This window comes from Nerophis ophidion, linkage group LG17 (assembly GCF_033978795.1).
Source record: "Nerophis ophidion isolate RoL-2023_Sa linkage group LG17, RoL_Noph_v1.0, whole genome shotgun sequence".
Taxonomy (NCBI): domain Eukaryota; kingdom Metazoa; phylum Chordata; class Actinopteri; order Syngnathiformes; family Syngnathidae; genus Nerophis; species Nerophis ophidion.
This window is the reverse complement of record NC_084627.1, coordinates 7924776-7996549: the sequence shown is the minus strand read 5'-3', so window position 1 is coordinate 7996549 and position 71774 is coordinate 7924776. Positions and strand designations below refer to the sequence as shown.

The following is a 71774-nucleotide window of genomic DNA, read 5'->3' as shown; positions in this document are numbered from 1 at the left end:
TATTTTCCTACAGGAAACGTCCCACACTATATTGCTAGTAGAAAATATACAAAAAAAAGAGCAAAAAGATGTGAAAAAGATGCAATTTTGACACAAATTATTAATGACAACAAAAACGTTAATATTTCGTATATTTTTCTCCTCCTACAAATATCAATTCTCGATACAAAGCAGTTTTCAGTTGTACCGCCCAGACCTACTGTGACCTCATGGACACACGCGGCTCGTTTAGTTCACATTACAAATCACATACTTGAAAAACTACAAATAGATTTGTATTTGACTATTGTGTATTATTTGTATTTACATTAGAAAAACTGAATTGAACCAAAAATCCTAAATCGTTCTGCACTGGTCTGCAGCTACATCCTGAAGATGCTGGGAGTCAAGGTGTTCTCCATGACCCAAGTAGACCGACTGGGCGTGGCCAGAGTGATGGAGGAGACATGTGACTTCCTGTCTGACAGGTAAGCGGCTTCATGACCCGCCGTACACGGCAGGTTTTTCAAACATTCCCGCACAAACGATGGGTCAGGGTGAAGAAACCGATCCACTTGAGCTACGACGTGGACGCCATTGACCCGTCAGTTACCCCGGCGACGGGCACCCCCGTGGTGGGCGGGCTCACGTACAGGGAGGGAATCTACATCGCTGAACACCTGAGCCAGACAGGTAGGACCCGCGCGAGACCCGACACGTGTTCCAAAACACGAGCAAGTTGTGTGTGCCGCTCAGGTCTGCTGTCGGGCGTGGACATGGTGGAGGTCAATCCTCTGAGGGGACGCACAGACCAGGAGGTCCAGTCAACGACCGGGACCGCGGTGGACCTTCTACTGGCTTGTTTCGGCCGTCTGCGGGAAGGGAACCACCCTCCGGACTACCACCTACCCACGCCAAGCAGCTAAAGAACCCCAGCACCTTCTTCTTCTTCCTCTAAACTAACTTCCCTCTCCACAGACATAAGTTCACCAAAGAACATTTATTTTACACACAGCTTCTTCTGCGATGACATCATCAGTGGTGTGACTGGCGGGGCTCCTATAACCTCCCGAGAAGCAGGACTCTGTGCTCGCCATGTTTCAGCGATCTACTCTTTTGCCACTTTGGGGCGAGCATTAAATACATGGCCTCTGCAACTCTCCTTTCTGATTGGTCACTTTAAACCAGGGGTCTCAGACACGCAGCCCGCGAGACGTTATTTTGTGGCCCCCACCTTAGTATGAAAGTTTAATGTTAGTGCGGCCCGCGAGTTTTATATGAACGGCGCTTGACAGCGTTGTTATTTGGGTCCAAAATGGCTCTTTCAACGTTCTGGGTTGCCTACCCCTGCGTTAGTGGAAAAGCGGCAAATGAGTGAAAGCGACAGAGACGTTGCCATGGAGACGAAGGTTTTCTTACGTGCCTGGCAGCAGTCACACCGCCACACCTGTCTTAAGTAATAATCCCAGATAACCTGGACCAATTCAAACATGTTATTTGTTTTTTTATTGTTTAATTTGCATTGCCTCACACAATGAACACTACATATATTTCTATAACTTTTTTGCGCTCGCTATCCCTGTACTTTCCCGGCTATTCCCTGCCGACCGCCGTGTTGCTGTAGGGAGGAAAAGCGGAACGACACACACTGCGGACATAACATTATTCTCAGTGCGTGGGCTAAATACAAATATATTCCACAACCCCAAACATGTATTTTTCAAAGTCTGCAGTGAAGGGAAAGGTTTGTGTTGAGCAAAGACAATTCCAGGAAAAGGGGGAGTGGCAATATTTCTTTGTTGAGCACAGGGGCGTGACCCCGACGTGTCTTATTTGCACGGACAAAGTTGCGGTGCACTAGGGATACAATTTGAAACGTCATTATACAATTAGACATACTGAGTATGCAACATTTTTTTTTTCCAAAATCTTTTCTTGCGGCCCAGCCTCACCCAGACTCTGCATCCAGTGGCCCCCGGATGAAGTGACTTTGAGACCCCTGCTTTAAACCATTCCTTCCCAAAACATGCACAATTTGCAGGTGACACTGGATGCATTAGAACAAGGGTGTCAAACTCAAACACAGAGTGGGCCAACATTTTAAACTGAACAAAGCCGCGGGCCAAGGTTGAACAAATGAACCTTTTAATAGGGACCCAAACAAGTTTTGCATTGAATATTGAACAAGCGAGACTTATATAACTTCATAGTGACATGCAAAATCCAGTTTCAAATAATACTAATAATTTAAAAATATCAATGGCATATCAAATAAAATTGAAATAGAAACTGAATGCCTCTTTTCTATTTGCAGCCTTCTCAGGTAAATATCAAAATAAACTTTTCCCACAGGCTAATAATACATTTTTATATTGTAGCGTCCAGGAAGAGGTAGTGCTGCAAGGGGTTCTGTGTTTTTGTTCGGTTGTGTTTATGTTGTGTTACAGTGCGGATATTCTCCCGAAATTTGCTTGTCATTCTTGTTTAGTGTTGGTTCAGTGTGGCGCGTATTTGTAACAGTCTTAAAGTTGTTTATACGGCCACTCTCAGTGTGACCTGTATGGCTGTTGACCAAGCTTGCATTGCATTAGCGTGTGTGTGTGTGTGTTAAAGCCACATATTTCATGTGACTAGGCCGGCATGCTGTTTCTACGTAGGAAAAGCGGACGTGACGAAAGGTTTTAGAGGACGCTTGAGGCAGTGCCTTTAAGGCACACCCCCAATATTGTTGTCCAGGTGGGAATCGGGAGAAATTTGGGAGAATGGTTGCCCCCTGTGATTTTCGTGAGGGGCACTGAAATTTGGAAAATCGGGGGGGTATGAGTATTAGCGGTGAATGCGGTGTTACAGCGACACCGCCACCGTATAATACCGGCGGGCCAGCTTTAATGTTAATTTGATTTTTCCTCAAGGGCCAAATGAAAATACATGGCGGGCCACATTTGGCCCGCGGGCCAGAGTTTGACACCCATGCATTAGAATATGGTGTAAAAGTCCATTCATGTCATGAAGTTTGGAACTCTGTAGCAACTGAGTGTGCAGAAAGTCCACAACATCTTTGCACTATGCGCTGACCCCTCTCTGTCAGTTTATGTGGCCTACCACTTCGTGGCTGGGTTGCTGTTGTTCCCAAACTCTTCCATTTTCCTATAATAAAGCCCACAGTTGACTTTGGAATATTTAGGAAATTGCTGCCTATGACAAGTTTCATGCGTAGTTCCTACTTTGAATGCGTGTCTGACAAAATCAAAACAAACAAAACGTGCATTAACAGATCGATAAAAAAAAAAGTAGCGAGCTGATTGTAGATAAATGGAGCGGAGTAAAAGTAGCGTTTCTTCTTTATAAATATACTCAAGTAAAAGTAAAAGTATGTTGCATAAAAACTACTCTTAGAAGTACAATTTATCCCAAAAGTTACTCAAGTAGATGTAACGGAGTAAATGTAGCGCGTTACTACCCACCTCTGGTTACCATTTACTGGTCAATTGTATGGAATATGTACTGTACTGTACAATCTACTAATACAAGTTTCAATCAATCAATCAATCAATAAATGTCTACTAACCCTATGGTGCTGTTACGTTATTGTGGCTCAATTTGCCTTAATTTTTTTATTTGAATGTATTATTATTTAATATATATTATTGTTTTAGTTGCTTAAGAGATATTCCTGGCTCCTAATTTGCTCGTTGCTATTTTTATGTTTTTGTGCATTATCTGTTGCCGTAATTATTAAACGAACAGGTTACTCATCAGTTACTCAGTACTTGAGTAGTTTTTTCACAACATACTTTTTACTTTTACTCTAGTAAATATTTGGATGACTACTCCTTACTTTTACTTGAGTAATAAATCTCTAAAGTAACAGTACTCTTACTTGAGTACAATTTCTGGCTACTCTACCCACCTCTGTATACATATATATATATATATATATATGTAGGTGTGGGAAAAAATCACAAGACTACTTCATCTCTACAGATCTGTTTCATGAGGGGTTCCCTCAATCATCAGGAGATTTTAATGGAAGCATTCACATACAATGGTTTATATAGAGCACAGAGTGGGTGGGTACAAGCAGGCGTAGGGTGTGGTGATTGGCTCATGTGTTACCTAGGAGGTGTTTCCGCCTGTGGCGGCATGTTGAAATGATTTCACTGCGCTTGTTGAGGGATGATAGCTCTGGATGATATATAATAAACAGTTTCTCTTTTAAGCATAAGTTGCATCTTTTATTACCACTGTTGTAAGGTGTGCTGGATGCAAGAATTTGCCATGTTATTGAATATTCAACATTATTGTCTTTGAGGTTCCAAATGTGTTTGCTGAGTTCGGTAGAATTCTGCAAAGTCTGGTTTCTAAAGGAGGCGTTGTGATTATTCCATCTGGTTTTGAACGCTCCTTCGGTTAATCCTACGTACGTGTCGGATGTGTTAATGTCCTTGCGTATTACCTTTGCTTGGTAAACGACTGATGTCTGTAAGCACCTTCCGTTGAGAGGGCAATCAGGTTTCTTGCGACAGTTACATTCATTATTGGTTTCAGAGTCATTTAGTCTGGGGGTAGGCAGTCCTTTTGCAATTGCTTTGTTGTGGTTTGAAATGATTTGTTGCATGTTATTCATACAGCTGTAGCTCAATTTAATGTTGTTCTTGTTGAATATTTTTCTTAGGGTGTTGCCTTTGGGGAAGTGTTTGTCGATCAGAGTGAGGAACTTGCGGCCGATGTTGGTTGAGACGTCTTTGCTGAATGGCGGATTGTACCAGATGATGTTGTTTCGTTTTCTGCTCTTTTTTGGTTGGTTTCCTGGGGTGGGTTCATAGGTGAGGGTGAAGTTGTATGAACCTATGAACCCACCCCAGGAAACCAACCAAAAAAGAGCAGAAAACGAAACAACATCATCTGGTACAATCCGCCATTCAGCAAAGACGTCTCAACCAACATCGGCCGCAAGTTCCTCACTCTGATCGACAAACACTTCCCCAAAGGCAACACCCTAAGAAAAATATTCAACAAGAACAACATTAAATTGAGCTACAGCTGTATGAATAACATGCAACAAATCATTTCAAACCACAACAAAGCAATTGCAAAAGGACTGCCTACCCCCAGACTAAATGACTCTGAAACCAATAATGAATGTAACTGTCGCAAGAAACCTGATTGCCCTCTCAACGGAAGGTGCTTACAGACATCAGTCGTTTACCAAGCAAAGGTAATACGCAAGGACATTAACACATCCGACACGTACGTAGGATTAACCGAAGGAGCGTTCAAAACCAGATGGAATAATCACAACGCCTCCTTTAGAAACCAGACTTTGCAGAATTCTACCGAACTCAGCAAACACATTTGGAACCTCAAAGACAATAATGTTGAATATTCAATAACATGGCAAATTCTTGCATCCAGCACACCTTACAACAGTGGTAATAAAAGATGCAACTTATGCTTAAAAGAGAAACTGTTTATTATATATCATCCAGAGCTATCATCCCTCAACAAGCGCAGTGAAATCATTTCAACATGCCGCCACAGGCGGAAACACCTCCTAGGTAACACATGAGCCAATCACCACACCCTACGCCTGCTTGTACCCACCCACTCTGTGCTCTATATAAACCATTGTATGTGAATGCTTCCATTAAAATCTCCTGATGATTGAGGGAACCCCTCATGAAACAGATCTGTAGAGATGAAGTAGTCTTGTGATTTTTTCCCACACCTACATATTGCGCTCTACCACGGTATCGAGCACTATTCTCCGGATAATCCAATCAAGACATATATATATATATATATATATATATATATATATACATACATACATATATATTGGAGCTGCAACCAACGATTAATTTAATAATCAATTAATCTGTCGATTATTACTTTGATTAATCGAATAATAATCGGTTAAAGAGACAAACTACATTTCTAACATTTCCAATACTTTATTTAAAAAAACAGCATACTGGCACCATGTCCTTTCGACTTGCCAAATAAAACAAGGCAAGTGTTACAAAAATGTTTTAGTTTTTTTTATAAAGTGCACCATTGTCCTGCACAATAGCAATAATTTTGCTTAGGAGAATTTCAAACCTGGCTAGTACCTATTCCAACCATTCTGTAATGTTGGATGCTGAATGTCTTTCCTCAAGTGGCATGGTGGTAAGGGAGATTGACTTCATATTCAAGTCTCCAATGTAGTGGCATGTATTGCCAAGGTAGGCTACACTTGTCCAAACATCAGTAGTGAGAGCAATTTAACTCTGGGTGGGATTTATGTCGGTCTACACTGCATGGAATGTCTGCTAGTACTTCCTCTCCATTAGTTTTGGTAAAATGAGAGAGAAAGAAGTCCTTGATTATATTTGTCATTAGGGCCCCGAATTCACAACCTAATAAGATCCAGGACAGCTGAGTGGTTAGCACTGTTGACCATCAAGCAAGGGTTACTGGGTTCAAATCTCAGTAAGGACTCAGTGTTTCTTTTTCAGTAGTGAGACAGGTGCTCAATTAAATATGTCATTGGGGCCCGAAATCTTCCTCTAAGAAGACTAAGGATAGCTGAGTGTTACAGTAGCTGGCTCACAATCAAATAATCCAAGGATCAAATCCCTGCCACGTTCACTGGTAACTATGAAAACTCCAGCAGCAAGAGTAAATGTTTTATATTATAGCACACTGAGACAGGTTTGCGATTAAATATGTCATTGGGGCCCGAAATCTTGTCTATAGAAGATCAAGGGTAGCTCAATGGTTAGAGCTGCTAGCTCCCAATCAAAGGGCACTGGGTTCAAATCCCAGGCAAGTCGATCGGTAACTAGGAAAGCTGTTGTTTTGTATTATAGTTTACTGAGACAGGTTATCAATTGAATATGTCGTTGGGGCCCGAAATCTGCCTAGGAAAAGACCAAGAATAGCTGGCTGGTTAAACAGCTAGCTCCCAATCCAAGAGTGCATGGATCAAATCTCTGCCAGGTTCACTGGTAACTATAAAAAATCCAGCAGAAAGAGTAAATGTTATAAATTATATCTCACTGAGACAGGTTCGCGATTAAATATGTCATTGGGGCCCGAAATCTTGTCTAAAGAAGATCATGGATAGCTCAATGTTTAAAGCTGCTAGCTCCCAATGAAAGGCCATTGTGTTCAAATCCCAGGCAAGTTGATCGGTAACTAGGAAAGCTATTGTTTTGTATCATAGTTTACTGAGACAGGTTATCAATTGAATATGTCATTGGGGCCCGAAATCTGTCCAGAAAAAGACCAAGAATAGCTGAATGGTTAAACAGCTAGCTCCCAATCCAAGAGTGCAAGGATCAAATCCCTGCCAGGTTCACTGGTAACTATGAAAACTCTAGCAGCAAGAGTAGATGTTTTATATTATAGCTCACTGAGACAGGTTTGCGATTAAATATGTCATTGGGGCCCGAAATCTTGTCAAAAAAGAAGACCAAGGATAGCTGAATGCTTAAAGCTCCTAACTCCCAATCAAAGGGCACTAGGTTCAAATCCCAGGCAAGTTGATCGGTGACTAGGAAAGCTAATGTTTTGTATCATAGTTTACTGAGACAGGTTATCAATTGAATATGTCATTGGGGCCCGAAATCTGCCCATTAAAAGACCAAGAATAGCTGAGTGGTTAAACAGCTAGCTCCCAATCCAAGAGTGCATGGATCAAATCCCTGCCAGGTTCACTGGTAACTATGAAAACTCCAGCAGCAAGAGTAAATGTTTTATATTATAGCTCACTGAGACAGGTTCGCGATTAAATATGTTATTGGGGCCCGAAATCCTACTCAAAGAAGACCAAGGATAGCTCAATGGTTAAAACTGATACCTCCCAATCAAAGCCCATTGGGTTCAGATCCTAGGTAAATTTATTGGTAACTAGGAAAAATATTGTTTTGTATCACAGTTTACTGAGACAGGTTATCAATTGAATATGTCATTGGGGCCCGAAATCTGTCCTTAATGAGACCAAGAATAGCTGAATGGTTAAAGCTCCTAACTCCCAATCAAAGGGCACTGGGTTCAAATCCCAGGCAAATTGATCGGTAACTAGGAAAGCTATTGTTTTGTATCATAGTTTACTGAGACAGGTTATCAATTGAATATGTCATTGGGCCCCGAAATCTGTCCAGAAAAAGACCAAGAATAGCTGAATGGTTAAACAGCTAGCTCCCAATCCAAGAGTGCATGGATCAAATCCCTGCCAGGTTCACTGGTAACTATGAAAACTCCAGCAGCAAGAGTAAATGTTTTATATTATAGCTCAGAGACAGGTTTGCGATTAAATATGTCATTGGGGCCCGAAATCTTTTTCAAAGAAGACCAAGGATAGCTCAATGGTTAAAGCTGCTAGCTCCCAATCAAAGGCCATTGGGTTCAACTCCCAGGCAAATTGATTGGTAACTACGAAAGCTGTTGTTTTGTATCATAGTTTACTGAGAAAGGTTATCAATTGAATATGTCATTGGGGCCCGAAATCTGTACATTAAAAGACCAAGAATAGCTGAATGGTTAAACAGCTAGCTCCCATTCCAAGAGTGCACGGATCAAATCCCTGCCAGGTTCACTGGTAACTATGAAAACTGTAGCAGCAAGAGTAAATCTTTTATATTATAGCTCACTGAGACAGGTTCGCAATTAAATATGTGATCGGGACCCGAAATCTGTGCAGAAAAAGCCCAAGAATAGCTGAATGGTTAAACAGCTAGCTCCCAATCCAAGAGTGCATGGATCAAATCCCTGCCAGGTTCACTGGTAACTATGAAAGCTCCAGCAGCAAGTGTAAAAGTTTTATATTATAGCTCACTGAGACAGGTTCGCGATTAAATATGTCATTGGGGCTCGAAATCTTGTCTAAAGAAGACCGGGGATAGCTGAATGGTTAAAGCTCCTACCTCCCAATCAAAGGGCACAAGGTTCAAATCTCAGGCAAGTTGATCGGTAACTAGGAGAGCTATTGTTTTGTATCATAGTTTACTGAGACAGGTTATCAATTGAATATGTCATTGGGGCCCAAAATCTGTGCAGTAAAAGACCAAGAATAGCTGAATGGTTAAACAGCTAGCTCCCAATCCAAGAGTGCATGGATCAAATCCCTGCCAGGTTCACTGGCAACTATGAAAACTCCAGCAGCAAGAGTAAATGTTTAATATTATAGCTCACTGAGACAGGTTCGCGATTAAATATGTCATTGGGGCCCGAAATCTTATTCAAAGAAGACCAAGGATAGCTCAAACGTTTAATCTGCTAGCTCCCAATCAAAGGCCATTGGGCTCAAATCCCAGGCAAATTGATTGGTAACTAGGAAGGCTATTGTTTTGTATCATAGTTTACTGAGACAGGTTATCAATTGAATATGTCATTGGGGCCGGAAATCTGTCCTTAAGGAGACCAAGAATAGCTGAACGGTTAAACAGCTAGCTCCCAATCCAAGAGTGCACGGATCAAATCCCTGGCAGGTTCACTGGTAACTATGAAAACCCCAGCAGGAAGAGTAAATGTTTTATATTATAGCTCACTGAGACTGGTTTGCGATTAAATATGTCATTGGGGCCCGAAATCTGTTTCAAAGAAGACCAATGGTTAAAGCTGCTAGCTCCCAATCAAAGGCCATTGGGTTCAAATCCCAGGCAAATTGATTGGTAACTAGGAAAGCTATTGTTTTGTATCATAGTTTACTGAGACAGGTTATCAATTGAATATGTCATTGGGGCCCGAAATCTGTCCATTAAAAGACCAAGAATAGCTGAATGGTTAAACAGCTAGCTCCCAATCCAAGAGTGCAAGGATCAAATCCCTGCCAGGTTCACTGGTAACTATGAAAACTCCAGCAGCAAGAGTAAATGTTTTATATTATAGCTCACTGTGACAGGTTTGCGATTAAATATGTCATTGGGGCCCGAAATCTTGTCTAAAGAAGACCAGAGATAGCTGAATGGTTAAAGCTCCTAACTTCCAATCAAAGGGCACAAGGTTCAAATCCCAGGCAAGTTGATCGGTAACCAGGAAAGCTATTGTTTTGTATCATAGTTTACTGAGACAGGTTATCAATTGAATATGTCATTGGGGCCCGAAATCTGTGCAGAAAAAGACCAAGAATAGCTGAATGGTTAAACAGCTAACTCCCAATCTAAGAGTGCAAGGATCAAATCCCTGCCAGGTTCACTGGCAACTATGAAAACTCTGGCAGCAAGAGTAAATGTTTTATATTATAGCTCACTGAGACAGGTTTGCGATTAAATATGTCATTGGGGCCCGAAATCTTGTCTAAAGAAGACCAGAGATAGCTGAATGGTTAAAGCTCCTAACTCCCAATCAAAGGGCACTGGGTTCAAATCCCAGGCAAGTTGATCGGTAACTAGGGAAGCTATTGTTTTGTATCATAGTTTACTGAGACAGGTTATCAATTGAATATGTCATTGGGGCCCGAATTCTGTCCTTAAGAAGACCAAGAATAGCTGAATGGTTAAACAGCTAGCTCCCAATCAAAGGGTCCTGGGTTCAATCCCAGTCAGGTCGATCGGCTTGCCAAGCCAAGGGGTGTGGGGTGGTGGACAATGTGGGGGTGTATCACCTCCCCCACACAAAGTAAAGCTAAGTGGTAGCTGGTTAATTAACTTATAGTTAAAAAGGTAAGTATGGGTAATAATAATAACAAATAGTCTATAGTCCAAAAGTCTAAGGGTAACCTCGGGGGTTAGCTCCTCCTGTGGCTAAAGTTGGCAAGTGGACCATCGGTAATTCCTGGCTGGGATGGGTGGGAATAGGAACATGAATAATCAATCATTGTGAGTGTTGACCAATCAGCTCTCCTCGGTCTGACCAACAATTAGTCAATTAGTTAATAAAAAAAAAAAAGTACCAATAAGTACAACAAATTGGAATAATTGAAGAGAGAAAAAAATTTCAATTGGGAAAAAAAAAAGATTGAATGAATAAAAATAAGGATGGATAATATTTAAAACACTATAAAGAAAAGTTAATTGCATATCATTTATTAAAATTATGCTTTATCTTTTTTTCATTATCCAATTAGAATTTTTTCTCTCTTCAATCATTCCAATTTGTTGTATTTATTGTTTTGTTTTTTTATTAACTAATTGACTAATTGTTGGTCAGACCGAGGAGAGCTGATTGGTCAACACTCACAATGATTGATTATTCATGTTCCTATTCCCACCCATCCCAGCCAGGAATTACCGATGGTCCACTTGCCAACTTTAGCCACAGGAGGAGCTAACCCCCGAGGTTACCCTTAGACTTTTGGACTATAGACTATTTGTTATTATTATTACCCATACTTACCTTTTTAACTATAAGTTAATTAACCAGCTACCACTTAGCTTTACTTTGTGTGGGGGAGGTGATACACCCCCACATTGTCCACCACCCCACACCCCTTGGCTTGGCAAGCCGATCGACCTGACTGGGATTGAACCCAGGACCCTTTGATTGGGAGCTAGCTGTTTAACCATTCAGCTATTCTTGGTCTTCTTATGGACAGATTTCGGGCCCCAATGACATATTCAATTGATAACCTGTCTCAGTAAACTATGATACAAAACAATAGCTTTCCTAGTTACCGATCAACTTGCCTGGGATTTGAACCCAGTGCCCTTTGATTGGGAGCTAGGAGCTTTAACCATTCAGCTGTCCCTGGTCTTCTTCAGACAAGATTTCGGGCCCCAATGACATATTTAATCGCGAACCTGTCTCAGTGAGCTATAATATAAAACATTTACTCTTGCTGCCAGAGTTTTCATAGTTACCAGTGAACCTGGCAGGGATTTGATCCTTGCACTCTTAGATTGGGAGTTAGCTGCTTTACCATTCAGCTATCCCTGGATGTCTTAGGGATAGATTTCGGGCCCCAATGACATATTTATTTGCGAATCTGTCTCAGTAAACAATGAGATAAAATATTTACTCTTGCCGCTGGAGATTTCATAGTTACTAATGGACCTGGGTGGGATTTGAACCCAGACCCCTTTGATCTGTAGATAGCTGCTTGAACTACTCAGCTACCCTTGTACTTCATAGAGACAAATTTCAGGCCCAATGACATATTCAATTGATAATCTGTCTCAGTAAACTATGATACAAAACAATAGCTTTCCTAGTTACCGATCAACTTGCCTGGGATTTGAACCCAGTGCCCTTTGATTGGAAGTTAGGAACTTTAACCATTCAGCTATCCCTCGTCTTCTTTAGACAAGATTTCGGGCCCCAATGACATATTTAATCGCAAACCTGTCTCAGTGAGCTATAACATAAAACATTTACTCTCGCTGCCAGAGTTTTCATAGTTACCAGTGAACCTGGCAGGGATTTGATCCATGCACTCTTGGATTGAGAGTTAGCTGCTTTACCATTCAGCTATCCTTGGATGTCTTAGGGATAGATTTCGGGCCCCAATGACATATTTATTTGCGAATCTGTCTCAGTAAATATTGAGATAAAATATTTACTCTCGCCGCTGGAGCTTTCATAGTTACCAATGGACCTGGGTGGGATTTGAACCCAGACCCCTTTGATTTGTAGATAGCTGCTTGAACTACTCAGCTACCCTTGTACTTCATACAGACAAATTTCGGGCCCAATGACATATTTAATTGCGAACCTGTCTTGGTAATCTATGATATAAAATACTACCTCATCCGGCTGGAGCTTTCCTAGTTATGGATGGTCATGACTGGGATTTGAACCCTGTACCCATTGATTGGGAGGTAGCTGCTTCCACTACTTAGCTATCCTTGGCCCACTGAAAGTGAGATTTCAGGCCCCGATAACATATTTAATTGCGAACCGTTCATGGTAAACAATGATATAAAACTGTGACTGGAGATTTCCAAGTTAGCGATGGATGGACCTGACCGATGAACTCCCTTCCCTTTGATTGGAAGACAGCTGCTTTAACCACTCGGCTAGAGAACCGGTTACACTAAACCACAATGATAGTGAAACAAAACACTTACTCTTTACCAGAGGTGGGTAGTAACGCGCTACATTTACTCCGTTACATTTACTTGAGTAACTTTTGGGATAAATTGTACTTCTACGAGTAGTTTTTATGCAACATACTTTACTTTTACTTGAGTATATTTCGATTTATCTACATTCAGCTCGTTACTCGCTACTTTTTTAAATCTATCTATTAATGTTTGTTTTGGTTAATGACAGAGCTTCAAAGTAGAATCTACGCATGCCTGCGTTTCACCAATCACATGCAGTCACTGGTGACGTTGGACCAATCAAACAGAGCCAGGCGATCACATGACCCAACTTAAACAAGTTGAAAAACATATTGGGGTGTTACCATTTAGTGGTCAATTGTACGGAATATGTACTGTACTGTGCAATCTACTAATAAAAGTTTCAATCAATCAATCAATCAAAAGTGTAAAGGAAAAAAAAAACTTTATTTCAACGGTACTTCCTGTCACAAGCCTAAAGACTGATCGCACAGTTCCTGTCTTCACAATAAAAGTGCCGCTCCATCGCGCCTGCAATAACAAAATAAGAGTCTCTGAAAGCCAGCACTAACAAGCGAGCAAGCTACGGAGTTTGCCGCCAATGTATTTCTTGTAAAGTGTATAAAAACCAATATGGAAGCTGGACAAATAAGATGCTAAAAACCAACGACTTTCATGTGGTATTAGACAGAAAAGAGGAACTTTTTTTCTCCTCCATTTGAAAACGTGGACGTCTGATTCCAATCAATGCAAGTCATCAGAATCAGGTAATACACTAACTTATATTCTTGTCTTCATGAAATATAGAAATCTATATGCTAAACATGCATGTATATTCATTAAAACACCTTCAACATGTGAACAAAAACGGCCAAATAAATAAATATAAATTATATACTGTATGTATATATATATATATATATATATATATATATATATATAATATGTGTGTGTATAAATGATTTGTGTGTGTATATATGATATGTGTGTGTATAAATGATGAGGTAGATCACCTCAACTTGGTCATTTACTAAGTAATTGATAAACGTTGAAAAACTTATTGGGGTGTTACCATTTAGTGGTCAATTGTACGGAATATGTACTGTACTGTACAATCTACTAATACAAGTTTTAATCAATCAATCAATCAATCAAATCAATGAATGCCTACTGAGGCTATGGTGCTAAGTTGTTGTGGCTCAATGTGCCATTTTCTTAATTTTATTTTAATGTACTATTATTTAATATATAGTTTTGTTTTAGTTGCTTAAGAGATATTCCTGGCTCTGAATTTGCTCATTGCTATTTTTATGTTTTTGTGCATTATTTGTTGCCGTAATCAGGTTACTCATCAGTTACTCAGTACTTGAGTAGTTTTTTCACAACATACTTTTTACTTTTACTCAAGTAAATATTTGGGTGACTACTCCTTACTTTTACTTGAGTAATAAATCTCTAAAGTAACAGTACTCTTACTTGAGTACAATTTCTGGCTACTCTACCCACCTCTGATGGTAACACCCCAATACGTTTTTCAACGTTAATCAATTACTTAATAAATGACCAAGTCGAGGTGATCTACCTCATATATACATACACACACATATCATATATATATATACATACACACACATATCATATATATATATATATATATATATAAGGGCTGGGCAACGATTAAAAATTTTTATCGAAGTTAATCGCACTATTTCTCCGATTAATCGCGATTAACTGCATTGTATACGCAAAGCCCAATAATGAATTCAAAAGTAGTGTGTAGTGCACCTTTATTGGAATATTCTCCCTCATGAACAAAAGCCTCAAAATATTTGTTGTGCAAACACAATTTAAATCAGTCCTTGTTAAACAGTAGCAGTTAAATAGCATATTTTATGAAAATCAACTCAAAAAATGTACATACAAACAATTAAGCTTATTGCCACTGCCAGGGTATTTAAGTTATCCTGTTTGTTATGGTAAATAAATATTATCTACATACAAATCTCTGAGCCACAATCATAAGATCTGAACAGGCAATTTCTAAATTAACAGCAGAAACTTTTTTTTATTAGGGATCTTATGTTTAAAAAACCTATATTATAGGTAGTGGGCTGTTTTAGGGAATTTTTGATCAAATTATCCGTAGTAACAATATTAATAATGTTGTGTTTATTCTGCGTAGTGCACTTAAAATAATTATGACCATATCTAGGAATTGATATGATGGGAATTTTTCCGATTGTTTGCTTGGTGCTTTGATAAACTGAACGCATCATATACATGGTACTATATTGAGATGTTATGAGCCAGGGAAAAAGAACTACCTACCCAGCATGCAACAGGAGTGACGCGGTAGCCCGGTATAGGTTGTGTCGCCATGACAGCATCTTGTATGTTGTGATATGCACGCTCTGAAAGCAAACGTTAAGAACTCAGCCAACACTCCTGGTCTGCATTATTCATAAATAGACAGACAACACATATACTCCGCTGCTTCACAGGCCGCTGGATGTAGCCCGCAAAGTATTCCCATGCTAGCTAGCCGGTCTAGCAAGCACGCCTCATTCAGTCCAAAACGGCCCGATCTATCCACATTCAGAATTGTCTGGCGGTCATAAGTGATCCCGGAGTGACCACACTGTAAGCCAGCCATGAAATTTGCAGAATTGTCCGGTATTTTTGCCAAATGTTCCATCTTTACCAAGAGCCCCTCATCCGGGCGACGCCATCTTGTTAAGAAAAGGCGTTAACAAAATAAAAGCATGTAAACAACATACGCAGATGTGCGATAAAATAATTGTCGGCGTTAATAGATTGATGAGTTAACTCGTAATTAACACATTAATTTGCCCACCCCTAATATATATATATATATATATATATATGTATATATATATACATATATATATATATATATATACACAGTATATAATTCATAGTTTTTTATTTTGCCGTTTTTGTTGAAATGTTAAAGGTGTTTTAATGAATATACATGCATGTTTAACATATAGATTCCTATTTTTCATGAAGACAAGAATATAAGTTGGTGTATTACCTGATTCTGATGACTTGCATTGATTGGAATCAGACAATATAGTGCTGATAATGTCCACATTTTCAAATGGAGGAGGAAAAAAGTTCCTCTTTTCTGTCTAATACCACATGAAAGTCGTTGGATTTTGGCATCTCATCTGTCCAGCTTCCATATTTGTTTTTATACACTTTACAAGAAATACATTGGCGGCAAACTCCGTAGCTTGCTCGCTTGTTAGTGCTGGCTTTCGGAGACTCTTATTTTGTTAGCGCAGGCGCGATGGAGCGGCGCTTTTATTGTGAAAACAGGAACTGTGCGATCAGTCTTTAGGCTTTTGACGGGAAGTACGGTTGAAATAAAAAGTGTTTTTTTTCCTTTACACTTTTGATTGATTGATTGAAACTTGTATTAGTAGATTGCACAGTACAGTACATATTCTGCACAATTGACCACTAAATGGTAACACCCCAATAAGTTTTTCAACTTTTTTAGGTCGGATTCGACGTGTGACGGTCACGTGACCGCCAGGTTTTGTTTGATTGGTCCAACGTCACCGGTGACTGCATTTGATTGGTGAAACGCAGGCATTCGTAGTTCCTACTTTGAATGCGTGTCTGACAAAATCAAAACAAAACGTGCATTAAAAGATCGATAAAAAAAAAGTAGCGAGTAACGAGCTGATTGTAGATAAATGGAGCGGAGTAAAAGTAGCGTTTCTTCTTTATAAATATACTCAGGTAAAAGTAAAAGTATGTTGCATAAAAACTACTCTTAGAAGTACAATTTATCCCAAAAGTTACTCAAGTAGATGTAACGGAGTAAATGTAGCGCGTTACTACCCACCTCTGCCTATCAGCCTCTCTCTAAGGGAGAGCCCCGCCACCTGGTGGAGGAAACTCATTTCGTACCCGTGATCTTGTCCTTTCGCTCATAACCATTGGTGAGGATGGGAACGTAGATCGACCAGTAAATTGAGAGCTTTGCCTTCCGACACAGCTCCTTCTTCACCACAACGGATCGATACAGCATCCACATTAAACATTAAATTTAATTAATTAAATGTATGGAATAGGGATCAGCGCCCCCCGCGAACCCAAGGGGAATAAGCGGTAAAAAAAAAAGGATGGATGGATGGATGGTATTCAGAAATATAAATAAAAGAGATGTTTTTATCTTTAAGTTATCGTGCCAGAATTTTACCAGTCCGGCCCACTTGAGAGTAGATTTTTCTCCATTTGGCCCCCGACCTAAAATGAGTTTGACACCCCTGCTTTAGGGGAAACCCTGGTCCTTATTAACTGGTGCCTGTGTGACCAACAACACTTGGTCACATGTCTGCCTCATCTGACCGGCCCAATACTGTAATCTATCTCCACACTGGCATGTGGACATGTTCTCACACACTGGGTGCACGTGCCCCCCAGCAGTGGCCATCGTGGAGAGAGAAAGGGTTGGAGTTGATCCACAATAACAAAAAGGCGGATGTCATGATTTGATGTTTCATTCAACAGGAAATGTTGTGATAATCGATTAGTCAGCAGTGACAAAAACAAGCAGCGAGTCTCCAAAAACTGGACACGCAATAGACGGTTGCCGTGGTAACACACCGATACAGAGCGTACAAACAATCTGGTAGCAGAGTCCTGCTGGTAAACCACCAAAACTCAGACCGTCAGAGAGGACAGGGCCGCCTGAACTCTTGTCCTCGTTCATGCAACCACAGGTTGGCCACTGGACAAAGACGAGGGCAACAAATAAGAATGATTTTAAAAGAGGACGTGCTGACATCGACCCTCACTCACCCCACTTGCTTCCCACGAGGACGGGACAGGCGGCGTGCTTGGTCCGATAGTCTCCGTCTCCGCAGGGGTGAAGATTGTACCAGAAGACGGCCGTCCCCTGCGGACACGGCGACAAGGGAAACCAATAGACAATTCATTAGGTACACCTGCACGAGGGCCTGACGTAACACGACGGAGGTGTTTCTAATATGTTTACACCACAGCAACTTAGTGTTCAGTAAATCCCTTAAATGACTGAATGCTTCATAATGACACGTGGAAACTCTTAATATAATGTGTTCATGAGGCAGATTCGATGTAAAAATAAAAAGTCACATCATATAAAGCGGTGCTTCTTAAACCTTTTTCAACAAGTACCACCTCAGCAAACACTTGGCTCTCCGAAGAAGCCCCCTAATGACTAACATTAGCGTAGTGGGCCTAAATATTCATTCAAAACAAGGCGGACATATTCTTGGCCGCTGTAACATTACACACAGATTGAATATTTGATTCTTAACGCATGATTTAGTAATGCATCAAAATCATCAAGTGGAATTTCACAGACTTCATTTGAATTTGGGAGAGATCGTCAGTTCAATGTTGAATCCTGCACAAGCCTGGTACCTAATGAAGTGACTGGTGTGTGTTATCAGCAACAGACCTTTTTGGGCCAAACCGTGGCTCCTGCATCAGTGAAGACGGTGGCGCCCCCTGCCTGCACGTCGCTCATCTGCAGCAGGGAGGGTGAAGATGTTACAGGCAGGGTTTTTTTTTTTTAAATGACTTCAAGTGTCAATCACTGACGTAAAGCAACCAGGTGGCGATTCTGTTTCCTGTCCCCAGCTCTGCAAAGGAGTCGGATTCATCTTCCTGTGGCACCACGAGGAGGTCATAGGTTACGACAAACAGGAAGCAGTACAAGTGCATGAAGCCCCGGCTTATATCTACCCGTTTAAAATCATAATGTGCTTCGTACTGTCCTCCCACGCCGTAGTTTGCCACCTGCAAAGACAGACGAGTAGGAGGTCATCATCATGACATGACTCAAGTATCTAGGTCATGACCAGTAAGCAATAGCAGCAGAAAGTGGACAAAATGTTACATATGGGTAAATACTTGTGGTATTTTACGTTATACACTGGCAGCTCGGTCGCCAAAATTCTAATATAAAAATAAAAGTGATACGGTTTTTACCATGCACTGTAATAACCATACATTTTACAGTAAAAAAAACAGTGACACCGTTTTCCATTTACACCCTAAAAACGATGCCAGTATATATACATTTTTTTTTTTATTAAATCAACAGAAAAAACACGAGATACACTTTTAATTAGTGCATCACCCCCCCCCCAAAAGAACCTAGCTCCCCCCTTCACACTCATCCACACCCACTCACACAAAAGGGGTTGTTTCTTTCTGCTACCAATATTTTGGTTCCCACAACATAGACAACAGTCTGCAAGAGACACAGTCCCTGAAGCACACATGATTGTGTGTACCGCTGGTCCACTAACATATTCATTAATTACTATTTTTTATGTAACTGTTTTTATATTGTTTTACTTTCTTTTATATCCAAGAAAATGTATATTTTACGGTAAAAAAACTGGCAGCTCAGTCGCCAGAATTTTACCATTAAAATAAGAGTGGTACTGTTTCTCACTTTACGGAAATTGGGTGTAAAAAATATCGTAGATTCACATCCAAATCGTAATGTTTATTTTTCAAATTACCTATTTTTAATTTCTAAGAATTTATTTAAAAAAATAAGTATACATATACATACATGTATATATCCATCCATCCATTTTCTACCGCTTATTCCCTTTTGGGGTCGCTGGCGCCTATCTCAGCTACAATCGGGCGGAAGGCGGGGTACACCCTGGACAAGTCGCCACCTCATCGCAGGGCCAACACAGATAGACAGACAACATTCACACTCACATTCACACACTAGTGCCAATTTAGTGTTGCCAATCAACCTATCCCCAGGTGCATGTCTTTGGAAGTGGGAGGAAGCCGGAGTACCCGGAGGGAACCCACGCATTCACGGGGAGAACATGCAAACTCCACACAGAAAGATCCCGAGCCTGGATTTGAACCCAGGACTGCAGGACCTTCGTATTGTGAGGCAGACGCACTAACCCTTCTTCCACCGTGAAGCCCTACATGTGTGTGTGTGTGTGTGTGTATATATATATATATATATATATATATATATATACACACACACACACACACACACACAGATATATATAGACATATACATACATATATACACATATAAATATATAATCTGAATGGAATTGTGAGGTTCCCAGAGATTCCCACCTCTAGATTTTACAGTAAAAAAAAAAATGTTTTTTACCATACCATCTACAGATGAGTGTTTAACAGAGTGTACCTGGTACACTCCTCCAGGTCAAGCCATGAGAAGGTGATCAAGCCAAATGTACCTGCAGCTGCTCTGCTGTGGACACGTCTAAGCCGGTGATGTCCCCGATCCTCTGGACCATCATGTCCACCACCGGGTGCTCGTGCTGTCCCAGCCACGCGCTGAATAAGAGGAGGAGTAGGAGGAGGACATGTGTTGGAGGCACAGGCAGATGGAGACCAGAAGACGGAAAAAGGTCAGATGACGGCTTTGTGACACGTCCGTTAAAGAGTGGAGACACCTTTGTGACAAGTGGTTTTCGGAAAGATATGACAAGTGGAAGCAGGACAATGAAAAGTTGTTGAAAGTTCTCTATTGAAGACGCAAGTCTGGTTTATGCTTCTGTTGCATTCCCAAGTTCTGCATCGCGGTTAAAAGGTCAATACTGCCAACTTTGATACTTCGTGTTCTGGACCTAAAACCATTGTCTACAGGCTAAATCCCCCCAGTACTCATTTTAGTCAGACTTCAAATTCCAGTGACAAGACTGGAAACCATTTCTGTGTCCTCTCATATAGCTGAGAGTTTTGGTTGCAACTTCAACTGAATTAGAACCTGAGGAAAAGGATATTCGGTACATTATGTGTTGTTAAAGGTGGGCGATATGCCTGGAAACGGTATCATGATATCTGTAGTTTCCTAATGTTGACGCTCCTCTAATTTCTCCTGCTCCCGCTTGCAGTGGCAACAAAAATATAAAACTCCAGAAGCTCCTCTTCCTTTTGTATTGTTTACTTGTGAACTTAAACTTCAAAACGTAAAACAATAACGGTTTGGGAACAAATGAAAGGCAAAATAAAGCGAGTTGGTTAAAGTAAAAAAGAGTTAGAAAAAGTAAGAGTAAGGTCAAACAACTGTGTGGTTCAATTCTAACATACCTGACTGCCATCCATCCATCCATTTTCTACTGCTCATTCCCTTTGGGGTTGCAGGGGGCGCTGGTGCCTATCAGCTACAATCGGGCGGAAGGCGGTGTACACCCTGGACAAGTTGCCACCTCATCGCAGTACCTGACTGCCATTAACCATAATACATTGTGTCCAAACAAGATTAACACACAGAGCCTGCCGCCATATAAGCAATTAAACAGTTACGTAATCTTCACTGTATTAAAGCAGTATAAAGTAGTACATCATCAAATTATTCAGACAAGTGTAATAATTACAAATAAAGTGTACCTTATAATTATTTTAAGCATGCAATATATACATTTTCGTATTATTTAAATAAAGTAAATAGTCCCCTTTTGGCTGAACAAACAAAGTACCTTCCATAAAAACAAGCAAATGAACTTAAATATAATTTATGCTCCTACAATATCATTATGTCGATATCGATAGTTGGGATATTTTTTTATCACCTATTTAAAATGAGGAGCAGGAAAAAATATATTAAATGTAAACATTTTCATTTCAGATGTAACCTTCCTCTGATTGTAATGCCCTCAGCTAACAAGGCAGAAAGGAAATGTCAACACAAGCATGGAAAACACTCAACGTTAACAAAATAGGAAAATCATATTGAAGACTTGATAATAAGCTCTTAAAATCAAGGTGCAAAAATCATGAACATGTAAGTTAGTTTAGTGGCAGGAAGTCACAGCTGTGCTCTAAAGGGTGAGCGTGGCTAAGGTGGTGTGGTATTAGCGGTCTTGCCTCGCATCACATGCAGACCACATTGGTCTGACTACGCTCCCACTGACTATGTCCAAGGGACTTTTCCTCTTGTATCCACAATTTCCTCATTTTGACTTTCTCTTCTCACTCCATGCAAAGAATCAACCGGTAGACAAGCAAACTTGATAGTTGATACTGTCACCTGATTGGCTGTTAGCTGTGATCACTTCCAGCGTTGCTTAGTTACCAGAGAGCGAATGTCTTTGTTGATGCAACCAACCTTGCTTCCATACTTCTGCTTTCTTCTCTCAAAGATGAAGAAAAAAATATCTAACATTTTAGTCCAACGAATTTTTTGTTGCGATGTATATTAATATCGTTTTAGGGTCCAACCCTACGTGCTAAACAAGTTGTATGCTGCGGTGGTTTCACAAGGACTTTGCACGTAAATGTCACTTCATGACATATGGTGTTTATTTTTGTAATCATGAATGAAAAGAGAGCAGTAATTTGACCATGAGTATGTGCTTATACTGCCATCTAGTGTCTACACTAGTGGACAAGCGAGTTAGAGGGGGAGGAGCAAGCTTGCTGAGCAGACACACAAGCATAAACCAGGCTTTCTCTACCAGAAACATTCATCAATAAACATTATTTTTTGACATATGTTATTTAATAATTCTCATATTTAAGTCGGCCATTTTAAATAAAAGGGGTGTTTTGAATTTCTTGTTAGGTGCTTCACATGCAACAAAGTGCTCCTTACTTCTCAGAGATTCTGTACCCGGCCTCGTAAGAATGACCGGCCTGACCGTCCACCACTTTGGAACGTGTTAGCTAGTTCAGCCATCGCGTTTGTGGAGGAGGGAGGAAGGAGAAAAACACATGTCAGCAAATTAAGATAAGGACTCACTTTTTTTGTGTCAACTAAATTAAGAACATGATTGTGAAAATGAAAGCAACCTTATACTTGAATTATTTCACCTGCAGTCAGTGGCACCTAGGTCTGACCTTCACTTGAGGCAGTGACACCTAGATCTGACCTTCACTTGAGGCAGTGACACCTAGATCTGACTTTCACCTGCAGTCAGTGACACCTAGATCTGACCTTCACCTGCAGTCAGTGACACCTAGATCTGACCTTCACTTGAGGCAGTGACACCTAGATCTGACTTTCACCTGTATTCAGTGACATGTAGATCTGACCTTCACCTGCCATCAGCGACATATAGATCTGACCTTCACTTGAGGCAGTGACACCTAGATCTGACCTTCACTTGAGGCAGTGACACCTAGATCTGACCTTCACCTGTATTCAGTGACATGTAGATCTGACCTTCACCTGCAGCCAGTGAGACCTACATCTGACCTTCACCTACAGTCAGTGACACCTAGATCTGACCTTCACCTGCAGTCAGTGACACCTAGATCTGACCTTCACTTGAGGCAGTGACACCTAGATCTGACCTTCACCTGCAGTCAGTGACACCTAGATCTGACCTTCACTTGCCATCAGTGACACCTAGACCTGACCTTCACCTGTATTCAGTGACATGTAGATCTGACCTTCACCTGTAGTCAGTGACATCTGACATTCACTTGCAGTCAGTGCCACGTAGATCTGACCTTCACCTGCAGTCAGTGACACCTAGAGCTGACCTTCACTTGAGGCAGTGACACGTAGATCTGACCTTCATCTGCAGTCAGCGACACCTAGATCTGACCTTCACTTGCCATCAGTGACACCTAGACCTGACCTTCACCTGTATTCAGTGACATGTAGATCTGACCTTCACCTGCAGTCAGTGACACCTAGATCTGACCTTCACCTGCAGTCAGTGACACCTAGAGCTGACCTTCACTTGAGGCAGTGACACGTAGATCTGACCTTCATCTGCAGTCAGCGACACCTAGATCTGACCTTCACTTGTCATCAGTGACACCTAGACCTGACCTTCACCTGTATTCAGTGACATGTAGATCTGACCTTCACCTGCAGTCAGTGACACCTAGATCTGACCTTCACCTGCAGTCAGTGACACCTAGATCTGACCTTCACCTGCAGTCAGTGACACCTAGATCTGACCTTCACTTGAGGCAGTGACACCTACATCTGACCTTCACTTGAGGCAGTGACACCTAGATCTGACCTTCACCTGCAGTCAGTGACACCTAGATCTGACCTTCACTTGCCATCAGTGACACCTAGACCTGACCTTCACCTGTATTCAGTGACATGTAGATCTGACCTTCACCTGTAGTCAGTGACACATAGATCTGACATTCACTTGCAGTCAGTGACACCTAGATCTGACCTTCACCTACAGTCAGTGACACCTAGATCTGACCTTCACCTGCAGTCAGTGACACCTAGATCTGACATTCACTTGCAGTCAGTGCCACGTAGATCCGACCTTCACCTGCAGTCAGTGACACCTAGATCTGACCTTCACTTGAGGCAGTGACACCTAGAGCTGACCTTCACTTGAGGCAGTGACACGTAGATCTGACCTTCATCTGCAGTCAGCGACACCTAGATCTGACCTTCACTTGCCATCAGTGACACCTAGACCTGACCTTCACCTGTATTCAGTGACATGTAGATCTGACCTTCACCTGCAGTCAGTGACACCTAGATCTGACCTTCACCTACAGTCCGTGACACCTACATCTGACCTTCACCTACAGTCAGTGACACCTAGATCTGACCTTCACCTGCAGTCAGTGACACCTAGATCTGACCTTCACCTGCAGTCAGTGAGACCTACATCTGACCTTCACCTACAGTCAGTGACACCTAGATCTGACCTTCACTTGAGGCAGTGACACCTAGATCTGACCTTCACCTGCAGTCAGTGACACCTAGATCTGACCTTCACTTGCCATCAGTGACACCTAGACCTGACCTTCACCTGTATTCAGTGACATGTAGATCTGACCTTCACCTGTAGTCAGTGACACATAGATCTGACATTCACTTGCAGTCAGTGCCACGTAGATCTGACCTTCACCTGCAGTCAGTGACACCTAGATCTGACCTTCACTTGAGGCAGTGACACCTAGAGCTGACCTTCACTTGAGGCAGTGACACCTAGATCTGACCTTCACCTGCAGTCAGTGAGACCTACATCTGACCTTCACCTACAGTCAGTGACACCTAGATCTGACCTTCACCTGCAGTCAGTGACACCTAGATCTGACCTTCACCTGCAGTCAGTGAGACCTACATCTGACCTTCACCTACAGTCAGTGACACCTAGATCTGACCTTCACCTGCAGTCAGTGACACCTAGATCTGACCTTCACTTGAGGCAGTGACACCTAGATCTGACCTTCACCTGCAGTCAGTGACACCTAGATCTGACCTTCACTTGCCATCAGTGACACCTAGACCTGACCTTCACCTGTATTCAGTGACATGTAGATCTGACCTTCACCTGTAGTCAGTGACACATAGATCTGATATTCACTTGCAGTCAGTGACACCTAGATCTGACCTTCACCTGCAGTCAGTGACACCTATATCTGACATTCACTTGAGGCAGTGACACCTAGATCTGACTTTCACCTGCAGTCAGTGACACCTAGATCTGACCTTCACTTGCCATCAGTGACACCTAGATCTGACCTTCACTTGAGGCAGTGACACCTAGATCTGACTTTCACCTGCAGTCAGTGACACCTAGATCTGACCTTCACTTGCCATCAGTGACACCTAGATCTGACCTTCACCTACAGTCAGTGACACCCGGATCTGACCTTAACCTACAGTCAGTGACACCTAGATCTGACCTTAACCTACAGTCAGTGACACTTAGATCTGACCTTCACCTACCGTCAGTGACAAGTAGATCTGACCTTAACCTACAGTCAGTGACACCTAGATCTGACCTTCACCTGTATTCAGTGACATGTAGATCTGACCTTCACCTGCCATCAGTTGACACCTAGATCTGACATTCACCTGCCATCAGTGACACCTAGATCTGACCTTCACCTGCAGTCAGTGACACCTAGATCTGACATTCACCTTCCGTCAGTGACACCTAGATCTGACCTTCACCTGCAGTTAGTGACACCTAGATCTGACATTCACCTGCAGTCAGTGCCACGTAGATCTGACCTTCACCTGCAGTCAGTGACACCTAGATCTGATGTTCACCTACCGTCAGTGACACTTAGATCTGACCTTAAACTGCAGTCAATGACACCTAGATCTGACGTTCACATTAATGGAAGGAGTTTTAAATCCGAAGCGTTCTTGCCATGGCCAATACTGTTCCAGATGAAGGTTGCCTATGCTGTGGACAAGTTTGCCAGTCGGGTGGAATACAGAGTTATTATTCATCAGTTTGGAGTTCACAAATGCAGCAGGAGTAGGATTGTGTACACTTTATTATTTGCCTTGTATTATGGCTGGGCGATATATTAAAATTTACTGGATATATCGCGGGTTAGTCTCTGTGCGATATAGAAAATGACTATATGGTGATATTGGAGTATACGTTCTCATGCACTTGCTTTTACTGCAGGCTTTACACTACAGGCGCTTCTCACTCCTTTTTGTCTCTCCTTCTCACAGAGACAAAAAAAGCACACTTTCTTACATACGTCAGACACTGTCGAGCGTGCAACGTCATACGCTCGCGCGGAGCAGAGAGGTAGCGGCATGGGTAAAGTTAGCTGTAGTGCTGGCGGCGCAGTGGGAGTGGTAATACAAGAGAGATAACGTGCAAATCTGGAAGGAAGAATAATGAATTCCAACAAAAACAGCACAGGGTCCATCGTCTGGCGGTGGTTAGGCTTCAAGCGGGAAGATGTTAAACAGACAACTGTAATATACAAAGTGTGTGGCAAAAGCGTTGCGAAGAAGTAGCATCCTTTGAAAAGTCACTTGCTACAGAAAAAGGTGTGCCTGAAACTCATTTTTATTTGACAGTTATTAAAAAATCTTGTGTGACATCATGTACAAAAGTGCACTTTATTTGTTTTAAACTATTGTAGTGGCGTTCTGTACAAAACGTGCACTTTAATTTAGTGTTGTTTTGATGTGTCATCTTAGTGACATCATTCACAAAAGTGCACTAATAGCTTGTATTAAAATGTCTGACAATCTTGCACTTTCTGTTTTAAAATGACATGAATGTTTGTGCCACTGCTTAATAACTGTTTCATAAATACACTTTTGCTAAATTGACTTAGTTGTGATTTCCCTCTCTGCATGAAAGTTTAAAAGTAGAATATATGAACGCAGTATGAAGAATGATGTTTGAATGTAGACACATAGAATCATCATACTGCTGTGATTATATGCATCAAGTGTTCATTCAAGGCCAAGGCAAAATATGGAGATATATATGGTGTATCGTGACATGGCCTCAAAATATTGAGATATTAATAAAAGGCCCAGCTCTACCTTGTATAACACCTGCTTCACTCTCTTCTCATTCGTATTTTGTTCAGGAGACGTCTGAAGCCGACATTCAGTTTCCTTAACTACCTTCATAAATAAATCTCCATTTTTTTTTTTACCATCGATGCACTTCAAAATGTTCTGTCCTTTTAATTTGTGAAGCAAATGAACATTATCCCCTTCATTACAATTGTTGCTGTGCTTATATTGAATGGGATCTGTTTCCGGGTTATAAACCGCACGTTGAGACTGGGTTCCCTCTGGCGGCACACACCCACTCGAGACATCTGGTTTTCAATGGAAAAATCCAGGTGTGTTGGGTCGTGAGAGGCTTATTTAGAGCCAAACTATTTGATGAATCGGACTAGTTTAGTGCATGGACACGTACTGACCGACAGGAGTGAAATGTCAGCTCTAGTTGGCTGCACAGTAGCTATTTGTTTTTTTTTAGGAATTATTGCATTTTTTAATGCTTTGAACTTTAGCATGAAAGAATATTGACATACTACCACATCTTTTAATACCACAACCTACTGGTAATACTACTACATCTTTGTAATACTGCCACCTACAGGAACACGGACGAAAAACGTCTGTTCTTCTTAGGAAGCTCCTTGCGTCTTCGGTTCTTTTCAAATAAGAACAGACTAGACTCACCCTGGGTTTCGCCAGCTCTTTAAACTTGCTCATTTCCTCGTCTGTCGCCATGTCATGATAGCGCACGACGCGGGGACGATCCCACTCGTCTTCCTCTTTCACAGGCCCGATCACGTACTTCGGATGGCGACGGCTGTCATGGTAACGGCAGAAGAGGCGACTCTGCCTGCGTGAGGTCTGTTAGAACAGTTTGAACAGTGTCTAATGTACATTATGAACAAGTGTCTAATGTACAGCCTGAACAAGTGTCTAATGTACAGTATGAACAGTGTCTTATGTACAGTATGAACATGTGTCTAATGTACAGTATGAACATGTGTCTAATGTACAGTATGAACAGTGTCCAATGTACACTTTGAACAGTGTCTAATGTACGGTTTGAAAAGTGTCTAATGTACGGTTTAAACATGTATCTAATGTACAGTATGAACATGTGTCTAATGTAGTGTGAACATGTGTCTAATGTACAGTATGAACATGTGTTTAATGTACACTTTGAACAGTGTCCAATGTACACTTTGAACAGTGTCTAATGTACAGTATGAACATGTGTCTAATGTACAGTATGAACATGTGTCTAATGTACAGTATGAACATGTGTCTAATGTACAGTATGAACATGTGTTTAATGTACAGTATGAACATGTGTTTAATGTACACTTTGAACAGTGTCCAATGTACACTTTGAACAGTGTCTAATGTACAGTATGAACAGTGTCCAATGTACGGTTTGAACAGTGTCTAATGTACAGTTTGAACAGTGTCTAATGTACAGTTTGAACAGTGTCTAATGTACACTATGAACAGTGTCTAATGTACAGTTTGAACAGTGTCTAATGTACGGTTTGAACATGTATCTAATGTACAGTATGAACATGTGTCTAATGTACAGTTTGAACAGTGTCTAACGTACGGTTTGAACAGTGTCCAACGTACGGTTTGAACATGTATTTAATGTACAGTATGAACATGTGTTTAATGTGCACTTTGAACAGTGTCTAATGTACACTATGAACAGTGTCTAATGTACAGTATGAACAGTGTCCAATGTACACTTTGAAGTGTCCAATGTACAGTTTGAACCGTGTCTAATGTACGGTTTGAAAAGTGTCTAATGTACGGTTTGAACATGTATCTAATGTACAGTATGAACATGTGTCTAATGTACAGTTTGATCAGTGTCTAATGTACGGTTTGAACATGTATCTAATGTACAGTATGAACATGTGTTTAATGTACACTTTGAACAGTGTCCTATGTACACTTTGAACAATCTAATGTACACTATGAACAGTGTCTACTGTACAGTATGAACAGTGTCTAATGTACAGTTTGAACATGTGTTTAATGTACACTTTGAACAGTGTCCTATGTACACTTTGAACAGTCTAATGTACACTATGAACAGTGTCTACTGTACAGTATGAACAGTGTCTACTGTACAGTATGAACAGTGTCTACTGTACAGTATGAACAGTGTCTAATGTACAGTATGAACAGTGTCTACTGTACAGTATGAACAGTGTCTAATGTACAGTATGAACAGTGTCTAATGTACAGTTTGAACATGTGTTTAATGTACACTTTGAACAGTCTAATGTACACTATGAACAGTGTCTACTGTACAGTATGAACAGTGTCTAATGTACAGTATGAACAGTGTCTACTGTACAGTATGAACAGTGTCTAATGTACAGTATGAACATGTGTCTAATGTACAGTTTGAACATGTGTTTATGTAAATCTTTACCATCTCAGTGCTCTTTCCACGACACAGCTTCTCATACGTCTTGTCATCGTCCGGGTGTGGCTCAGCTCCGCCCATCCTGAGCGTCTCCTCAGTCTCCTCTCCCTTCTTCAGCTTGTCCAGGTGATACTCAAAGTAGTGAAGGTTCATCTCCGCTTGCTTCATGCTGGGGTCTTAAAAAACACAAAAGCAAATCATCACAGTTTTTGAAGATTGTGCTGCAGAAATACTATACTAGAGCATCTCAAACGTCCGTCACCAGGTACCACCTCACCAAACACTTGGCTCTCAAAGTGCCACCATGACCAACTTTTAAAATGCAGTAGCATAGTAGGCCCAAGTCGTCAGTAAAAACACGGCACAAGTTTTTATTAACAAGTATATTTCATATTTTTGCCCTCTGTAATATTACACAGTTTGAACAGTAACAGTTAGAAAATAAAAAATGAAACACAGCTCTTAATTCTTTGGCGTACCACTAGATGGAGCCCGCGTACCAGCGTGAGAATCAATGTTCTAGACTACTCTGTGCAAGACTCACCGAGCCTCAGCAGCCGCTTGGTGTACTCCATAGCGCTCTCCAGCTCCCCCTGCTGGTAGAGGGCGTAGCTAAGGTAGTCCAGGATGGTGACGGCGTCCGCGGCGCCGGGCGGTTCTCCTTGGTCCAGCTGCCTCAGAGCCTGGGACATCCACAGCTCCGTGTGGTAAAAGTCGTTCTCCTGGTACGCCACCTTGGCGAGGTCGTAGCAGTCGTCCGCCGTCAGGGGGCTGGGGAGGGAGGAGCTTCCTGCGTCGGGGGCGGGAGTTATGACTTCCAAGCTCCGGTTCTAACTTGAACCTGAGCCTGACTCGTCACCTGGCAGCTCTCCTTTAGCGAGGGTGTTGGTGTCCAGCTCGTACGTGTCCTGCAGCCTCAGCAGCGCTTCGGCCACGCCGGTCTGGTCCACTTCGTTGGGGAAATGCTGCCTCCCGGCGTTCAGGTCGGAGATGAAACCTGAAACCACCGAAGAAGAAACAAGGTCACAAACACACAAGTAGGGTGAAAAATAAGTTTTCCTGACTCATACATGACAACCTTCATGCTTTCCCTGGCAAAATCCCAATCTTTGTGTTCTCTATTTGTCCATTCCATGAAAAAAAAACTCCTCTCCAGTACTTCCAGCACTGCAGCCTGTAAAAAGTCAGGCCTTCAAAATAAAAGCCCGTTGGTTGCCCACGCCACTGCTCAGGTGACAGTTGTGACAGGCCGCTCACGTCATGTGATTCAATCAAGCCAACAGAGATGAAGGACATGGGGATGACGCTGGGAAAGGCATCAAGCGTACAGAAGATCACAACAAACACGCAAAACATTTTTTGTAAGATTTGAATAAATCCAATCCAATCCAACGCCTTCTACACAAATCCCAGAGGGGTGATGGACAGATGAGCAGCGCCTGAAGAGCTGCAGCCTGCCACCAAGGCCCCCCCACTCCTTCCCCTCTTTTGCTAGATATCTGGAGATGTACGTTGTAATATGTATATGTGCTTTGCTATGGAGGGGTTTTTTTCCCCACTCCAGACTGGGCCCCTTAGGAGCCCAGTCTAGTTTGTATTGGTTTTTTTTTTTACTCATCCTTGCCCAGCGTTTACCTTTTTCCCATCTTTTACGGGGCGCCTTGTGGTAACCCTGTTCACGGTTTGTCTAATGTTGATCGGGTTTGTGCTGAAAACAAAGTTTCGTTGTACTTGTGCAATGACAAAGACTTCCAAAAGACGTGAGCCGGAAGTAATAAGAATAATCATTTTGTGTTTTTCATTTATGTTACATGATATAGGAGGATTCACCAGCCTCTAATTGGAAACGGTAGGCGATACTGATTGCCGATACCAGACTGATAGTTATACTGTATTTTCCAGCCTGTAAGTCGCACCAGTATATAAGTTGCACTCACTAAATTTTCATATATTAGCTGCAACGGACTATAAGGTCACAGATACATAACGGTACTTTGTGAAATGAGATATTTACACAGAAAAATTGAATAAATGTTTAACTTAGTTGTTCAAAAACTGTGCCTGTAACACGGCAGTAAAACCACTGATTGAACAAAATAGAAAAGCCATTGATGTCTTTATTCATTCTTTATGACATGTAAGAAGTTGTTTCTTTTTTTAATAGGGTTTAAGATATTTATCAGTGTTTTTCTTTGTACTTTGTAAACACTTTAAGTCTGAACACTTTCTTAAAGTGAAACATTCTAATACGTTGTTTGATTTCCTTGCTAAATACATTCCATAATTTAGCCGTTACAAAGAAAAAAGAGAAGCTGTACCGTTGTTTGACGTCACAATGTGAAATACATTTTTCAATTTGCGCTATTTGGGATGTATTTGATATTTTTTGCTAGATACAAATAGCTGTTTGAAACAGCGACTCGCCGTCAGACACGTTGGTGAGCACCAGAGTCTCCACCTCGGCCCACTCCCTGCGGAGCCTCTTCATCAGCTTAAAGGCGTTCACAGGATGTCCCAGGAAGCCTTCGGGGTCTTGCAGGGACTGGCCAGAGAAGTCGTCCAGGTGCTCGGCCCACCTAAGGGATTAGGTAAGTAAGTACATTTCACTTATAAAGCGCTTTTCACAGATAAAATCACAAAGCGCTGTACAAAACATAGGTGAAGTAAAACAACAATTCATTGAAAACAACAGGGGCAATATCATAACAAGTGGATTAAAATGATGGTTAAAAGTAGGGCTGGGCGATATATATAGATATATATACGATATATCGCGGGTTTGTCTCTGTGCGATATAGAAAATGCCTACATCGTAATATTCGAGTATATGTTCTCAAGCAGTTGCTTTTAGCTGCGGGCATTCAGGCTCTTCTCACTCTTTCCTGTCTCTCCTCACAGACAAGCAGGCGCACATTCTTACATACGTCACATACGTCTCCGCCCTCGCAGAGCAGAGAGGTAGCATACTGGGCTACGTTAGATGCTAACGTAGCCGTACGAGAGAAAGAAGGTGCGGATCTGGTAACAAATGAAGGAAGACTTAATTCCCAATAAAAACAGCAGGGGGTCCATCGTCTGGCGGTGGTTTGGCTTCAACTGGGAAAATGTCGAACAGACAACCGTAACTATTCAAGTGTGGGGGGAAAAAAGTGTTGATATAAAAAGTAGCATTAATGCTAATATGTAGCATCATTTGAAAAGTCACTCGCTAGAGAATGAAGAGAATTTCATCCCCTTAGTAACATACCACATAGTGAAGGACGAATACTATTTAATTTCCTATTATGCAGCTCATTTTTATTTGACACTTAAAATGTCTCTGACAATCTTGCACTTTCTCTTTTGAAATGACTTGAATGTTTGTACCATTGATTAATAACTTTAATAAATACACTTTTGGTCAATTGACTTAGTTGGGATTTCCCTCTCTGCATGAAAGTTTAAAAGTAGCATACATGAATGCAGTATGAAGAAGAATGTTTTAATGTATACACATATAATCATCATACTGCTGTGATTATATGCATCAAGTGTTCATTCAAGGCCAAAGCAAAATATTGTAATATATACCGTATAACGCGATATGGCCTAAAAATATCGAGATATTAAAAAAAGGCCATATGGCCCAGCCCTAATATGAAGATATTTGCTCCTTCTCAACTCTGTGCTAATATTCTTTTCACAAAATACAACCAATAGTACATAAATGTTAAATCTTACTTGTGAAAAGTAATCCCTCGAGTCCTATTTTAAACAGTTCGCTCATTAGAACAGGAAAACGCTGAACACCATCTTTGTTTTCTACCTGTCAACTGTCAGTTTAGGCCAGCATTTCTCAAAGTGTGGGGAATAGACACATGACAGGTGGGGCGCAAGGAACGGGAGGAAATTTCCCTTTAAATTTTCTTTTAATTATATTCTTAGATTTTTTAATTTTTTTTTACTATGCTTTCATTTTCTACAGACACTGTAAATCACTTTGTGATTCTGTCTGTGAAATCCGTTATGTAAATAAATGTGAATGACTTATTTTTCCTCCAGGCTTTAAATTTCTAGGTAGGAGCGAAAGTTTGACAGATATAGCAACAGTAACTAATGGGGGCGGGGCTAAGCGGAACAATCTTTCACGCGGCTGGGTAGCAGGCTAACGTGTGGACCACAATTACACAAAATGGATACATTTGTGACTCGCACCTCAAAGGTCGTCAAATCAGAGTCAGCGCCTGCAGAGAAACAAAAATCGAAAAGAAAATATGAAGGGTATCTTGCTCTTGGATTCACGGCAACGGTGGTGAGGACAGAGGAGAGACCCCTGTGTGTTCTGTGTCTAAAACCGCTTGCAGCAGACAGCATGAGACCCAACAAATTAAAAAGACACCTCGAGACCATCCATCCATCCATCCATTTTCTACCGCTTATTCCCTTTCGGGGTCGCGGGGGGCGCTGGCGCCTATCTCAGCTACAATCGGGCGGAAGGCGGGGTACACCCTGGACAAGTCGCCACCTCATCACAGGGCCAACACAGATAGACAGACAACATTCACATTCACATTCGCACACTAGGGCCAATTTAGTGTTGCCAATCAACCTATCCCCAGGTGCATGTCTTTGGAAGTGGGAGGAAGCCGGAGTACCCGGAAGGAACCCACGCATTCACGGGGAGAACATGCAAACTCCACACAGAAAGATCCCGAGCCTGGATTTGAACCCAGGACTGCAGGACCTTCGTATTGTGAGGCAGACGCACTAACCCCTCTGCCACCGTGAAGCCCCCACCTCGAGACCACACACCCCAATCACGTCAATAAGCCAGTTGATTTCTTTCAAAGAAAACTGGCAGAATAGTTATTCTATTTATTATTGAACTTGATGCAAGTTATACCACAGCTGCACAGTTATTTTATTTATTATTGAACTTGATGTTATTTCATGTTATTGAGTTTGAATGTATACAACTTGAATGTTACTTGACGTTCAATAAATATGAAAATGTTAAACTTGGCATCAGCGTTCTGTTGGGGCGATGGGGGCAAGTGCGGCTTGAAAACTCCCCCTTGTCCAAAGTGGGGGATGACAAAAAAAGTTTGAGAACCACTGGTTTAGGCTGCTCATCACCACTTCAAGATGGCGGCCCAATTTCTCACGTCACAGCAGCCAATGCTGTGTCTACTTATAACATGTCTATGGGATACACACTCCAAGAACTCAAATAAAAAAGAGAAACCCTGACTCTGAAGTCCACACAAACTTGTATGTAAGCAAAGAAAATGATAGAAGGTGTCCATACTTTTTAATCTGCTCCAATTTGTTCTCCTCTGCGTGGATGTAATCCTTCAACGAGGCCAACAGGTGCTGTTCTGTGTACAGAAGGTCAGTCATGTGACCTGCGAGAAAACACACTTATAAAATAAAGTCATTACACTTCAACTCTGTGTGTATCTTTCTTTCACCAACAGACGTGAAGAAGGCGTCGCGGGCCGAGCAGGAGGCGATGAAGATGAAGATGAAGACGAAGACCAACAAGAAAAGGCGGGACGCCATCTTGCAGGTGCTAAGATGCTAATGCTAAGAAGTCAATCAACTCCACACACCTGCGACTTCACGATAATATCGCTGGGACATTTAATGTCGAGCGGAGACATTCAGCACGTTGGTAACACTTGACTCCATGTCGTTGAACAAAATAAAATGAAGTTAATATGTGTGTTAATGGTGTACTTCTTTCACAGCGACACACCTAAGCCACGCCCCCTTCCCGCCTTCTTCTTCGGTTTATTGGCCAGCAAAGTTGCCAGGTGTAAAATAACAAATGATTTATTCTTGTTTTTTTCATTCTTTTTTTATTTATCTCCTTCATTGATGTGCATTTTGATCGATACACAATTATACCTCAATTATACAATTTAAATTCACACAACAATGCCTGAGAAGGAGCAGGATGAAGAAAAATCTTATAGTTTTGCCCCCTTTTGACATAATACATAGTTTTGTGTCATGAATATCATTTTAACCAACAAATACATCCAAATGTAACGAAACAATCAAAAAACACAAGAAAAACACAACAAGTGGAAAACGTCATAAAGTATAAACCAAACAGAGGAAAAAATAATAATAATATACACCTCACGGAATGATACAAAGCAAATACAAAACCAGACAAAGAATAAATAAATAAAATCATTAATAAAAAGCAAAATGTAAACACGTATGGCTTTCCATGATCTTATTGTTCTATCTTTATATATATTTTTCAATTGGAATATATTTTTACAGTCTTTTATCTCATTATAAAGAGAATTCCACAATTTTACCCCCACCATTGATGTTCACATTTTTTTTAAAGTCGTCCTTGAATATTGCTGTTTGACCTTCTCTTCTATGCTCTGTACTCTCAGAAGTGATGACAAACTTTTTTTGTAAATTTGCTGCTAATGTTTTACTTTTAGCATTAAACATAACACACAATGTCTGTCGCCTTACTTGCTCCTGAAGTTTCAATAGTCCAGAGTTAATTTGATTGATTGATTGATTGATACTTTTATTAGTAGATTGCACAGTTCAGTACATATTCGGTACAATTGACCACTAAATGGTAACACCCGAATAAGTTTTTCAACTTGTTTAAGTCGGGGTCCACGTTAATCAATTCATGGTACAAATATATACTATCAACATAATACAGTCATCACACAAGTTAATCATCATAGTATATACATTGAATTATTTACATTATTTACAATCCGGGGGGTGGGATGAGGAGCTTTGGTTGATATCAGTACTTCAGTCATCAACAATTGCATCAACAGAGAAATGTGGACATTGAAACAGTGTAGGTCTTATTTAGTAGGATATGTACAGCCAGCAGAGAACATAGTGAGTTCACATAGCATAAGAACAAGTATATACATTAGAAGTACATTTGACTTGTTTATAATCCGGGGAGATGGGATGTGAATGGAGGAGGGTATTAGTAAAGTGTTGAAGTTGCCTGGAGGTGTTGTTTTAGAGCGCTTTTGAAGGAATATAGAGATGCACTTACTTTTATACCTGTTGGGAGTGCATTCCACATTGATGTGGCATTGAAAGAGAATGAGTTAAGACCTTTGTTAGATGGGAATCTGGGTTTAACGTGGTTTGTGGAGCTCCCCCTGGTGTTGGGGTTATGGTGGTCATTTACGTTAAAGAAGTAGTTTGACATGTACTTCGGTATCAAGGAGGTGTAGCGGATTTTATAGACAAGGCTCAGTGCAAGTGGTTTTACTCTGTCCTCCACCCTGAGCCAGCCCACTTTGGAGAAGTGGGTTGGATTTAGGTGTGATCTGGGGTGGAGGTCTAAAAGTAACCTGACTAGCTTATTCTGGGATGTTTGGAGTGTAGATTTGAAGGTTTTGGAGGTGCTGGGGTACCAGGAGTTGCAAGCGTAATCGAAGAAGGGTTGAATGAGAGTTCCCGCTAGAATCCTCTTTGTGCTTTTTTGTTGACCAGAGAGGAGACTCTGTAGAGGAATCTCGTTACACTAACATAAATAGTATGTTAGTGTGTTCTAAGTAATCTACATTCTTAATAATCCTTATAACTCTTTTCTGTAGTTGATACAATGCCTTTATGTTACTCTTATATGTGTTCACCCACACTTCCACACAGTAGCTGATATATGGCAATATAAGTGCACAATACACCTTGTTTAATATAAAAAAACTCTTAAACATCTTTTTTCGTACATGTGCAAAATGAAATTTCCATGTCAGCCAGTATCACTCCTAAAAATCTAAGTTCAAAAACCCTTTCAATATTATTTCCATCTATTGACAGTTTGATGGTTTCCTCCCTTTTCCTCTTACAAAAAATCATACACTTTGTTTTTTTAACATTTAATGATAATTTATTGACATCAAACCATTTCTTAAGTTTAATCATTTCCTGTTCAATAAGGATTGATAAAGCTTTTATGTCATGATCATCCATCTATCCATCCATTTCTACCGCTTGTCCTTTTTGGGGTGGTGGGAGGTCCTGGAGCCTATCTCAGCATACCAGAGAAAAATATTATCATATTTGGAGGAAAATTAGACCATTTTGCAACAGTAAAACATGAGCACAGACTGTGTACAGCAGACTTGGGGCAAATGATGGACCGGGGGCCACATGCGGCCCCTTAAGCTTTTCAATCCGGCCCGTCGGACATTCCCAAATATTTTCTTTTACATCTTTAAAGATGGAAAGTGTAGCTGCCATTACGATGTTTTCTAATGATCGTAAGTTTGCAACTATACCAGGGGTCGGCAACCTAAAATGTTGAAAGAGCCATATTGGACCAAAAATACAAAAACAAAAATCTGTCTGGGGCCGCGAAAAAATAAAAACCATATTACATACAGATAGTGTCATGAGATATAAATTGAATTAAGAGGACTTAAAGGAAACTAAATGAGCTCAAAGATAGCTACAAATGAGGCATAATGATGCAATGTGTACATATAGCTAGCCTAAATAGCATGTTAGCATCATGTCTGATTAGCACTCCACACAAGGCAATATACGTCAACAAAACTCACCTTTGTGCATTCATGGACAACCTTAAAAGTTTGGTGGACAAAATGAGACAGAAAAAGAAGTGGCATAAAACACGTCTTAGAAAGTCGGAGAAAGTTATACATGAAAAACAGTGGTGTCCAAAGTGTGCCCCGGGGGCCATCTGCGGCCCGCAGGTCATTTTTTAACGCCCCATGGCACATTTTAAAAATACGATTGAAAAAAATTAAAACGTATAAAGTGGTATAAAAGAGCAAATGTAACAGGAACATTTTGCAATGTTTACTCTAATAACACAAAGATGCCATGCAGGCGGTTTCTTTCTTTAAAAAAATGATAAGTGAATCAAAATCAGTGTCATTATGAATTATTGAACTATTCAAGGCTCCAATTACGTCACATTAAATATTCCACCTTGAGATATTTTTTGGGGCAAATGTTGGATATTTTGTGTTTGCCGTATAAAAAACTGAGCTGTTATTTTTTTTTTTAAAGAATGGCCTAAAACGAACAAACAAAAAACATAAACAACAAAAAAACTTATATTCGACGGATGGATCTGAAGTTGATCACGAGACCATTGTGTTAAAAGTAAACGGTAAAAAAATATATATATAATTTATTTTTTCACACTTTAATGAGTAGACTTTTTGGATCAGTGTGTTTTGTTTTTAAGTGTCATTGCACAAAAAATAATACTGAATTAAATTTAATGGTGTTATGAGTCTTTGACCATTTTACGGCTCCTATTATTATATAATCTCAAGTATTCTACTTAAAAATTTTATCGGATGAAAATATTGCATATTTTGTGTTTTTTTCCATAAAAAAACATGGTTTTGTTTGACAAAAAGAGCATACAACTTAAATCTTTAAAAACGTCATATTGACAGATAGACCTAATGTTGATCCAGAGATTTAAAACTTGAATAATAACAAAAATAATAATACTGAATAAAGACACATTTTTAACATTTTATTTTTACCAAATTCCTTTGGAGTCCCCGGGAGGCCTAAATGTATATTTTTTATACATATATTGTATTGTTTTTTAAAATAAATGGCCCCCGCTTGCTTTGATTTTTCAGTGTACAGGCCCTCAGTGGAAAAAGTTTGGACACCCCGGATGTAAACAAACTAAGGTGAGTTCAAGGACCGCCAAGATTAGTAGGACAAAACGGCGCTCGCCAAATACTCGAATCAGTAAGGCATGTTTAATAAAACAGTGTGTTTTATAAAAATTAGGGAGGTTCGTGTCATGTTTGTCCTCCTACAGAAACTATACTAAAACAAAAAATATATTTTTATTTTATAATTTTTATATTTTAGCTGCATGCGGCTCTAGAGCCGCAAACTATACAAAGTATTTCAATGGTTGGAATCTGCACTTTTGCATGATACACAAGTTACTATGTTAACCTAATGAGTAACTATGGTAGTATACCTTGAAGGTAGAAAAGCGCTATACAAGTACAACCCATTTATTTATTTACTATGGTCATCTAATTAGTTACTATTGTAATATAATTAGTTACTATGATCATCGAATTAGTTCCAACGCGGGTGTCAGGGACAGACGCGGAAGGACATTTTTATAACAAAGTTTTATAGCTTAGTGATTTATTAGATATATGAGATTATAGGTGGGGTTTTCTCTTTTACCCTTGGTGTTCATATTTTGTCACGTTTGTTTCATTTTTTTGTTGCGTTTGCTTCATTGTAAAATATGTGGATGGAGAGTGGGTGTGACGTTCATATGTTGTCAATATTCAGTGTTTTATCCTTCATAGTTGATATTGTAAATTCCCCATTCCCCCAGGTGTCTCATTCAGTACAAAAAGGGTAAATGCCATTTTTAAAGCTGGTCTGTCATAAAATTTTTAGCCTTCAGACATTATTTGGATGTTTTGCATTAGTATTCTTAAAATCCAGATATACCGGCCCCCTATACACGTTTTTTCTCTAAATTTGCCCCTCCCCCTGAGTAAAAATAATTGGCCAGGCCATGTGTACAGTATAGTTTATACTGCAGTTTTCCAGTAACTCTTATTAGCAGCATTTTGTTTGGTTTTTATCGTACTTCTCTCAGCAGGATGCAGGATTCAATTAAGGTTTCAACACCCCAAAAAGGGAATAAGCGGTAGAAAATGGATGGATGGATGGGCACCCCAAAAAATCCTTAAAATTCAGAATAAAACCTTTTCAGAATTTTGATGAAAGAACTCTTGACTGTCCTGATATTTTGGTAAACAGAAAATACATTAACATTACAGATAAACTCCTAAATTATACAAGTAAGTCACAGGGGTGTCAAACATACGGCCCGCAAACAGGTTTTATTTGGCTCGCAAAATGAGTTTGCTAAGTACAAAAATTAGCCCAAAATTTTTTATGAAAAAAAAAAACTGTTCTAAATGTGTCCACTAGATGTCGCAACAACAATTCTTTGTATTGTTTGCTACGTATGTAAAAAAAAAATAAACCACATGGCGTTAGTGCACCAGTCGAGGAAAATGAGCAAACTACATAAATAACGTCGTATAATTAGATTTTGATATTATTTTTTTATTTTGACAGATTGATAATTAACACCAGTTGACTGATGAACATTACCACGTAATTTATTCAGAAAGTATAAATTAGAAATAAAGATAGAATACTTTTAACCGCAACATGTAAGTGTAAAAAAAACCAACAACATTATGATTTGTACATTTTTAGAATGTGCTTGTTCTATTTCTAAACAAAGAAATCAATCTGTAGTTGTCTTTATTTTTAAGTTATCGTGCCGTGATTTTACCAGTTAGGCCCACTTGGGAGTAGATTTTTCTCCATGGGCCCCCCCCATCTAAAATGAGTTTGACAGCCCTGAAGTAGGACATTCTTTATAAGTGCTTATTTTCATTCTAATTAAAAAAATTTTTTTATCAAAAGAAAAAAATCGAAAGATATCTCAAACATGCCATTCCTCCTTGGAGGGTTAAAAGGGACAGAAAAAAAATGAATACGTCATTCATCAAATAAAATAGATCTTAAAAAGACAGACATAGATGTGCCATTAATTATTTCATGACAACTTTTATACATACAGTATAAATGTATTTAACTATCTTATTTACTTAAGTGCTGTGTAACCAATGACGTGTTAGGACTTTTCAAACTAACTTGGATGGTCGGCTTTTACAGATAAAATAAAGTCATGAAACGCTGACATAAAATTAAACAATTATTGAATAATTTAGTAAATTATTTAAAAATGAAACGCATATGTGGTCGACCACAAAGTAATACCCTGCTAGCCTGTGCTAGCTCAGGCTAAAAGGGGCGTGGCTTGTCTACATGTATTTATGGATAAAAGCGTGCCAGCAGTGCGCCACATTAAATGTTGTTAGCTATAACCAGCACTTTGATAAAGAAGGTGAGAAACACTACTAAATTCAAAAAGTACTAATTGATGATAATTTAATGAGGAAAGTGTTCCACTCATCGAGTATGATGAGCTGGGATTGTTGACCCGGACACACAACAATGGAGTCTTAAAGTCTGGTAGCATCACAGTGATGACATATTATTTAGTTGGCAGCTCCTGCACTTCCACTTCTAATATCATCCATCTTATTTGAAGAAATAGTCCTGCAGGAAGCAGTCAGCTGTAGATGTTGTGGCCGGGCAGAGGCAGCCTCTGACCCTGCTTGGCCTCGAAGAAAGTGTAGGACAGCGTGATGGTGTCCACCCGCGCCATCTTGGGGTCCATGTCAAACTCCGGGTCGATGTAGAAGAAGACGGGCATGTCCACCTCCTCGTGAGGGTTCAGGCGCTGCTCTTCGAAGCAGAAACACTGAGGGGAGACGGCAGAAGACACGTGAGAAGACACGTGAGAAGACACATGAGAAGACACGTCAGAAGACACGTGAGAAGACACATGAGAAGACACGTGAGAAGACACGTGAGAAGACACGTGAGAAGACACGTGAGATGGCTGTGTGCACAACAGCACTGACAGAAGGTTCTAGGGCACCTGTGTCAAACTCCAGGCCTGTGAGCCAGATGTGGTCTATCACCTCATTAATGTGGTCTGTCACCTCATTAATGTGGTCTGTCACCTCATTAATGTGGTCTGTCACCTCATTGTGGCCTGCCATGTCATTATGTAGTCTGCCACAACATTTAATTAGATGCGCCATGTCATTAATGTGGTCTACTACATTAATTAATGTGGTCCATCACCTCATTAATGTGGTCTGTCACCTCATTGATGTGGTCCAATACCTCAATTGACGTGGTCCGTCACCTCATTAATGTGGTCTGTCACCTCATTGTGGCCCAACATGTCATTCAATGCGATCTGTCATGTCATTTAAGTCAGTGGTCCCCAACCTTTTTGTATCCGCCGACCGGTCAACGCCTAATAATTTGTTCCTTTTTTTTTCTTTCTTCTTTGTCATGAAAAAGGGACATTTTTGTCATGAAAAAAGGAGTTTTTTTGTGGTCGGTGCAATATTTGTAAGGGTATATTGTGTTTTTTATGTTGATTTGATAAAAAAAAAGAAAAAGATATATACATATGTATATATTTTTTTTAATAAAAAATAGGCCGCGGCCCGGTGGTTGGGGACCACTGATTTAAGTGACCTGTCACATCATTTAAGTGGCCTGCCATGTCATTTAACATTGTCAGCCAAATCATTTGACGTGGTCTGTCACTTCATTAATGTGGTCGACAACATCATTTAATGTGGTCCATCACCCCATTTAACATGGCTCGTGACCTCATTTAATGTGGTCCATCACCCCATTTAACATGGCTCGTGACCTCATTTAATGTGGTCCATCACCCCATTTAACATGGCTCGTGACCTCATTTAATGTGGTCCATCACCCCATTTAACATGGCTCGTGACCTCATTTAATGTGGTCCATCACCCCATTTAACATGGCTCGTGACCTCATTTAATGTGGTCCATCACCCCATTTAACATGGCTCGTGACCTCATTAATGTGGTCAGACCACATCATTTAATGCAGTCCTTCACATCACAAGGCCTGCCAAATCATTTAATGTGGTCCGCCACATCAATTAATGTGGTCCGCCACATCAATTAATGTGGTCCGAAACCTAATTTGACGTGGTCCGTGACCTCATTAATGTGGTAGACAACATCGTTTAATGTGGTCCCTCACCTCATTTAACACGGTCCATGCCTTCATTAATGTGGTCAGACCACATCATTTAATGCAGTCCTTCACATTGTACGACCTGCCAAATCATTTAATGTGGTCTGCCCAATAATTTAACGTGGTCCGCCACATCAATTAATGTGGTCCAAAACCTCATTTGATGTGGTCTGTCACCTCATTAATGTGGTAGACCACATTTAATTTGGTGTGTCGCCTCATTTAATGTAATCCATCACCTCATTAAGGTGGTAGACAACATTGTTTAATGTGGTCCATCACCTCATTTGATGTGGTCTGTCACCTCATTAATGTGGTAGACAACATCATTTAATTTGGTGTGTCGCCTCATTTAATGTGGTCCATCACCTCATTAAGGTGGTAGACAACATCGTTTAATGTGGTCCATCACCCCATTTAACATGGTCCGTGACCTCATTAATGTGGTCAGACCACATCATTTAATGCAGTCCTTCACATCACACGGCCTGCCAAATCATTTAATGTGGTCCGCCACATCAATTAATGTGGTCCGTAACCTAATTTGACGTGGTCTGTCACCTCATTAATGTGGTAGACAACATTGTTTAATGTGGTCCATCACCCCATTTAACACGGTCCATGCCTTCATTAATGTGGTCAGACCACATCATTTAATGCAGTCCTTCACATTATACGACCTGCCAAATCATTTAATGTGGTCCGCCACATCAATTAATGTGGTCCGTAACCTAATTTGATGTGGTCTGTCACCTCATTAATGTGGTAGACAACATCATTTAATGTGGTCCATCACCTCATTTAACACGGTCCATGCCTTCATTAATGTGGTCGGACCACATCATTTAATGCAGTCCTTCACATTATACGACCTGCCAAATCATTTAATGTGGTCTGCCCAATAATTTAATGTGGTCCGCCACATCAATTAAAGTGGTCCAAAACCTCATTTGACGTGGTCTGTCACCTCATTAATGTGGTAGACCACGTCATTTAATTTGGTGTGTCGCCTCATTTAATGTAATCCGTCACCTCATTAATGTGGTAGACAACATTGTTTAATGTGGTCCATCACCCCATTAAGGTGGTAGACAACATTGTTTAATGTAATCCGTCACCTCATTAATGTGGTAGACAACATCATTTAATGTGGTCCATCACCTCATTAAGGTGGTAGACAACATTGTTTAATGTGGTCCATCACCCCATTAAGGTGGTAGACAACATCATTTAATGTGGTCCATCACCTCATTTAACACGGTCCGTGCCTTCATTAATGTGGTCAGACTACATCATTTAATGCAGTCCTTCACATTATACGACCTGCCAAATCATTTAATGTGGTCTGCCCAATAATTTAATGTGGTCCGCCACATCAATTATTGTGGTCCAAAACCTCATTTGACGTGGTCTGTCACCTCATTAATGTGGTAGATCACATCATTTAATTTGGTGTGTCGCCTCATTTAATGTAATCTGTCACCTCATTAATGTGGTAGACAACATTGTTTAATGTGGTCCATCACCCCATTTAACATGGTCCGTGACCTCATTAATGTGGTCTCCCACATCATTTAATGTGGTCTGTCACCTCATTTCATGTAATCAGTCACCTCATTAATGTGGTAGACCACATCATTTATTGTGGTCCGCCACTTCATTTAACATGGTCCGTGACCTCATTAATGTGGTAGACCACGTCATTTAATGTGGTTCGTCACATCATTGTGGCCTGCCAAATAATTTATAGTAGTCTGCCAAATAATTTAAGTGGTCCGCCACGTCATTTAATGGTGTCCTCCACCTGAATTAATGTGGTCCAAAACCTCATTTGACGTGGTCTGTCACATCATTTAATGTGGTAGACCACATCATTTAACGTGGTCCGTCACATCATTGTGGCCTGCCAAATCATTTAATGTGGTCCAAAACCTCATTTGACATCGTCTGTCACATCATTTAACGTGGTCTGTCACCTCATTAATCTGGTCTATTACAATATTTATTGTGGCCTGCCATGTCATTCAATGCAATCCATCACGTCATTTAATGTGGCCTGTCACGTCATGAAAGTGGCCATCCACGTCACTCAAGGTGGTCTGCCAAGTCATTCAAGGTGGTCTGCCAAGGCAATTAAAGTGGCCCTCTGAGGTCAGCCATAATTGTAGCGTGGCCATCAAAAAAGGAGTCTGTCCTACCTGGATCTTGTTGAAGTACTGTCCTGCATCGAAGGGCACCACGTTGTAGGTGGAGATGCCAATGATGGGCTTGTCCGTGGGGTTCTTAGCTCGGTAGAAGGCCAGGGCCGTCTCCCCCGGGACCACCTGTGTGACAGACGCTCAGGTCAAAGGTGAAATGCTGCCATCAGCTGCCATCAGCGAGCGGCGGCGCGGCTCCTACAAAGATCTCCGTCTGCTGCGGCCGGAAGTTCCACTGGATGCTGGCGTGCGTGTCGGCATTGAAGGCCACTTTGATGACGCGCTCCGTCACCGGCTCCATGGTCTCCACCAGGTCCGTGTCATGGCCTGCCACCGCCACGCCACCCAGTCCTGTCGCCTGGTGACAACACAAGTCCAAAATGGCAAACAGGAACAACAACAAAGGCAGCATTTACATGGTAGAGATGTTGAAGTGTGATGATAATCTCTCATCGTCTCTCATTTACCAACAAAACGAGCGCTATAAATCGCTGTCAACAGTTCAAAAATGCTCTTAGTAAATGTGTTGGACCATAAATAAATGTTTATGATTGTGGAGGGAAATTAATGCCAAAACTCCAAAAGTACACAAAAACGTTTTTACTCAGGCCCGAAGATTTGCAAATAAGAAAAACTATTTTCTGTGATTAAAAACGATTTGCTAGTAAAAAAAATATTTTCTTCAATTAAAAAACGATTTGCAGTGAAACAATTTTCTGCAAGTGAAAAATCAATGTGTAGGTTAAAAAAGAAGTAATTTCTTCAATGAAAAAAGTGATTTGCAAGTAAAACAAAAAAAATTGGTAAGAAAAAAAGGATAGTCAAGTAAAAAAGATATTTTTTTACTAATAAACAATTTGCAAGTAAAATAAACAATTTTGTTTAATTAAAAATGATTTGCACTAAAATAAAACATTTCTGCAAGTTAAAAACAATTTACAAGTGCAATTTTTTTTTCAAATAAAAAACGATTTACAAAAAAAGAAAAGTTGCAAGCAAAAAAAAAAATTCTAAAACTAAAAAAACAATTTGTAAGTAAAAAAAACTAATTTTGCTATTAAAAAAAATTTGTAAGCTTTAAAAAAACTATCTTCTTCAATTAAAAAACAAGTTTAAGTTAAAAACAACAACTAATTTTGCAAGTGAAAAAACGATTAGCAAGTAAAAAAAAACCTCATTTCAATTAAAAAAATATTGTAAAAAGAAAATGTTTGCAATTAAAAAAACAGAGAGAGTAAAAATTTTTTTTTTCAGTTAAAAGACGATTTGCATTTAAAAAAATTCTGGAAGTGAAAAAACAAATATTTTCTTCAATGAAAAAAAGGATTTGTAAGTCAAACTAAAAAATTGGTAAGAAAAAAACGATTTCCAAGTGAAATAAAAAAATGTATTTAATTAAAAATAATTTGCAGAAAAAAAAAACTTTTCTGCAAGTTAAAAAAAAATTCACATGTACATTTTTTTCTTCAATTAAAAAATGATTACAAAAAACGAAAAGTTGCAAGTAAAAAAATTCTAAAACTAAAAAAACAATTTGTAACTAAAAAACTAATTTTCTATCAAAAAATTAATTGCAAGTTGAAAAAAAAACAATCTTATTCAATTAAAAAACGAGTTTCAAGGAAAAAAAATACTAATTTTGCATGTAAAAAAACTTTTATCACTAAAAAAAATACTGTAAAAAAAATGTTTGTGATTAAAAAAAACAGTGATAGTAAAAACAATTTTCTTCAGTTAAAAAATGATTGGCAAAAAAGTTAAATTGCAAGTAAAAAAAATAAAATTAAATAAAAATATTCAATTAAAAAAACTTTGTAAATTAAACATTTTTTTTTTGCAAGTTAAAAAAATGTCTTTAATTAAATCGATTCACAAGTCTGCTATTAATAATGGATTAGATTTATATAGCGCTTTTCTAGACACTCAAAGCGCTTCACAGAGAAGTGAGAAGCCATGAATAAATCACTCCACATTCACACATTGATGGTGGTAAGCTACAATGGCAGCTACAACTGCCCTGGGCTGGACTGACAGAACCGACCACCGCCAAGGTGAGGAGAGTGTCTTGCCCATGGTCACATGGTCACATGGAGGAAGCTGGAATCAAACCAGGAACCCTCAAGTTGCTGGCACGGCCATTCTACCATCTGAACCACGCCGTCCCAAAACAATTTAATTCAATTTATACTGTACTTGTTTTTTTTACCTGCAAAAGTATTGTTTTTTACTTGCAAATATTTTTGGGACAAAAACTGTTTTTCTTTTACAATCTTTGTTTAAATCCTGTACTTTTTATGGGTATGTTTATAAAAAAATTTAAAAAACAGACACATTTGTAAAATGACAAATTGATTCAATGTTATTGAATTGTTTTTTTTGCTGCAACTTGAGGCCTTTGGAAACTATTCCAATCCTGCAAGGACTGACTTGTTTTGTTCACCACCAATCCCAGCGCTCACCTGGCAGTAGAGCCTGTAGAGCGGCACGGCGGCGTACGCCAGGCCAACCATGCCCACGCCGGCGGCGGCCACGTACGTGAGCACCGTCTTGTTCCTGCTCTTCCACTGCTCCTCCTGGCTCGGCCTCTTACGGCTCTTGAGTCCCCGGCTGTGAGCGTTCAGGCGCGCCGGGAGCCTCCGCCACAGGAAGTGGAGCGGCCTTCTGGCGTCGCAGTGCAGGGTCCTCAGGCATGTCGGTGGCGGGAGTGCGGAAAAAGCCGCGCGCCGACAAAGGGACTGTCGCAGGACCAGAGGAAGCCACATGGCGGCCGAGGACTCACCTGGAGGACAACCTGTCAGTCAGACAACTCTGAGGATTGTATGATTCTTTAAATGCACACATTTATTTATTTTTTCTTTACAAAATATATACATAAATAGTTTTATATTGATTTAAAGTAATAAAAAAAATGCACACAATTAGGGCTGCAGCTACCAAATATTTTTTAGCAATTATTGATTCACTTGTTCAATTAATCGAGTATACTTAGGTAAAAATAGTTGTTCTTGCCATAACCTTCATTCTTTTTTTCTAATAAATGCACATCATAAACATTGCACTTCAAAGTTGTGTGCATCAATAAAACTATGCGCTGTTTGCTTCCACACAGACCACAGCACACACCACCGCTCTCATGTACCATCGTGTGGAAACCTCATTGCATATTTGAAGTTCCGGGCATTCCATGGTGTCGGAATTTGATCATTGTTTATTAGTAAGTCTCATTAAACGATCATTCAAAGCAACAGAATATAAATCAAAGCTTTTTTTCATTTGAAATTAATCGATTCATCTGTGCAGCTGTTAAGGAGATAATGTATCATGTTAATAAACAGTCAAAATGAACTATGGTTATTAAGACATTATAGAAGAGGTATTCAACACGGGGCTCAAGACCCCCAGGTTCCCGCAGAGGTACTCCAGGGGAGTCATGAGATTTTTGGTAGATGTTTGTTTTCTACATTCCCCAAGGAATTGTATCCATAAATCAATCCCCTTGCAGTTTTAAAATGAAAATATTAATAAGTAATCATATTAATATTAGCGCTGTTAAGTGATTACATTTTTAAATCAGATAATCACATTTTTTAAATTTGGATTAATCATGATCCAGTTTAGTTTCAAACAGAATCAACTTCATATTTCAGTAGCGAGCCCTCGTTTCAAATGTTGCTGACTTACATTAGAGCTCATAACTCTGTTTTACCTGCAAGTGTCCCCAGTGCAGCTCGTCAAGAAATTACTGCCAAAACTCCACAAGTACACAAAATGTTTTTACTCGGGCCCAAAGATACGCAAGTAAGAAAAACTATTTTCTGCGATTAAAAAACAATTCGCTAGTAAAAAAAAAAATGTCTTCAATTTAAAAAATTATTTGCAGTAAAACAATTTTCTGCAAGTGGAAAAACAATTTGTAAGTAAAAAAAAATATTTTCTTCAATGAAAAAAGAATTTGCGAGTAAAACAAAAAAATTGGTAAGAAAAAAACGATTCGCAAGTAAAATAAAAACTATTTTTTGCCCGTGGAATAAAAAACGATTTGCAATTAAAAAAAAAACAATTTTCTTCAATTAAAAAATATTTGCAGTTAAAAAAAAAAAGAAAAAAAAAATTTTAGGTCAAAAAATATTTTCTTCAATAAAAAAAACAATTTACAAGTAAAACAACAAAAAAGTAAAAAAAAAAGCAACTAAAAAAACCCCCACATTTTTTATACCATTGATAAAAACGATTTGCAATTAAAATAAATAATTGTCTTCAATTAAAAAATATTAGCAGTAAAATAAAAACTTTTCTGTAAGTGAAAAAAACAATTTGCAAGCAAAACATTTTTTTCTCAATTAAAAACGATTTGCAAAAAAAGAAAAATTGCAAGTAAATATAAGTGTAAAATTAAAAAAATATATTTGTAAGTAAAAAAACTAATTTAGCAATTAAAAAATAATTTGCAAGTTGAAAAAAAACTATCTTCTTCAACTAAAAAACGGTAAAAAGGTAAAAAAAAAATTGCAAGTAAAAAAATGATTTGCAAGTAAAAAAATGTTTTTGCAATTAAAAAATATTTGTAAGTAAGAAAAAAAATGTGCAATTAAAAAAACAACTAATCAAAGGAGCATGATTAAACGACGTGTATTCATGATTAATGCGAATTTTTTTGTGATTAATCACATGACTTATTGTTGACAGGCCTAATTAACGTATTCATGTTCACAATTTAAGACCAAAAATTATTTTTAAGGTAAAAGTTGATTTTCAAGGAAAAAAAATATTTTCAAGGTAAAAGTTGGTTTCCAAGACCCCAAAAATATTTTCAAGGTAAACGTTGGTTTCCAAGACCCCAAAAATATTTTTAAGGTAAACGTTGGTTTCCAAGACCCCAAAAATATTTTCAAGGTAAACGTTGGTTTCCAAGACCCCAAAAATATTTTTAAGGTACAAGTTGATTTTCAAGACAAAAAATTATTCTCAAGGAAAAAATTGATTTTCAAGGTAAAAGTTGATTTTCGAGACAAAAAAAATGTTTTTCAAGTAAAAACAACTTTTCAATACAAAAAAATATTTGTAGGTAGGAAAATAAATGTTGCAATAAAAAAAACTATTAATCAAAAGAGCATGATTAGTCGACATATTTTTATGATTAATGTGATATTTTTAGTGATTAATCACATGACTTATTGTTGACTAGCCTAATTAACGTATTCATGTTCACAATTTTCAAGACCAAAAATTATTTTAAAGGTAAAAGTTGATTTAAGACAAAAAATTTTTTCAAGGTAAAAGTTGATTTTCAAGACAAAAAAATATTTTCAAGGTAAAACTTGATTTTCAAGGGAGAAAAATGTTTTTCAAGTAAAAACAACTTTTCAATAAAAAAATATTTGTAAGTAGAAAAAAAATGTTGCAATTAAAAAAAAAAATTAATCAAAGGAGCATGATTAGTCGACGTATTTTTATGATTAATGTGATATTTTTAGTGATTAATCACATGACTTATTGTTGACAACCCTAATTAATTTATTCATGTTCACAATTTTCAAGACAAAAAATTATTTTAAAGGTAAAAGTTGATTTCAGACAAAAAATTATTTCAAGGTAAAAGTTGGTCTTCAAGACAAAAAAAATATTTTTAAGGTAAAACTTGATTTTCAAGGCAGAAAAATGTTTTTCAAGTAAAAACAACTTTTCAATAAAAAAATATTTGTAAGTAGAAAAAAATGTTGCAATTAAAAAAAACAATTAATCAAAGGAGCATGATTAGTCGACGTATTTTTACGATTAATGTGATATTTTTAGTGATTAATCACATGACTTATTGTTGACAACCCTAATTAATGTATTCATGTTCACAATTTTCAAGACAAAAAATTATTTTAAAGGTAAAAGTTGATTTAAGACAAAAAATTATTTCAAGGTAAAAGTTGATTTACAAGACAAAACGATTTTCAAGGTAAAAGTTGGTCTTAAAGAAAAAAACAATATTTTTAAGGTAAAACTTGATTTTCAAGACAAAAATTATTTTCAAGGAAAAAAATTGATTTTCAAGGTAAAAGTTGATTTTCAAGACAAAAAAATATTTTCAAGGTAAAACTTGATTTTCAAGGCAGAAAAATGTTTTTCAGGTAAAAACAACTTTACAATAAAAAAATGTGTAAGTAGAAAAAAAATGTTGCAATTAAAAAAAACTATTAATCGAAGGAGCATGATTAGTCGACGTATTTTTATGATTAATGCGATATTTTTTGTGATTAATCACGTGACTTATTGTTGACAGGCCTAATTAACGTATTCATGTTCGCCTTTAAAATAGACTCATAAGATATACTATAGGTTTAATGTTCGCCTTTAAAATAGATATATATGATATACTTTAGGTTTAAAACACAATCAACTTCACATTTAAGTAGCGACATTAGAAGGTTATTATCTCTCCTTTTACCTGCAAGTGTCCACAGTCCAGCTCGTCTCGAAAGAACAAACTAAAGTAAAAAGAACAAGTTGACAAATGAGCTTAATTTACTTGGTAAAAACATACTTTGCTGAAGGTGTCGTTTATCTCCAAAATAAAAGCTGCTGTCATTTCTCAGAAGAGGAAAGCAAACAAGCGGACATGTTTAGGGCGAACATGTAACCCGGTGTGTTACACCCAATGTCTTCCCCTGCTATTTAGCACACTTCGAACGTTCCGCTGAGGCGCCAAGCCTACCAGGGGTGTCCAAACTTTTTCCACAGAGAGCCGCACACGGAAACAATTAAGCATATTTTTCATTTTCAAACCATAACAAAATATATGTATTTTTTTTAATCCTTAGGGCCCCTGAGGAGCATAGAGGGTCTCAGTCACTAAAATGTTAAAAATAAGTCAAATTATTATTATATATTTTTTATTTAATCTTTACAGTAAATCTCTATATCAACTTGAGTTTGATTTAAAGTAAAAACAATAAGGTTTTATGGCTTTTCTGTCAAAGACAACTTTGTTTTTTATGGTAAAACTGAAATATGCAGTATCTAGATAGATAGATAGATAGATAGATAGATAGATAGATAGATAGATAGATAGATAGATAGATAGATAGATAGATAGATAGATAGATAGATAGATAGATAGATAGATAGATAGATAGATAGATAGATAGAACTTTATTGATTCCTTCAGGAGAGTTCCTTTATTTAGCAATTAAAGCCCTCAAAGATCAATAATGCAGGACACCAATGATTTTAGTTATTTAATATTTTTGAGTAATCACAGTGAAAAGTTAAATAAAATCCTACTAAACATATTTGAGATCCAAAAGGTCATAAAGTGATGCATTTTATTAGTTTGTTTTTTTAACGTTTAACACTTAAGATCAACTTCCCATATATCTGTCGATTTTAAATTTAAACTATTATTTTGTTTGTTTTATGCTCTTTTCTCAAAACGTTGATGTATTTATATGGCAAGCACACAACATGTGCAATATTTTTTTCCACATAAAACATTTTAAAGTGATAATTTTTAAGTAATATATCATTATAACAGATTTTTTTGTCTTTTTTTTTTTGAGCAATGGAAAAAAAAAAGAAAATAAAGACAAAAGGGAAAAAAACGCCTACATGGCAGCTTTGTGTCAACATTGCCACTTTTTCTCATTAGATTTCACCTCATTCCACTTTTTTTTTAAATGTTTTTTTTTATTTTTGCAATACTATCAATTTTGCAATTTTTGCAGAATATGTGACGGGCCGGTAAAAGATTAACTGCGGTCCGCAAATGGCCCCCGAGCCGCACTTTGGACACCCCCAGTTATACATCAATTATGTTCTTTGTAAATGTACTTTGTATATTTACATTTATTGTTGTCCTTTCAAAAAAGTCTAATTAAATAGTTGTCTAACTTTATTTTTCAGAAATAAAAACGGGAAAAAAAATGGCCCGAAATGTGTTTTTTTTTTTTAAATTTGCATTAAAGAATTGGACATGGAATAAACGGAAGGTACACGGACCTAAAATACTGCTCCCGGTTGAAGTTGTCATCACACAGATAAACACGCATTTTTGTATTTTGGATGAACGTGACTTGGAATTTTGTGTTTAACTGGAAAAATAAAAATCCATAAAAGGAAAACAACACCAAACATTTTTATGGTAATATTTGAATGAAAATCAACCCGTTTTTGTTTGTTTAAAAATCTGCCATTTATAGTAAAAAAATAAAAAACGTACATAACTTGTTTTTTTTTTTATTTGTGTTTCAGAATTGGAAACAGAATGAGCGGAAGCTACATGGACCGTTTTTGTTTTTCAATGTCCATTCATAAAAATAAGATTCAATGAGTAAAACATGCACTGGTCATTATGTTAGAGCAGGGGTCACCAACGCGAGGTCGCCCGTAAGGACCGGATGAGTCGCCCACTGCCCTAAAAATAGCTCCAATAGCAGCACTTACCAGTGAGCTGCCTCTATTTTTTTAATCGTATTTATTTACTAGCAAGCTGGTCTCGCTTTGCTCGACATTTTTAATTTTAAGAGAGACAAAAGTCAAATAGAATTTGAAAATCCAAGAAAATACTTGGTCTTCACTTGTTTAAAGAAATGCATTTATTTTTTTACTTTGCTTCTTATAACTTTCAGAAAGACAATTTTAGAGAAATAAATACAACCTTAAAAATGATTTTAGGATTTTTAAACACATATACATTTTTACCTTTTAAATTCCTTCCTCTTCTTTCCTGACAATATAAATCATTCATCAATTTAAATCAATGTTCAAGTATTTTTTATTTTTATTGTAAAGAATATTCATCCATCCGTCCATTTTCTACCGCTTATTCCCTTTGCAGGGCCAACACAGATAGACAGACAACATTCACACACTAGGGACCATTTAGTGTTGCCAATCAACCTATCCCCAGGTGCATGTCTTTGGAGGTGGGGGGGGGCCTATCCCCAGGTGCATGTCTTTGGAGGTGGGAGGGGCCTATCCCCAGGTGCATGGCTTTGGAGGTGGGAGGGGCCTATCCCCAGGTGCATGTCTTTGGAGGTGGGAGGGGCCTATCCCCAGGTGCATGTCTTTGGAGGTGGGAGGGGCCTATACCCAGGTGCATGTCTTTGGAGGTGGGAGGGGCCTATCCCCAGGTGCGTGTCTTTGGAAGTGGGAGGGGCCTATCCCCAGGTGCATGTCTTTGGAGGTGGGAGGAAGCCGGAGTACCCGGAGGGAACCCACGCAGTCACGGGGAGAACATGCAAACTCCACACAGAAAGATCCCGAGCCTGGGATTGAACCCAGGACTACTCAGGAGCTTCGTATTGTGAGGCAGACGCACTAACCCCTCTTCCACCGTGAAGCCAATTGTAAAGAATAATAAATACATTGTAATTAAATTCTTCATTTTAACTTCTGTTTTTTTGACAAAGAATAGATGAGGTGGCGACTTGTCCAGGGTGTACACCGCCTTCCGCCCGATTGTAGCTGAGATAGGCGCCAGCGCCCCCCGCGACTCCAAAAAGGGAATAAGCGGTAGAAAATGGATGGATGGATATTTGTGAAATATTTCTTCAAATTTATGATTCTAATTCCAAAAAAATATTCTGGCAAATCTAGAAAATCTGTAGAATCAAATTTAAATCTTATTTCAAAGTCTTTTAAAATTTTTGTTTTGTAAATCTAGAAGAAATAATGATTTGTCTTTGTTAGAAATATAGCTTGGTCCAATTTGTTATATATTATACCAAAGTGCAGATTGGATTTGAACCTATTTAAAACATGTCATCAAAATTCTAAAATTAATCTTAATCAGGAAAAATTACTAATGATGTTCCATAATATTTTTTTTTTTTCAAGAAGATACGAATTAGCTAGTTTTTCTCTTCATTTTTTTCGGTTGAATTTTGAATTTTAAAGAGTCGAAATTGAAAAAATGTAATTTAAATTTTTTTCGTGTTTTCTTCTCTTTTAAACCGTTCAATTAAGTGTTTTTTTTCATCATTTATTCTCTACAAAACAACCTTCCGTGAAAGGAAAAAAAAGTACGACGGATTGACAGGCAGAAATACCCATTTTTTAAAATATATATACATAGATTTATTTATTAAAGGTAAATGGGGCAAATTGGCTATTTCTGGCCATTTATTTAAGTGTGTATCAAACTGGTAGCCCTTTGCATGAATCAGTACCCAAGAAGTAGCTCTTGGTTTGAAAAAGCTTGCTGAGCCCTGCTTTAGAGGTTGCAGAAAATGAAATGTGACTAAAAATGAGCGCTGATCGTGTCGAGGTGTTGGGTGAAAGCCCCTACGGGGTCCGCGCGGGGACAAAAAGGCGCGTGGTGCTGCGAGCAATGGAGGGGGTGACAGTGGGCCAGGTATTTGATGCCGAGTGCATCCTCAACAAACGGCCCAGAAAGGTGAGATATCCCCGCGGAGGGGAGGCTCCGTGCCGACCCTGGCCGCCCTTTATCTCTCCCCCCCGCCTGACTCTGACCGCTTGTGCGCTATTTTCCAGGGGAAGTTGGAGTATCTGATCAAGTGGAGCGGGTGGTCGTCCAAGTAAGTCGCTAGCCTTCCTCGGTTAGCCGCCGCGGCTAACCTGAGACGCGCACGCACGCACACACACATCAGCGCGGGCGCGCGCACGCTCTCGCCAAGCTAGCGGGCGAAGCGTGTGCAAACAATAACAATAATAACCTTGCCAACAACAACAACAATAACCTTGTAAACAACAACAATAATAACCTTGCAAACAACAACATGAGCTTTCCTGCCAATCACGGTTCTACCTTGGCCTCACTTTGTGTCACAAAACGGACAAAAAAAATGCTCGTCGTTTGCTCTCTTTGCTGTTTTTATAGCTGCTAATGATGCTAATATCATTTTAATAACAATCCCTTTCTTTAATCTCTTCCCACTAAATGAGGGCCGAAGACGTGATTGTTGTTTAGCTGCTGCAGTAAATAGAACACTGAATATATTGTTTGTGGACTTTTTTTTTTTTTTTGCCTACTTGCAAGTATTTGACATCAGGAGCTTTAAAAATGTTACATATTTGGTTTGTGTTTAAAGGCCTACTGAAAGCCACTACTAGCGACTACGCAGCATGATAGTTTATATATCAACGATGAAATATTAACATTGCAACACATGACAATACGGCTGGGTTAGTTTACTAAATTGCAATTTAAAATTTTGCGGCGAAGTATCTTGCTGAAACGTCGCAGTATGATGACGTGTGCGCGTGACGTCACGCATTGTAGAGGACATTTTGTTCCAGCACCGTTCCCAGCTATAAGTCTGTTTTCATCGCATAATTCCACAGTATTCTGGACCTCTGTGTTGGTGAATCTTTTGCAATTTGTTCAATGAATAACGGAGACGTCAAAGAAGAAAGCTGTAGGTGGGAAGCGGTGTATTGTGGCCGCCTTTAGCAACACAAACACAGCCGGTGTTTCATTGTTTACATTCCTGAAAGATGACAGTCAAGCTTTACCATGGAACAGAGATGTCAAGCGAACACGGTTGGATTGGACCACACACACAAAGCGATCATTTCGAAAGATCGTGTTTCGAAGAGGGTCCCTTGCGAAGGGCAGCAATGGGCATCGCCACCACCCGTTGACTGGTGCTGAAGAAAGGTACCGGGCCGACCCTCAGGTTGTACAGGTACGATCATATAATCTCACTAAAATACTAGTAATACAATAAGCAGATAAGAGATTTTCCAGAATTATCCTAGTAAATTTGTCTAATAACATCTGAATCGCTCCCACTGTATAGTCTTTTTTTTTTCTTTCTAGTCCTTCACTCTCACTTTCCTCATCCACAAAGCTTTCATCCTCGCTCAAATTAATGCGGAAATCGTTGTTTTCTCGGTCCGAATCGCTCTCGCTGCTGGTGGCCATGATTGTAAACAATGTTCAGATGTGAGGAGCTCCACAACCCGTGACGTCACGCGCACAGTGTCTGCTACTTCCGGTACAGGCAAAGCTTTTTTATTAGCAACCCAAAGTTGCGAACGTTATCGTCGATGTTCTCTACTAAATCCTTTCTGCAAAAATATGGCAATATCGCGAAATGATGAAGTATGACACATAGAATGGACCTGCTATCCCCGTTTAAATAAGAACATCTCATTTCAGTAGGCCTTTAAACTTTCATGCAGAGAAGGAAATCACAACTAAGTCAATTGACCAAAAGAGTATTCATTAAAGTTGAAATGATGCTACATATTAGCAGTAGTGCTACTTTTGGTAGCAACGCTTGTGCCCCACACTTGACAAATTAAAGTTGTCTGTTCGACATCTTCCCGCTTGAAGCCGAACCACCGCCAGACGATGGACCTCCTGCTGTTTTTCTTGGGAATGAATTCTTCCTTCATTTGTGACCAGATTCGTACCTTCTTTCTTTCGTATCACCACTCGTACGGCTCTACTAGCATCACAGCTAATGTTACCCATGCTGCTACCTCTCTGCTCCGCGAGGGCGTATACGTATGTGACGTATGACGTGAAAGTATGTGACGTTTGTAAGAAGGTGCGCTTGTTTTACATCTCTGTGAGAAACAGACACAAGAAGGAGTGGGAAGAGCCTGTAGTGTAATGCCCGCAGCTAAAAACAACTGCGTGAGAAGGTATACTCCAATATCACCATATAGTCATTTTCTATATCGCACAGATTCACATATATATATATATATATATATATATATATATATATATATATATATATATGTATGTATGTATGTCTTGATTAGATTATCCAGAGAATAGTGCTCGATACCGTGGTAGAGCGCAATATGTAGGTGTGGGAAAAATCAAAAGACTACTTCATCTCTACAGAACTGTTTCATGAGGGGTTCCTTCAATCATCAGGAGATTATATATAAATAAAATAAATACTTAAATTTCAGTGTTCATTTATTTACACATATACACACACAAAACACTCATCTACTCATTGTTGAGTTAAGGGTTGAATTGTCCATCCTTGTTCTATAATCTCCGTCACTATTTTTCTAACCATGCTGAACACCCTCTCTGATGATGCATTGCTGTGTGGCATGCACAAAAGTGCTTTCATCAAATGCACAAGAGTCTGGAATCTTCCATCTTCCTGTCCTTGTTGTGCACTGCACTCTCTAAAAGCCGTAGATGTTATTGTCAAATATGCATGTAGATGGGAGTATTGTCCTGTTTAAGAGCGTCACAACATTGCTGTTTACGGTAGACAAAAATGTGACTGCTGTTGTTGTGTGTTGTTACCGCGCTGGGAGGACGTTAATGAAACTGCCTAACAACTCGCCCTCGATCATTCTACAGTTCTAACGTCATTGGGCAGACACGCTGTTTATATTGTGGGAAAGCTGTCCTCACTCAGGTCTGCATGGAGCTGGAGGGGGCGTGGCCTCCAGCTCCGCCTGAATTTCAGGAGATTTTCTGGAGAAAATTTGTCCTGGGAGGTTTTCGGGAGAGGTGCTGAATTTTGGGAGTTTCCCGGAAAATCCGGGAGGGTTGGCAAGTATGATATAAAGTAAACAAAAAACCAACAACATATCTTACTTTTTAACTCTTTAATGACACCTAATTAATTAACACCTTTTTTGTCCTCTGGACTTTTTAACGTTGACCAAAATACCGTAATGGTCACAAAAAGTGGTGTTGAAAATGAAAAATATCAACATGCTCTGGTTTTTCAGTGTGAAAAGTTTAGACCCCACTGTCTTAAATGTCATTAATATTCACCTTTTATATAAAGGAGTGACTTTTGCATAACAGTATTAGTGGACTTGGTACTTTTTGCAGCTGCCAATCAATCAATTTGTTGCGGTCCTCGCCATTAGCAGGCCAGCACTGACCAAGTCTTCTGGTGCCTCTGCAGGCACAACAGCTGGGAGCCGGAGGAGAACATTTTGGACCCGAGGTTATTGGCGGCGTTCAACAAGCGGTCAGTTTCCTTCTTGCAACAAATCAATTCTCCATCGGTGCTTGAATGTTTCTTTTTCTTTGCGTTTTTTTGTGTGGCGTTAGGGAACAAGAGCGGGAACTTTTGTTCCAGAAGAAAGGGAAGAGGCCGAGAGGACGTCCACGCAAGACCCCGGTAGTTTCTCTCCACCTTCCTTTAAGAGTTTTCTGATTATTGAACGTTGGTGAAATCACTGCTAGTTCTACTCCCAACCACAGGGGGCGCTACAGAACAGTGGAAGCTTCATTAACAAACTTAATCGGTTCCAAGACGGGGCTCGTGAATCAAAAAGTTTATAAACTGAAGCAAATATCTCCGTAAGAAACAAAGTAAATATGAATAATTGGTTCCAGTCCATATTTTAGTGAAAGTTTGTACACTTTCAACACAATATAAAGTGATATTGAGTATGATTGCACAAAAAAATAGATTCACATTAGAATCGCGATTCTAAATCGATTAATCAATTCCAAAAATCGATTTCTAAACTAATTAATCATTTTTTTTAATGAGAAAGAATTGTTAAAAATACATTTTTAGGCCGCCTCTATGCAACCTAAACAAGCTTTTATAACCAGTTATAAAGAATTAGTACAGAATTTTCTTGAATTGCCGCCGGGCCGCTAATTAATTTAAAACCTCTTTTCACTCCGGCGTTTACCAAAGGCATGTGGTAAAGGCAAGCATGCGCTAATTATTTTAAAACCTCTTCTCACTCCGGCGCTTACCAAAGGCATGCGGTAAATTTAGGCCTGCGCTTACAAATTTGAGTGTGATGTAAGGATACATCATGAAAAGCACATTTGATAAAAAAAAACGTTATTATGGTCTTACCTTTACTTATAAATGAAGTCCATGCGCCGCTCCTTCTGATCAAAAGCATCGATAACTTGTTTATAAAAGTCTTCCTTATCTTTCCTCAGTTTTAAAAGTCTCTCTGTCTCGATGGAGATCTTCCTTTATTACCTCCTGCTTCGATTGAAAGTCCAGTTTAGAAAACTGTTCTATTTTAGATATGTAATCCTCCATGTTAAAAGTGCAAGTAATAGGAAAAAATAAAGGATCGCTGCTCACTCTTGCTGCTTGTTGTCACTTCTTCTGCAGCCGAGTAGTCGCAAGAAGGATCACTAGCGCCCTCTACCACCAGGAGGCGGGAGTCATTTAATGACTCATATTTGACACACGCAGCTACGGTATATTAATAAAACATAGCTGCTTACGGTTCTTTTTAGCATATTCAATAGCTTGGACCTTAAATCCTACTGAATAGCTCTTAATCTTCTTCCCTTTATGCGATTTCAAATGATTGAAATCAGCCTCCTCCATTTTGAAAATGATGACAGGTGAAGTGTCACTTGTGACGTGACGAGTTTGACCCGGTGGAAATTCTAGGCATATGCTAATTATTTGACGAAACGAGTTTGACCCGGCGGTAATGCTAAGCATGCGCTAATTATTTTGCGAAACGAGTTTGACCCGGCAGTAATTCTAGTCAGGTGCATACTATATACCCGGCGGCAATTCAAAGAAATACAGTAATTGTTATAACAAACTAGATGAGGAATGGTGTGTGAATGCTCCAATGCTGACAGAATCTAGTATGAACAGTTTGAATTTCCAGGAAAACCGGAATTTGGTTAGAATGGTTTGAATAGGTTGAAAAATGTGGGAATTGTGGAAGTTTGAAAAATGTACAGTTCATTATGAATGGGGAATATGAAAAAATCTAAGGGTTATGGTAAATTTTGGAATTTGTTTTTAGAAACGTTGACGTAGAGCAAACAATTCCTGAAGATGCTGAATATTTTGAAGTAGTAACGGTATGAATCGAATGAAAGTTATGGGAGTTGTGGAACTTAAAAAAAATTCCCCTTCATTTTAATGGGAATTTCCAGAAAATTAGGACATTTCGAGAAAAAGGGGAATTTTTTGAAAATGGTAAAAAAAAAGCAACTTAAATGCTCTTAATGAGTTGACACTTTTGGTGCTGGAATTGTTTCCAAATCGATCAAGAAATGTTGGAAGTAACATTTTTATTTGAGAAATGGTTTTACGTATTTCCTGGAATTTTAGGAAAACTGTGAATATTTCCAGTTCAAAAAACAACTTTGTTTTTTGTCCTGATTAGGAGGATTGTTTGGACGCTGGAACGGTTGAAAAATGTGGAAGGAGTAGTCACCAGAAAAAAGGGTGGCCATAGGGCTTTGGAAAACCAGGAATTCTGGAAAATCCTGGAATTTTTTGGGGGATTTGCAAAAAAGGCAGGTGGAATTTCCAGGCGAGTGGAATTGTTCGAATAGGTTGAAACGTGTGGAAGTTTGAAAAGTGGCCAATTCATTTTAAATGCGAAAAATTTCCCTGAAAACCTGGAATTCTGGGAATTTTTGGAACTTGTCAATAGGACGCCCGCAAGTCCCAAACAGGATGAACAGTTTGAAGTTGGAACAGTTTGAATCGGATGAAAAATGTGGAAGGAAGAACGCGCCAAGATCTGGAGAATAATAATAATAATAATAATAAATAGATTAATTTTGGTATAGAAAACCGTATGTGTGAATGTTTTGGAGCATTCACTCAATAATACTTTGTGGGAGTCGCTTTGAATCGAGAATCGATCCTCAATCGAATCGTCATCGAAGGAATCGGATCAAATTATAAGCTGCCCAAAGTGTCACACCCTAACGACTGATGGATCAACTTTATATTTAATATTTTATTGTAACAAGCCAACACAACAATGACAAGCTGAACTGTCCTGTTCATGCTTCTTTGGTGCCCTCACAAACGAACAGAAATCACAAAAATCCTTAACGTCAACTACCATATTAGTTGAGTTCAGTTTAATGTTTATTCGGTATAAAAATAACTAAAAGCTTGTTGAAAAATAAACAAGTGATTCAATTATAAATAAAGATTTCTCCACATAGAAGTAATCATCAACTTAAAGTGTCCTCTTTGGGGATTGGAATAGAGATCTATCAACTTCATTCTAAACATTTCTTCACAACAAAGACATTTATGGAACATGTCCACAAAAAATCTAACTGTCAACTTGCATTTTTTTCTTCACAGTTTATGAACTTACATTTATATTTTGTTGAAGTATTCTTCAATAAATATTTTTATAAAAGATTTTTGAATTGTTGCTATTTTTAGAATATTTAAAAAAAAATCTTGCGTACCCCCACTGCTATATACAAACAATTACACTTCCATAATTGGAAGTATAGTTTATTATTGCTACAATAATAAACATTTAAAAAGTAAACTCCACTTAAATTAACGCCAGGCTTGAAGAAAGGAGCAAACAGGGTGGGGATGGTAAGGATTGGGCGTGTATATGTGGAAGAGGCGCCACTGAACGAGAGTAATGTGAAATAGGTCAGCTTTGGCATATTTTCCAAGAACAGTCTTGTCTCATCACAATGAAAACGTAAGTGGTCGGAAGTGAAATCTTCCAGACTTTTGTGACCTCCTCCTTTCCACGCTGCTCATGTCCAGTTAGCAAAATGGACAAAAAAGCCATGAAAGAAACACGCTGAGAAGTGACGGGGATAGGCCACGCCTCCTCAACCTGCTTTTTGTCCCTCGGGCGTGACACTGAATGGCCGAAAGAAGGGTGGGCACATGTTTGGGTTCTGAGGTGGACGTTGACTGCGTCCTGCTAACAGTCCATTGTCGTCTTCAGCTGCCGACGCCGCCCGCCTCCGCCGCCAAAGAAAGCCGCTCGTCGTCGTCTTCTTACTCGGGCCTGTCGTCGTCGTCCGAGGAGGAGGAGGAGGATGAGGATGAGGATGATGAGGATGAGGATGAGGAGCGCGAGCACAAGAAGGTGAAGGCCAGCCCGCGGGTCCACCCGGTCCCGCAGAAGCGGCCTCAGATCCTGCTGGCCAAGCCGGAGCCGCCACGCAAGAAGCGCGGGAGGAAACCGCTTCACCCGGACCTCAGGGCGCTGAGACAGGCCAAGAGCAGACTGCTGGCTCCGCCCCCTAGCCGCCACCATCTGCTCCGCCTTCCTCGGGACGAGTGTCAGGCGGGGGTGAAGAAGCCGCTGCAGCCGGCCAGCTTCACCTACACGGGACTGAGCAGGACCGGCAGGGACGAGGCCGCCGCCGCAGCCTCCGTCGCCGCCGCCCACAGCGCCGCCTTCTCCCAGGCGTCCAAAGGCGGCTCTCAGGGCTGCGCTTGGAACCTCCCCCTGCCCGCCTCCTCGCCGTCCCCCTCCCACAGCAAAGCCGGCATCTCGCCGCAGAGCAAGACTGAGCTGAGGCGCTGCGTTTCCGAGTCGGGCGGCGGGCGAGGGGACGTCTTCAAGGCGACTCCGCCCCCTCTGAAACTGTCCGGGAGCTTCGGGGGAAGTCCGGCGGCCGTCCAGCGCTTGCCGCTCAGCCCGAGGAGGCAGGAGCGTCACGGCGGTCACACGGCGCCGGGCCAGCACAAATCGCCTCTTTCCAAGGCGTCGGCGACGCATCGAGCGTCCGGCCAGGCGCTCAGCCTCCGCGCGCTCAACCTGCAGAGCGTCACTAAGACGCCGCCCGCTGGCCACCAAGGGAACAGCGGCGTGGCCGTGCGCTCCAGCTCGCGTAGCGGCAGCCTGGTGGTGATCAATGACTCTCGAGTATCGGCGGGGCCGCAGCGTCACGTCCTGACCGCGGGCGGCGGCGGGAAGGGCAGGAAAGACGTGTCGCTGGCGCCCGGCAGGCAGGAAGAGCGCAAAGCCGCCCGCAGCCTGAACGAGCTCAGCACGGGCGACTCGGACGAGAGCAGCAGCAGCGGCGACTCGGAACCGGACGCCGCCTCGTATCCCAGCAACAGCCGGCCCAGCCTCGGCGACGCCGCCACCGCCTCGGACACGGAAACGGACTGGCGGCCGGCGCGCAGCCTCCTGGAGCACGTGTTCGTCACCGACGTCACCGCCAACTTCATCACGGTGACCGTGAAGGAGTCGCCCACCAGCGTCGGCTTCTTCAATCCGAGGAACCCCTGAGGGCGACGGCCGCCACGACACCCCCGAACTCTTTCAAACGCCAAATTTTCATCTCCGACGGCGTGGAGTTGGAAAACAGGAAGTCACGGGCCGTCGCCGCGTGGCTCCGCCCCTTCCCCCCAGTGCCTCAGCTCCTCGTCACACCTCACAGCAGACGAGCCAGCTCGCCGCGGACGCTCCTCCGATCTTTTTGTCCTCCCGACGAAAACTCAAATGTGACTTTTGATTTGATGTCATTTGTAGATTTTGTGTTGGACCAAAGGTGCTACCTGGACTCTTCTTATTTAATACACACGCTTAATTTATACTGTAAATATCTTTCTATTCATGTCCTTTTAATAAATCATAACCACAAGACCTGGAAGATGCTTCGGTGCGGTTTTATGCTCCTTTATGGACCTGCCAAAAGTGGGAGGCTTACCTCCGCTTCACCAGCCGGCGGCGCTGTTGTGCTGTGAGCATGAAGCAGGATGTCCTAAGTCAGGTGTCGGCAACCTAAAATGTTGAAAGAGCCAGATTGGACCAAAAATACCAAAACAAATCTGTCAGTTGCCGCAAACAATTAAAAGCCATATTACATACAGATAGTGTGTCATGAGACATAAATTGAATTAAGAGGACTTAAAAGAAACTAAATGAGCCGAAATATAGCTACAAATGAGACATAATGATGCAATATGTACATACAGCTAGCCTATATAGCATGTTAGCATCGATTAGCTTGCAAGTCATGCAGTGACCAAATATGTCTGATTAGCACTCCACACAAGTCAATATCAACAAAACTCACCTTTGTGCATTCATGCACAACATTAAATGTTCGGTGGACTAAATGAGACAGAAAAAGAAGTGGCATAAAACACGTCCTAGAAAGTCGGAGAAAGTTATACATGTAAACAAACTACGGTGAGTTCAAGGACCGCCAAAATTAGTAGGACAAAACGGGACTCTCCAAATACTCGAATCAGTGAAGCATGTTTAATATAAACAGTGTGTTTTCTAGCAATTAGGGAGGTTTGTGTCATGTTTGTCCTCCAGCAGAAACTATATTAAAACAAAAAATGTACTTTTTTTTCCTCCTATTTTTTCCCATTGTTCATACATTTTTGAAAAAGCTCCAGAGAGCCACTTGGCGGCGCTAAAGAGCCGCGGGTTGTCGACCCCCATCCTAAGTGCAGATCATTTTTCTAACGTCTGCGGCTCCTTCTAAAAATATTACAGAAAACAAAAATAAAGTCGTGAAATAAAAGAGCAATCAAGTGAAATGTCAGGAGAAAAAGTTGCAATGTTCACTAAAAACACAAAGACAGTTTTGTCTTTTAAACGGACTTTGCTCAAAAACTCATAACGAATCAAAATCAATGTTTTGAATTATTGATCTATTAAAGACTCCATTTACTTCACATCAAATGTTACACTTTGAAATATTTTTTTGGGGGGAGGGAGTGCATATTTTTGTGTGTTCACCATAATAAAAATCTTAAGTTTTCTATGACAAAACAAACAAATGTTAAAAAAGTATAATTGACAGATCTGAAGTTGTTTGAGAGGGTTCAGTGTGAAAGTTTAAAAAAAAAAAAAGTATAATTTATTTTTAACACTTTTAGAGTCTCCAATACTTTTAGTGGGATTGTTTTAAACTGTCATTGCTCAAAAAAAATAATAATGAATCAAAATCAATGTTTTGAATTATTGATCTATTAAAGACTCCATTTACTTCACATCAAATGTTACACTTTGAAATATTTTTTGGGGGGAGGGAGTGCATATTTGTGTGTTCACCATCATAAAAACCTTCGGTTTTCTATGACAAAACAAACAAATGTTAAAAATGTATAATTGACAGATCTGAAGTTGTTTGAGAGGTTTCAGTGTGAAAGTAAAAAAAAAAAAAAAAAGTGTAATTTATTTTTAACACTTTTAGAGTCTCCAATAATTTTAGTGGGATTGTTTTAAACTGTCATTGCTCCAAAAATAATAATGAATCAAAATCAATGTTATGAATTATTGTCCTGTTTAAGACTCCAATGAGTTCACATCAAATATTACACTTTGAAAAATATTGTGGGGGAAAATATTTGGTGTTTTCCATAAAAGAAGATATTTTGTGTGTTTGGCATAAACATGTTTGTTTTATGACAAAAAGGCCCAAAATAAATAAATACAATAATAATCAATGAATGTGAGTGTGAATGTTGTCTGTCTATCTGTGTTGGCCCTGCCATGAGGTGGCGACTTGTCCAGGGTGTACCCCGCTTTCTGCCTGAATGCAACTGAGATAGGCTCCAGCGACCCCGAAAGGGACAAGCAGTAGAAAATGGATGGATGGATATATATATATATATATATACATATATACATACACACACACACATATACATATATATATATGTATATGTGTGTGTGTGTGTCTGTTTAGACACTTCTGGTCTAAACAGCCCCCCCCACACCAATGTGTGTGTGTGTGTGATGTTTGGTCCAATGAAGACCTGCAGAACTTGTGGAATTTTCCCAAAATAAGTTTGGAGCAAACAGGCGGCGACGAGGCGCCTTCACAGCGTGCTGGAATGCATAAACACTGTGGACCAGTGTGTACACACACACACACGCACGCACGCACGCACGCACGCACGCACGCACGCACGCACACGCACACACACACACACACACACACACACACCGTCCATCCATCCATCCATTTCCTACCGCTTATTCCCTTTCGGGGTCGCGGGGGGCGCTGGCGCCTATCTCAGCTACAATCGGGCGGAAGGCGGGGTACACCCTGGACAAGTCGCCACCTCATCGCAGGGCCAACACAGATAGACAGACAACATTCACGCTCACATTCACACACTAGGGACCATTTAGTGTTGCCAATCAACCTATCCCCAGGTGCATGTCTTTGGAGGTGGGAGGAAGCCGGAGTACCCGGAGGGAACCCACGCATTCACGGGGAGAACATGCAAACTCCACACAGAAAGATCCCGAGCCTGGATTTGAACCCAGGACTGCAGGACCTTCGTATTGTGGGGCAGACGCACTAACCCCTCTGCCACCGTGAAGCCCCCACGCACACACACCGTCCCCTAAACAAATGACTTGTCAGCATCCAAACGGCAGACTGGTGGTGACGTCACAAGCACGCAGTTAGACGTTCCATCACGTGACTGTGCTCACGTTCAGGACCACCCGGCTCACTTTATGGCAAATTCCTTTTCTTTTCATATTTAAAAATGAAATTTTAAATGAATTAAAAAAAAACAACAACAAATCATCCAGATTGGGTTCATTTGAAGCTAAAAACAGTAATGGAAAACAAACTTTTTCTCCCGTGTGAAGGACTATTAACTAGAGATAAAGAACGGTTCGATTTTTTTTTTCATAAAATGACATCCAGCAATCTGCAACAATAAAAAAAAAAGGACCAAAAACAGAAAACTTTTTTATAATCCGACACGAAACCGGAAGTAATTTACAAACCCAACAGTGGCACTTCCGGTTCCGAATAGGAAAAAAAAAAGGTCGTTTTTTATTCCTTTTCAGCAGACTTGAATGATTTTTGTTGTGAAATGAAACCCTTTTAAGATGTACTTTTTGCTCTTTGACACCGAAAGAGAAGAACGCTTTGTATTTCAAACGATGTATTTGCATTTAAAAAAAAAATCAGATTAAAAAAAGCCATTCACGAAACGAAAATATCAGTGAATAAAGTACACACTGACTCGTGGAATTGTTGGATTGAAAATAAAACCGGAACAGGAACAAATGACATATTTTGGAACAATGATAGAAGTATGGTACATACTGACGCATGCGCATATAACACAGTGTGTGTTTAGACAGCAGATTGATGAGTCTTCTTGTCATGCTGCCCCCTGGTGGTCAAAGATATTACACTTTACACCTTAATCTAAGGTGTTTTGTATTATTTGTGTATGAAATATATGTTGTTAATATTCCAAAATAACCTGACGGCTCCTCTTGTTGTCCTTGGACGTCATCACATGATCTTGGCGGCAGTCAGGCTGCCCAGTGGGCGTCTTGTCTCCTCACACGCAGGTGACAAACCTGCAGTGTGTGTGTGTGTGTGTCACACTTCTAACTGGCTGCTTGTTGTCACATGACCTCACTATGACGACATCACGTGCGTGTGTAGAAACTAGGGCTGAGAATCTCTGGGTGTCCCACGATTCGACTCAATATCGATTCTTGGGGTCAAGATTCAATAATATATCGATTCAAAAACGATATTTTTCCGATTGAAAAGGATTGTGTATTCATTCAATACATAGATTTCAGCAGGATCTACCCCAGTCTGCTGACATGCTAGCAGAGTAGTAGATTTTTTAAAAAGCTTTTATAATTATAAAGGACAATGTTTTATCAACTGATTGCAATAATGTAAATTTGTTTTATCTATTAAACGAACCAAAAATCTGACCTATTTTATCTTTGTGCAAACATTGGACACAGTGTGTTGTCCAGCTTATGAGATGCCATGCAAGTGTAAGCCACTGTGACACTATTGTTCTTTTTTTATTATTTTTCTAAATGTCTAATGATAATGTCAATGAGGGATTTTTAATCACTGCTATGCTGAAATTATAACTAATATTGATAATGTTGTTGATAATATTCATTTTTGTTTCACTACTTTTGGTTTGTTCTGTGTGGTGTTTGTGTCTCCTCTCAATTGCTCTGTTTATTGCAGTTCTGAGTGTTGCTGGGTCAGGTTTGCTTTTGGAATTGGATTGCATTGTTATGGTATTGCTGTGTAGTGGTTTGTTGGATTGATAAAAAAAAAAAAATCGATTTAAAAAAATTGAGAATCAATTCTGAATTGCACAACGTATTCGATTCGGTTTTTTCCCACAAACCTAGTAGAAACCCTTTTGTTTACCTGACGTCACTCGACCAATCAGAGGAGCTTTAACTTTTCACTTCGTCAACTTGAACTAGTTGAATATATACTAGTCACCACCAGAGGGCGCCACTCCCTTTAACACGGAAGAAGTCAACATTTTAATCGAGCTAATTAAGTCTTTTGACCTCTGCCCTCCACAGACACGTGACGACAGTCAGGTATAATGTCAACAAATGATTGACAGCGGAACATTCCACTATCAGTCAGTTTTTACACTAAAAGCTGCGCTTTTATTTTGGCAAACTCTGTCCGGAAGTGCCTCATCGAAAAGACTTTGTGTCAACTTCGACGAAAGTCTCGAGGTCTCCGCGTCGATCGATCGAGTCAGTTGGCACATGCGCACTTGCACTCGGAGACGACGGGGTATCGAACCGGGATCCAGGCGCACCTGAGCGCCGCCTTCCGGTGCAAGCAGCGCCACCTGAGCAGGGTGAGGTGCGAGGAGCGCGCCGGCCTGCAGTGCATGCCCTCCGGCATGGAGCAGGAGCGCTCGCCGGAGCAGCTTCCCGCCTTGACGTAGCGCGGCCAGAAGCGGCTGCCCAGGTCGCTCCAGGCGCGCGTCACCGGGCAGCGGGCGCGCGACCACAGCCACAGTTGCAGCCGCCGCCGCAGCTTCTTGCTCGGCTTCCGCCTCTTGCCGCGCGGCACCTCGAACTCCATGACCCGGATCTCCTCGGGCATGATGCGCGCGTCGGCGCCCGCGTCCTCGTCGCCCGCCGCCGCGTCCTCGTCGCCCGGCTCGCGCACGGACATGAGGCGCGCGTCAAAGTGGGCGCCCAGCGCGCTCCGCAGCTCCGTCTCGTTCAGGTCCTTCTCCGTGGGGTCCAGCAGCGGGTCCGGGTCCTCCTGGAGCTCCACGACCGGGAGACCGTCGCCGGGCACCGGGCGCAGCAGCAGGCGGTGCTGGCACGCGCAGCCCGTGGACAACACGAGCGTCAGCAGCAGCCACGGGAGCACCGCCATGTCCGCCATGTCCGCGCTGGTCCTCCCGGCTCACGTCCTGGGACTCAGTCCGCGTCCGTGGACGTCCTCTCCTCATCTTCATCTTCTTCTCCCCGCCGCGCCCAAATAGGACTGGCTGGGCGGTGACGTCACGTGGACCGGCCTCCACGCGCGCGCAATGAAAAACTTTGGGGCTTTTTTTTGTGGAACCAAATCCCAAAATTATATCCATCCATCCATTTACTACCGCTTGTCCCGTTTGGGGTTGCTGGAGCCTATCTCAGCTGCAGGCGGGGTGGACAAGGAAGGCGGCGTACACCCTGGACAAGGAAGACATTGTACACCCCTGGACAAGGAAGGCAGAGTACAGCCTGGACAAGGAAGGCAGGGTACACCCTCAACAAGGAAGGCAGAGTACACCCTGGACAAGGAAGGCGGTGTACACCCTGGACAAGGAAGGCATTGTACACCCCTGGACAAGGAAGGAGAGTACACCCTGGACAAGGAAGGCGGTGTACACCCCTGGACAAGGAAGGCGGAGTACACCATGGACAAGGAAGGCGGTGTACACCATGGACAAGGAAGGCGGGGTACACCATGGACAAGGAAGGCGGGGTACACCATGGACAAGGAAGGCGGAGTACACCATGGACAAGGAAGGCGGAGTACACCATGGACAAGGAAGGCGGCGTACACCATGGACAAGGAAGGCGGTGTACACCATGGACAAGGAAAGCGGTGTACACCATGGACAAGGAAGGCGGAATACACCATGGACAAGGAAGGCGGTGTACACCATGGACAAGGAAGGCGGTGTACACCCTGGACAAGGAAGGTGGTGTACATCCTGGACAAGGAAAGCGGTCTACACCCTGGATAAGGAAGGCGGAGTGCACCCTGGACAAGCCGCTACCTCATCGCAGGGCCAACAACCCCTCAAAAATCTAAATTTGTAAACATAAAAATTGGATTTGAAATGAAATAATCAGGGAAAAAATTATTGAAATTGCATTTTTTTTTTGTTTGCAAATCTTTTTAATTTTTTCCCCTTACGACTCATTTTGAACAATACGTCAGAAGCATTTTTATTGGTGGATATTTCCCCTCCAGACTCTTAAAGCAGTCGCCAGACACGCCCATCACCTTGACCAATAACAAGTATTTTAACATATTGTTACACAGGAGGCTCCGCCCACAAATTTTCAGTTGACTCATTAAAAAATTAAAAGTTGTCGGAAAAAAAAAGATTTGCAGACATTTTTTGGTCGGAATTTTTTTTTGTTTGTTACTTATTCAATCGTGTGGGCGAGGCCTCCTCTGGACAATTTCATACATGAGGTGGACATGAGAGGTGGACATGAGAGGTGGACATGACAGGTGGACATGACAGGTGGACATGAGAGGTGGACATGAGAGGTGGACATGA

The 71774-nt window shown here is 40.3% G+C and overlaps 5 protein-coding genes across 11 annotated transcripts in view; 2 read left to right on the top strand and 3 right to left on the bottom strand.

Moving 5' to 3' along the window:
• arg1 (arginase 1) overlaps positions 1–1136 on the top strand; it is a 14853-nt gene extending 13717 nt beyond the window's left edge. Inside the window, exons 6-8 of the mRNA XM_061876040.1 lie at positions 363–467; positions 536–672; positions 736–1136. Coding sequence (XP_061732024.1) covers positions 363–467; positions 536–672; positions 736–905 — 412 coding nt within the window. The 3' untranslated portion in view covers positions 906–1136. The remainder of the gene's footprint in view (positions 1–362; positions 468–535; positions 673–735) is intronic.
• A 16351-nt stretch (positions 1137–17487) lies between these two features.
• On the bottom strand, positions 17488–35452 carry LOC133535946 (prolyl 4-hydroxylase subunit alpha-1-like). 5 transcript variants are annotated; one of them, XM_061876031.1, is made up of 14 exons: positions 35104–35452; positions 34941–35037; positions 32078–32229; positions 30513–30650; positions 30198–30443; positions 29660–29829; positions 27910–28086; positions 22606–22676; positions 20246–20345; positions 18735–18788; positions 18591–18656; positions 18448–18516; positions 17805–17901; positions 17488–17733 (listed from the first exon to the last, which is right to left on the bottom strand). In XM_061876031.1, the coding sequence occupies exons 1-14, from the start codon at positions 35192–35194 to the stop codon at positions 17675–17677; spliced, it is 1587 nt and encodes a 528-aa protein (XP_061732015.1). In that variant the 5' UTR covers positions 35195–35452; the 3' UTR covers positions 17488–17674. The 5 variants fall into 5 exon arrangements, with proteins under 5 accessions (XP_061732015.1, XP_061732018.1, XP_061732017.1 ...); XM_061876034.1 differs by having other exon boundaries at positions 35108–35452; XM_061876033.1 differs by having other exon boundaries at positions 35112–35452.
• Positions 35453–41227: 5775 nt separating this feature from the next.
• Positions 41228–65370, bottom strand: LOC133535947 (cytochrome c oxidase assembly protein COX11, mitochondrial). Of its 3 annotated transcripts, XM_061876039.1 has the most exons (6): positions 65273–65370; positions 64904–64977; positions 48021–48340; positions 45764–45919; positions 45562–45687; positions 41228–42026 (listed from the first exon to the last, which is right to left on the bottom strand). In XM_061876039.1, exons 3-6 carry the CDS (start codon positions 48321–48323, stop codon positions 41835–41837), a joined length of 777 nt encoding a protein of 258 aa, XP_061732023.1. In that variant the 5' UTR covers positions 48324–48340; positions 64904–64977; positions 65273–65370; the 3' UTR covers positions 41228–41834. The 3 variants fall into 3 exon arrangements, with proteins under 3 accessions (XP_061732023.1, XP_061732022.1, XP_061732021.1); XM_061876038.1 differs by lacking the exons at positions 64904–64977; positions 65273–65370 and adding an exon at positions 51998–52223 and having other exon boundaries at positions 48021–48352; XM_061876037.1 differs by lacking the exons at positions 64904–64977; positions 65273–65370 and adding an exon at positions 51998–52223.
• LOC133535945 (chromobox protein homolog 2-like) lies at positions 55724–64846 on the top strand. The gene is made up of 5 exons (XM_061876030.1): positions 55724–55945; positions 56044–56087; positions 59412–59477; positions 59561–59630; positions 63184–64846. Exons 1-5 carry the CDS (start codon positions 55796–55798, stop codon positions 64480–64482), a joined length of 1629 nt encoding a protein of 542 aa, XP_061732014.1. The 5' UTR covers positions 55724–55795; the 3' UTR covers positions 64483–64846.
• Positions 65371–67840: 2470 nt separating the features above from the next.
• On the bottom strand, positions 67841–70627 carry nog3 (noggin 3). The gene has a single exon (XM_061877200.1). It carries the CDS (start codon positions 70376–70378, stop codon positions 69731–69733), a length of 648 nt encoding a protein of 215 aa, XP_061733184.1. The 5' UTR covers positions 70379–70627; the 3' UTR covers positions 67841–69730.
• Between the last annotated feature and the right edge of the window lie 1147 nt (positions 70628–71774).

Bases quoted from the DNA above. Each gene is read 5' to 3' on its own strand.
- LOC133535945 (XM_061876030.1), top strand. From the start codon at position 55,796: ATGAGCGCTGATCGTGTCGAGGTGTTGGGTGAAAGCCCCTACGGGGTC. The intron at 55,946-56,043 runs GTGAGATATCCC...GCTATTTTCCAG, and splicing joins TCAACAAACGGCCCAGAAAG to GGGAAGTTGGAGTATCTGAT. The intron at 59,631-63,183 runs GTAGTTTCTCTC...TGTCGTCTTCAG, and splicing joins GACGTCCACGCAAGACCCCG to CTGCCGACGCCGCCCGCCTC.
- LOC133535947 (XM_061876039.1), bottom strand. From the start codon at position 48,323: ATGTGGCTTCCTCTGGTCCTGCGACAGTCCCTTTGTCGGCGCGCGGCT. The intron at 45,920-48,020 runs GTGAGCGCTGGG...TGTTGTCACCAG, and splicing joins TCTACAGGCTCTACTGCCAG to GCGACAGGACTGGGTGGCGT. The intron at 45,688-45,763 runs GTAGGAGCCGCG...TCTGTCACACAG, and splicing joins CGCAGCAGACGGAGATCTTT to GTGGTCCCGGGGGAGACGGC.
- nog3 (XM_061877200.1), bottom strand. From the start codon at position 70,378: ATGGCGGACATGGCGGTGCTCCCGTGGCTGCTGCTGACGCTCGTGTTG.
- LOC133535946 (XM_061876031.1), bottom strand. From the start codon at position 35,194: ATGGCGTCCCGCCTTTTCTTGTTGGTCTTCGTCTTCATCTTCATCTTC. The intron at 29,830-30,197 runs GTGAGTCTTGCA...GTGTTTTTTAAG, and splicing joins CAAGCGGCTGCTGAGGCTCG to ACCCCAGCATGAAGCAAGCG. The intron at 18,517-18,590 runs GTCAGTGATTGA...TCCCTGCTGCAG, and splicing joins TCGCCACCTGGTTGCTTTAC to ATGAGCGACGTGCAGGCAGG.